At 38.7% G+C, this 60,948-nt stretch overlaps 2 protein-coding genes and 1 long non-coding RNA gene across 7 annotated transcripts; all 3 read left to right on the top strand.

Moving 5' to 3' along the window:
- The first annotated feature begins 3,089 nt into the window (after nucleotides 1-3,089).
- prpf6 (PRP6 pre-mRNA processing factor 6 homolog (S. cerevisiae)) lies at nucleotides 3,090-31,078 on the top strand. Its single transcript, XM_088607647.1, has 21 exons — nucleotides 3,090-3,355; nucleotides 3,862-4,027; nucleotides 4,180-4,298; nucleotides 4,410-4,488; nucleotides 4,889-5,065; nucleotides 5,703-5,858; nucleotides 6,277-6,371; nucleotides 6,860-7,016; nucleotides 7,996-8,158; nucleotides 14,412-14,530; nucleotides 15,383-15,601; nucleotides 18,102-18,224; nucleotides 18,468-18,589; nucleotides 19,200-19,338; nucleotides 20,353-20,472; nucleotides 22,065-22,241; nucleotides 22,923-23,056; nucleotides 23,538-23,629; nucleotides 28,716-28,830; nucleotides 29,242-29,368; nucleotides 30,122-31,078. Exons 1-21 carry the CDS (start codon nucleotides 3,126-3,128, stop codon nucleotides 30,272-30,274), a joined length of 2,982 nt encoding a protein of 993 aa, XP_088463773.1. The 5' UTR covers nucleotides 3,090-3,125; the 3' UTR covers nucleotides 30,275-31,078.
- A 1,834-nt stretch (nucleotides 31,079-32,912) lies between these two features.
- On the top strand, nucleotides 32,913-37,381 carry LOC148648237 (uncharacterized). Its single transcript, XR_015926651.1, has 5 exons — nucleotides 32,913-33,065; nucleotides 33,315-33,452; nucleotides 33,894-33,962; nucleotides 35,537-35,677; nucleotides 36,151-37,381. It is a non-coding gene; the product is annotated as an uncharacterized LOC148648237 (long non-coding RNA).
- An 806-nt stretch (nucleotides 37,382-38,187) lies between these two features.
- Nucleotides 38,188-42,020, top strand: aar2 (AAR2 splicing factor). Of its 5 annotated transcripts, XM_088608071.1 has the most exons (5): nucleotides 38,188-38,341; nucleotides 38,978-39,745; nucleotides 40,031-40,260; nucleotides 40,751-40,967; nucleotides 41,138-42,020. In XM_088608071.1, the coding sequence occupies exons 2-4, from the start codon at nucleotides 38,983-38,985 to the stop codon at nucleotides 40,916-40,918; spliced, it is 1,161 nt and encodes a 386-aa protein (XP_088464197.1). In that variant the 5' UTR covers nucleotides 38,188-38,341; nucleotides 38,978-38,982; the 3' UTR covers nucleotides 40,919-40,967; nucleotides 41,138-42,020. The 5 variants fall into 5 exon arrangements, with proteins under 5 accessions (XP_088464197.1, XP_088464193.1, XP_088464194.1 ...); XM_088608067.1 differs by having other exon boundaries at nucleotides 40,751-42,020; XM_088608068.1 differs by having other exon boundaries at nucleotides 38,215-38,341; nucleotides 38,981-39,745; nucleotides 40,751-42,020.
- Nucleotides 42,021-60,948: the final 18,928 nt, after the last annotated feature.

Genomic DNA, 60,948 nt, shown 5'->3' with positions numbered 1-60,948 from the left:
AATGGTTACACTACTCGAAACATTATCAGCATAGCCATCACTGGCATCATCACTATGCTACATTTTAAAGTTACTTCAAGGTTTCCTTTTCTTGGGGATCACTGCAGTATGTCTACAGAAAGACTTTCCCTCTCCTGGACTCCGTGTAGGACTGAGATGTTACCGATGATGTGATCAATCCACAAAAATGAATGCTTAAACCCCTAAAGAAATTAATTAGATATGAGCACCTTGTTTCATAAAAGAAAATTTAAAGTGCAACACAAAAAACAGGACAACAAACTGTAAAATGTAGGCAAAAGAATCAAATGTATTATATTGACGTGTAACAGACACCATATTTTGAAAAGGCTGTACTGTGTGAGACAAGTGAGTTTTAATATGAGCTCTGAGTATTTCATAGTCTTGATGCAAAGTAGGACAAAGCATTTTGCGATTCAAAGTCTTGTTAAGGGTGCAAAGAATAAATCTGCTTGGAGCACCATAAGAACATAGTTAGGGGTGTAATTCATCAGGACGGTAGAAATAATAAAGGGAAAGTTCCCTGGCATGGCCTATAAAGCAAGAACTATATCTTGAAGTCTATTCAACATTTAACATGAAGGCAGTGTGAAACCTAGTCAGAACTATGGGTACTGGGTTTTGAACATACTGTAGTGCCTTTAAAAAATGCAAAGGTCAGCTGAAAACAAAGTAACTTCAGCGTGTGCATTAATCATAAATCAAAAATATTAATAATAAATGTTCCAGGTACATTACCAGTCCCAGAGCAGATATGTTTAAGTATAGTATTACATACCTTGCTGGAATGCATGTACATATAAATTATGGTCAAAACCATATATTGAATCACAGTCAAGTCAGATGGCTTCAAAGAAATCTTTTTCTATTACCTGAAAATGAAACGTCAAATTAATTCAACATATCAATGTTTCTATAAAGATTTACATTTTCAGAAATTGTAATAGATGTATTAAAAAGAATAAAGCTTTATATGTCTGTCTTTATAAATACATCTGTCTTTATAGTCATTGGATTATAGCTTATAGTAAAAACAATATAAAAAACAATTTGCTAAGCAAAAATCAGAGTTTTAATAATAAATCTCTCCTACATGAATAAGAATTTATGTGAATGATGTTTAAAAGTAGAAAATACATGTGTTTTTCTTTACCCAGGATATATAAGGAGTATAAGAACATTACAGACTATATATTATGGGGGGAAAATATTATTCCTTAAATGTATTCTTCAATGTATTCATCCTTAAACGTTAAGCTTCGGTATGAATTCAGAACACAATAATAGAAGCTCACTGAACAAAAAAAAGGTTACTGACATTTGAGTATTCCAAGGAAAATGAGACTTTCAGAAGAAACCACCCTAGTTTGTCAGATAACGCATGCCCCTTCTTAAATGCGAGAGACGCTCATTTTCTGAAATTAGTGAAAATTCAAGAAACTAAATTGTCGAGGGATGAACGATAAGTACAATGGAATTCAATCACACGCTAATCTTGTTTCTGAAATCCACATCATTGTCTATCCTGTACACTGGATTGGTAATGGCATAGAATCACGAAATTAAATTATCTCCCCTAGAACAAAGGTTACCTGAATGTCTCCTAAAAGTCTATAAAACTGAACACCTTGTCAACTGAGCCATATTCGTTGACATTAAGATAGGCTCCTCGCAATCGTTAGAAAGTGGAGCAAGGTGTCTAGTTCCATTACAGTGCAGGGCAGCAAAACACCCAAAAAGTAGCAAATGGAATTACAGCGGAGATTTGGATTGGCATTCTGGTTGATGAGTTGGCCATGAACGAAGATTGCAGACTGATCTATTAAGTCCCGCAAAATACATGTCAAATAATTTAATCAAACAAGGGCCTCTTCCTCCCTTTTGTTTATAGGCTTGACAGACATGGAAATTATTTTCATTATCTCTCCGTCTCTCATTTAAATCAGTATTCTAGTCCGTTTAAACATGCAACATTATGGCCTGCTATACGAAGGATCATTTTATATTGTTCTGCTGCCCTCTAATGTTAATACATTGTGTGTGTTTGTGTGATAAACAGCTGTATAGTATCTGTATAGCATTTATACAGTGCTTTACATATATGGGAGAACGTGCTTCATCTGACCACCTGGATGACGCGTGGTAGCCATTTTATCAGGCAGCCTCACTTCACAGGCAGGTCAGATCTAAAGAGGTTCAACCTATTTTCGTTGCGAGTATCTCCTTTCAAAAAGATCGTTCCACGTAAGAAACGCCAGTTTTAGCATAAAATAAAATTTGTATACATGATTGTCATAAATAAAACTCTCTTTAATAATAAGATATTAAAATCGAGTGCTAAACATCAATTAGATCCATATCTTCAGTCTATTGTTTGTTGTAAGAATTATATAAATATCATGAATGCGATTTATATATATATACCTTTTATTTTGTTAACTGAGTATTCTGTCTATAGAAGTCGTTTGGCTAGACACCTGACAAGTTATAGTAAAAAAAAGATCATTGTGAAAATGTGATTAACATATAACAAATAAATAAAAGTATAAATATGTAAAGTAAGAGGAGTTTAGATGGTCAAACAAAATCCAAAATCTGTAATTAGTAACATGTAACAGTATACAGTATTAATCCACAGAAAACCAAGCAAAATCTAAGTACAAAAAGCAGGACGAACCAAATAGTAATAATTAAACACCACACGCAACTGTTTGCATACCATTTCACTGTAAGAAATATAAAATATATTGGAAGATAAAAATAAAGTGTAATTATTGCTATTTCCATTTTAAAACCAGTTAAACTGCTGTTACTTATATTTTATATGACAAAATTGACATTGGTTCTGTTGACCTGCAGTTCTGATCTTTATATTTCACATTGCACCAAGAGTAACGTTTTTTTACAACAACTGAAACCTTCAATTTGACTGTGTTTTTTAATCTGTGAGATTTTACTAAGTAACATGCAGGCAAAGTTTAAACCCCCATATTTAGAAGGGGCTTATAACCACCAATAGGGGAGCTGTTGTGGTAAATCAGCGCAATCGCAGTTAAGGTTAGACCTTTACCCCGGAAGTTGTTTTGGTTAATGGTGGCGCAGAAATGGCTAGCGTTTCCACAACTCCGGCGTCTAGAAACGCATCAAAGATGGCTAGTTCATCAGCAGGAGCTGCTGGTAGCAGCAGTGGAAGTGGAAGTGGAGGTGGAAATGTAGCCTCCAGTCTGTCTGGGACTGGGGCAACTTCGAGCCTCACCGGGACACTTAACAAGAAGAAGAAACCCTTTCTGGGCATGCCAGCACCCCTGGGATATGTGCCTGGTCTCGGTAGAGGGTAAGATGTGATCCCAGTTCATTGCATCTTAAAAAAACATGCAGTTTAGTCTTGTATGTTTTTTAGCATCATGGGGTTTGATAAGCTGTCTAGAAATAAGGCCACACAAGTCAAGTTGTTATAAATTGTGGAAAAGATTTAAATCCATCTCGCTACTTGCAGTAGGCTTTTTTCAGAAAGTACTGCAATGAAAGTTTGTTCCTGAGCTAACGATAGAACCATAAACCTTTGGTTGCTTTGATGTTTTCACTGACGATATTCTAACTATAAAATACTGACGATGTTGCGACTCTAGACGTCTTTGCGACCTTGTGTTAAATATAAGGTTTCATATTATATATATTAATAGTCTATGCGGCTATATTTGTGTAGCCTAGCTTAATTAAATTGTATACATTTTGGATGTTTTGTTTTTGGAAAGGAAGACTACAAGTGTTTTGGATTACAATGGCGAAGTTATTCTCTGTGCTATGGTATCGACCGGACGGCTGTTGTGTTGTTTTCAGTGCCACTGGTTTCACCACCCGGTCTGATATCGGCCCAGCCCGGGATGCCAATGACCCAGTGGACGATCGCCATGCTCCTCCGGGGAAGAGGACCGTGGGGGATCAGATGAAGAAGAACCAGGCAGATGATGATGATGAGGATCTCAATGACACCAACTATGATGAGGTAATAAGCCTTTATGATGAGGAAATCATCAGGCACATCCAAGGCTGTAGCCATTTTTTCTAGAGGCGTCTTTAATTGAACTGACGGTTTTATGATTTTGTCCAATCGCTGTTTTTAAAGCATGTTAATCAACCTTTCTCATATCTCTGCAGTTCAATGGTTATGCTGGTAGTCTGTTCTCAAGTGGGCCCTATGAAAAGGACGATGAGGAAGCAGATGCAATTTACGCTGCTCTTGATAAGAGAATGGATGAAAGGAGGAAAGAGAGAAGGTGGGTCATCATAGATGTCAATGTCATTATTTCATCAAAAAAACAACATTGCTCCTTGTGTGATGTAGTGAATAGATTTATCATCGCTTGTGTGATCTCTGTTTTCAACAGAGAACAGAGAGAGAAGGAGGAGATTGAGAAATACCGTATGGAGCGTCCAAAAATTCAGCAGCAGTTTTCTGATCTTAAGGTTTGTACAATGATAAGAGTTTCAGAAAATGGTTTTCATTCTCATTACACATGAAATACAATGACAACAGGTATATGTTTCTCTCTACTGTTTGTCGTGTAGTAAGTCTGTCTTTGGACCAAAGCTGGAAACTAACTGAGGCCTCCAGAAATAAATGTGCCGCAAAATTCAGCCACTTTAGTTTTGTTGCAAATGTGTATTACATACATCTTTCACTAACAGGGAAGTTCCTTCAACAAGATTATTACCCTTAGGTAATTCAAAAACATCCAAAAAGCATGCAGATCATTGGCATATAAATATATGTGGTAAAAATAGATCACTTAAATGCTATAAGTAGCATGTGTTCACGAAGGCGTGCTGTAATGAGTGTAACGAGTCAAGATTTCTACATCTCCAGAGGAAGCTGGCCGAGGTCACTGAAGAAGAATGGCTCAGTATTCCAGAAGTGGGCGATGCCCGAAATAAACGCCAGAGGAATCCGCGCTATGAGAAACTTACGCCTGTACCAGACAGCTTCTTTGCCAAGCACCTCCAGACGGGAGAAAACCATACGTCAGTGGACCCCAGGCAAGGGGTTAGTGTGCTTGTTTTCCTGTTTTCCAAGTTTGTCATGACTTTGTTTTGTTTGATACGCAGTTCAGTGCATCGTGGATTCACGTTTACAGAAATTTACGTCAAGGTGCATTCTCAGAAACAAACATTATATAAATAAACTATAATACAAGCTTCCCTTTTGCCTCTTATGTAAATGGTTGCTATCTAAAGTGAATTTATTCATCAATTTACTGCTAAGTGTAATGTCAAAAATTCTTGGTAATTCCAGAAGGAATAACCAGGGTAGTTGAATGTTTTTTTTTTTCGATAAGCCACCCAGCATCTGCCGTGTTTATTTAGAAGAGATGCATTGTAATTTTAAAATGCACCAGTAGATGTCAGTTTAAGAAAACACCCGACAATATATAATGATGTATAGCTTTATAGCCCACAGAAGCGTGAATGCAGAACATTTTTATTTTTCCTCTCAGTGATAGAAACCCCCATGAGATATGTTCTCACTTTAAGCTAATGTTCTCCTAGCCCTCTTTTTCAGCATCTGTTCATTATTCTTCAGCTGTAAGCCTCCAGCTGAGAGTACAAAAATAAGAGTGGAAGACAGGGTTTTTCAAGAACAGTCAGAAAACTGTTTGTTTTTATTTGGATTTTTTTGTCAGCAATTTGGAGGGCTAAATACACCTTTCTCTGGAGGGCTGAACACCCCTTATCCAGGAGCAATGACCCCTGGCCTGATGACCCCAGGAACAGGTGAACTGGACATGAGGAAGATCGGGCAGGCCAGGAACACCCTGATGGACATGAGACTTAGTCAGGTGGGAAAGTATTCCTGATTTCTTAGGTTTATGTCATTTCTTATGACATTTAATGATATCTCTTTGGGAAATTAGTCACACTCACTGATTCCAGTTTTTCTAATAAAGCCATGCTTGCCCTAGTGACCTGATTGCTTTTGCATTTGGTGAATTTCATTACATATCCTTAGAAAAATGTCTGTGTGTCTGTGTTTCACATGTAGTAATTTTGTGTTACCTACCATAGCAGTGTGGAATGTAAGGGCCATGCCATTGTATAGAAGGAGCTCATTTTTTCAATTTCACAGTTTTCTTAAAGTTCAATTTTGGAGCTGTAAAGAAAGAGTTCATAGCAATTCTGTGTGGGAGATGGGTGATTTTGGACAGTTGCCTTTGTGTGGTAGCCATTTCCTGAAATTTCTCTCTCCTGTGTGTGCAGGTGTCTGATTCTGTCAGTGGACAGACAGTTGTTGACCCAAAGGGCTATTTGACAGATCTGAACTCAATGATTCCAACTCACGGCGGAGATATTAAGTAAGCCAAATTAATATAATGAGTAATTAAAAGATGGTTTAAAGCATTTTTATTTATACCATTACTACACGTTTGCTAACTTGCTTCAATGATAGTGTCATGCTTAAAATATTATTTTGTGTTAATGGCAAGCTTTTAAAAACTGTGATTTAGGTTTTATCAACATATTTCCAATAATTTATCTAGTTGTTCCAGATAACATAAATGTCATACTTTTTTAGGTTTATTCTTGAAGAGACAGATTTCAGATGAGTGGGGGGGGGATAGTATCTGGTATGAAAAACTAAAATTGCTTAACAGTTCATGCTCTTCCAGGGCTGCTAATACAATTCAATCACTTTTAAATTTGAAGGTCTGCTTGACGTGCTTTAATGACGACAGTCATTTCACAGAAAGCTTGTGCAATTTCTTTTAGCCTCTTAGTAAAGTCTGGATCGGGTTCATCACTGTCATCTTAATTCCTGATGGCTGTGTGTGTTTACTGGCAGTGATATCAAGAAGGCTCGCCTACTGCTGAAATCCGTGCGGGAGACCAACCCTCATCATCCTCCTGCCTGGATTGCCTCCGCACGCCTGGAGGAGGTAACAGGCAAGTTGCAGGTGGCCAGGAACCTCATTATGAAGGGCACGGAAATGTGTCCCAAGGTAAGGGGTCCTATCGGTTTCAGAGCTTGCTTTATTTTTAACTTTAAATCAATATTCTGATTTATTTTCTTTGTTGTGCATCCATGGGAAGTTTGGAAATAGTTTTTTTTTTATTCTTGTATGGGGTCATTACACAACACATTACTTCAGGGTTCTTGTACTTTAAAGGAAATCTGCTAGCATCATGTGCAGTTGACCATACTGATAGTTTTGCAAAGAAAACCACTCCAGTGTGATAGTACAAGAACATTGTACAATGCATGAAAAATGAAAATCCATAAATAGGACCCGAATAATGCATTAATGCTGCTGTGAATTACAGTATGTAAGATTGATTCTATACTATTTCAAAAGCATTGATAATTATTACACCAGTATCAATTCATTTCTTTGTGTAATTGTATAAGAGCTTAACAGTGCTCTTTACTTAAACAGGAATTACTGCCAAGAAAGCCTTTGGGTTTTAACAGTACTTTAATTTTTTTTTATAAATTTACTTTGGTTAGTGTAAGTCAATCTATTATTAAGATTAAATAAATTTCAAATAACATTTTGAAACTATCAGTTTGTATGTTTAGTCACTGCACAGTTAACAATTACTCACTTAGTCCAGTATATCAAGAATCATGGTGTGGAGTTGACTGCTTAGCTCAGTGAGGGATTTAGGTAGGTTTATTTTGTTAGATTCTGTAGTGGGACTATTATCTGGGGTCTGGTTAATTTATTATTTCAACGCAACAGTCCCTAAATGTTGCTTCTCTGTTAAAGATCCCAGGAAATCTCATCAGTGGACTTGTTTGGGTCATGCAAGCTAGATGATTTCTGAATCTGGGAGGCAGTAGCTGGGAACTTTAAAAGTAGATTGTGTTTCAGGTAGCATAAATCATGGTCTGCATCTGCCCTAATAGGGCCAATGTATTGGTGAAAAGAAAAAAAAAAAGACGGGAGGAAACACAAATGTCAAACCCCTTTATTTCAGAGCGAAGATGTCTGGCTGGAGGCAGCAAGACTACAGCCAGGAGACACAGCCAAAGCAGTGGTGGCCCAGGCAGTCCGGCATTTGCCTCAATCTGTCCGCATCTACATCCGTGCAGCTGAGCTGGAGACAGACATTCGGGCCAAGAAACGCGTCCTGCGGAAAGGTGAGAAAGCCCCACAAATTTATGCCTGATTATTCATGACAGGATTGTGTCTGTTGACTTTAATATTGAGGTCCATTGTGTTTTGGGGGCGTTCAGAGGTGCAGCAGTGTTACTTTAGAATGTGATTGTGAAATAAACCTGTCATACATCAGCAAAGGGCTTAGGGTCGGAGAAGTCACTTAGCTGTTATTATTCTCTCTCTCTCCCTCAAATAAACAATCTCTCCATGAAAGTATGTAGAATGTAGAATCGGGTCTTCCAGGACTCCATGATTCCGCAGTTTCAGGAATCAGAGCAGACTGCAGTCGGTCAGAGAATTACATGGCAACCACAGAAAATCACTGCCTGTGTGTTTACTGCAGATGCAGAGATAAAACAGATTTATTTTGTACCATGCAGGCGTGCCATGGCACTAGATTACCGCTTTCATAAAATGTAGAAAATTATGCAGCATTATTATTTCTATAATATCCCAGCTTCCTTCACAAAGAAAGCAGGGAAATGTAATGGGTTTATGAAATATTGTTCCGGAGCACCAATGCAAATGATCCGATGGTCTTATGAAATCAGAGGAACTGAAAGAATATGATTTGAATCTCAACAAGAAATTTGCTGTGATTGTCGTGACTGGAGGAAAAATTATAGGCACGTTTTTCTTTTCTGAAGTTTATTTTCTAAACACAGCATAAAAAAATCCATTGTTTGTCATAGACTCAAAGACAGATGTGACGTTTTCCATATTTAGCACTGTGTACCAATAGGGCAGTATGGCCATGTGGCTGTAAGCCCTGAGCTGTCACAATGCTTGGGTCCTGGGTTCACTTCCAGACTGGTGCGTGTTCTTTGTGGTGTTTGGATCTTCTCCCTGTGACTGTGGGTTTTTTGAGAAGTGCTCCAATCTCCTCCTTCTTCCCAGAGAGATGCTGGCTAAATTAATTGGTGTTTCTAAATTGTCCCTGTGTGCACGCACCCTGTATTAGAGTGCGGCCCCAACTCGGGTGTAGTCCTGTTTTGCACCCTGTGCTTCCAGTAGAGGCTTTGATATGCCATGACCCTTACCAGGAAGAATTGCTACTAGATCTGTATTAATAAGCTCTTAGAAATGTTTAAAACATTAAAAAGACCAAAAACTATTCTGCAGTAAGAGTATAAAGTATCAGTCTGATAATTGTGACTCTTTATTAACATTTTCAATGACTTAAGTTGTAACTATAAATTGTATTTCTCATCTCTTTTGGTGATACCCACGGCATTCCAGTGTATTGTGGGAAATGTACTAAATGGCATAAAGGCGATGAGCAGTATTCTACTGATTAAATTGTTCTTCGTGCAATTTTATTTTCTTCGATAATATTTGTTCAAAATAATTTGTAAATTCCTTATAATTAAATGAAGCAATGCGAATTAAAACTATAAATTTGTGTTATGAAAGAAAGGAAACACAAAGTTTCGGCCTTGGAGCCTTCTTCAGGTGTGAGGGTCTTCCTCACACCTGTCATAGACTCAAAGACAGATGTGACGTTTTCCATATTTAGCACTGTGTACCAATAGGGCAGTATGGCCATGTGGCTGTAAGCCCTGAGCTGTCACAATGCTTGGGTCCTGGGTTCACTTCCAGACTGGTGCGTGTTCTTTGTGGTGTTTGGATCTTCTCCCTGTGACTGTGGGTTTTTTGAGAAGTGCTCCAATCTCCTCCTTCTTCCCAGAGAGATGCTGGCTAAATTAATTGGTGTTTCTAAATTGTCCCTGTGTGCACGCACCCTGTATTAGAGTGCGGCCCCAACTCGGGTGTAGTCCTGTTTTGCACCCTGTGCTTCCAGTAGAGGCTTTGATATGCCATGACCCTTACCAGGAAGAATTGCTACTAGATCTGTATTAATAAGCTCTTAGAAATGTTTAAAACATTAAAAAGACCAAAAACTATTCTGCAGTAAGAGTATAAAGTATCAGTCTGATAATTGTGACTCTTTATTAACATTTTCAATGACTTAAGTTGTAACTATAAATTGTATTTCTCATCTCTTTTGGTGATAACCACGGCATTCCAGTGTATTGTGGGAAATGTACTAAATGGCATAAAGGCGATGAGCAGTATTCTACTGATTAAATTGTTCTTCGTGCAATTTTATTTTCTTCGATAATATTTGTTCAAAATAATTTGTAAATTCCTTATAATTAAATGAAGCAATGCGAATTAAAACTATAAATTTGTGTTATGAAAGAAAGGAAACACAAAGTTTCGGCCTTGGAGCCTTCTTCAGGTGTGAGGGTCTTCCTCACACCTGACGAAGGCTCCACGGCCGAAACAATGCGTTTTCTTTCCTCTCTTTTCAGCATGGAATAAATCTATTACTTGTTCCTTATTTAAATCTAATGTCATTGACCTTATCAGTGCTTTGATGGCTTGCACCATTCTTTGTGAGTTAAATTGTGTAAAACAGGGCATCTCAAGCAGCAAACACAATTCAGTGCTTAATTACATTTTTGGCAAATATTCATGTAAAATGGAAAATATAGCCAGTACTTCAAACTTGAGGTCAAATCTGGAGAAGTTGTTTAAGATGCATTTATTAAAGTGTACTGTTTCATAAAAGACAGCTGGTAATGATCACAGTCCAGCTTCAAGAGGGTTGAGGCAGATGTGTCAAGAAAACGCTTGGTTGAGATGAAAGCAAGCTGAAACTCTAGTCTGAGGCAGGGCTTGGGTTCCCCTGCTTTCTTCATGTAGGGTTTCCTTGGCTCGGAGTATCCATTCCAAGAAGCCTGTTAGGGACATAGATTAATGTCTTGTTTCCTCTTTCTAAAAGCTTTGTTCTGATGCTCCATTAAGCAGTTTGCTTGCACCAACAGGTTTGAGGTTTTAAAATTGTGCTTTTTTCCCTTATGACCTTGTTAATTTATGCATGCATTTGTATTAATCTTTTTTAAGTCAGATAATGTGCAGAACAGGATCTTGGATTTAGTCTAGACTGAATATTGATGAACCTCACTGTATTGATGAACTTTGACTACTCAAAATTTGGAAATCATGGGCTCGTTCCAGTAACCAATCTTAATTAAAACAGTCTCAACATGTGTTTTGCTTTTGTAAGGGTTCAGCACCAACACAGATTGTTAGGGAGTTGCACACAATTTTTTAGTTACAGAAATGGTATCGCTAGGTTTGAACTAAATGTTAAAATGTTTTGTTGTGTTTAGTTACTAGTCTTGAATTATTTAACTTATGCCCTAAGTCCACATCTCATTCTGTTTTTTTTATGAGTAACATTGCCAGCATCCACTAGTGCCTGGACTTCTACAGAAGCCATGCCTTTTCCGCATTTTTTCTAAATCAAATAATATTTATTGAAACTTTATCATTAAAGAAATAATGGCATGGGCTTCCAGATGTGGTAACTATCATGAGTAGTTTTTGGGGGGAATCAGAGATAAAGGAGGATTAACCAGAAATGAGAGGAAACTGGGAATTTCATCCTTATTTTACTTGGCATCTGGCATTAAAATCAAATGTAGGTCTTGGCACCTTGTTAAGAATATAAGTATAGTTTGGAATTGGTTACAGTTAAAGTGACGCACACTTGAAAGCCTTGTCTTTCAACACTTTTCCCACACAGATAATACCATTATAGGTTAAAGATGTCTTGGTAGGCATTAAAGCACATACAGCAGCCTAATTCTTCAAAGACCTGCAGAAAGAATGTAACAATAGATATTCACATTATAATAATAATAATAATAGCTTACACTTATATAGCGCTTTTCTGGACACTCCACTCAAAGCACTTTACAGGTAATGGGGACTCCCCTCCACCACCACCAATGTGCAGCATCCACCTGGATGATGCGACGGCAGCCATAGTGCGCCAGAACGCTCACCACACATCAGCTATCAGTGGGGAGGAGAGCAGAGTAATGTAGCCGATTCATAGAGGGGGATTATTAGGAGGCCATGATTAGTAAGGGCCAATTGGAAATTTGGCCAGGACACCGGGGTTACACCCCTACTCTTTTCGAGAAGCGCCCTGGGATTTTTAATGACCACAGAGAGTCAGGACCTCGGTTTTACGTCTCATCCGAAGGACAGCGCCTGTTTACAGTATAGTGTCCCCGTCACTATACTGGGGCATTAGGACCCACATGGACTGCAGGGTGAGCGCCCCCTGCTGGCCCCACTAACACCTCTTCCAGCAGCAACCTTAGTTTTTCCCAGGAGGTCTCCCATCCAGGTACTGACCAGGCTCACACCTGCTTAGCTTCAGTGGGTTGCCAGTTGTGAGTTGCAGGGTGATATGGCTGCTGGCCATAATGCTGGCCACATTAATCTTCATTCATGTTTAACTTTTCAATGATAGTAAGTAAAAAAAAAAAAAAGAAGGAGGTAGGTGGAGAATGAGAGAGAAATCCCATTTGCTATTTTTTTTCCTCTTAGAATTATGATGCCACCTGATGCCAGGGCCTCTTTTGGGGTGAATAAAGTTATTAAATGTCTCTTGTCAGGTTCAAAGGAATTCAGTCTCCAAATTACTTACAGTGCCTTGCGAAAGTATTCGGCCCTCTTGAACTTTTCAACCTATTGCCACATTTCAGGCTTCAAACATAAAGATATAAATTTTTTATTTTATGTGAAGAATCACCAACAAGTGGGACACAATTGTGAAGTGGAACGAAATCTATTGGATTTTTGAAACTTTTTTAACTAATAAAAAAATGAAAAGTGGGGCGTGCAAAATTATTCGGCCCCTTTACTTTCAGTGCAGCAAACTCACTCCAGAAGTTCAGCGAGGATCTCTGAATGATCCAATGTTGTCCTAAATGACTGATGGTGATAAATAGAATCCACCTGTGTGTAATCAAGTCTCTGTATAAATGCACCTGCTCTGTGATAGTCTCAAGGTTCTGTTGAAAGCGCAGAGAGCATCATGAAGACCAAGGAACACACCAGGCAGGTCCGTAATACTGTTGTGGAGAAGTTTAAAGCCGGATTTGGATACAAAAAGATTTCCCAAGCTTCAAACATCCCAAGGAGCACTGTGCAAGCGATCATCTTGAAATGGAAGGAGTATCAGACCACTGCAAATCTACCAAGACCTGGCCGTCCCTCTAAACTTTCAGCTCAGACAAGGAGAAGACTGATCAGAGATGCAGCCAAGAGGCCCATGATCACTCTGGATGAACTGCAGAGAACTACAGCTGAGGTGGGAGAGTCTGTCCATAGGACAACAATCAGTCTTACACTGCACAAATCTGGCCTTTATGGAAGAGTGGCAAGAAGAAAGCCATTTCTCAAAGATATCCATAAAAAGTCTCGTCTAAAGTTTGCCACAAGCCACCTGGGAGACACCCCAAACATGTGGAAGAAGGTGCTCTGGTCAGATGAAACCAAAATCGAACTTTTTGGCCACAATGCAAAACGATATGTTTGGCGTAAAAGCAACACAGCTCATCACCCTCAACACACCATCCCCACTGTCAAACATGGTGGTGGCAGCATCATGGTTTGGGCCTGCTTTTCTTCAGCAGGGACAGGGAAGATGGTTAAAATTGAGGGGAAGATGGATGCAGCCAAATACAGGACCATTCTGGATGAAAACCTGTTGGAGTCTGCAAAAGACCTGAAACTGGGACGGAGATTTATCTTCCAACAAGACAATGATCCCAAACATACAGCAAAATCTACAAAGGAATGGTTCACAAATAAACGTATCCAGGTGTTTGAATGGCCAAGTCAAAGTCCAGACCTGAATCCAATCGAGAATCTGTGGAAAGAGCTGAAAACTGCTGTTCACAAACGCTCTCCATCCAACCTCACTGAGCTCGAGCTGTTTTGCAAGGAAGAATGGGCAAGAATTTCAGTCTCTCGATGTGCAAAACTGATAGAGACATACCCCAAGCGACTTGCAGCTGTAATCGCAGCAAAAGGTGGCTCTACAAAGTATTAACGCAAGGGGGCCGAATAATTTTGCACGCCCCACTTTTCATTTTTTTATTAGTTAAAAAAGTTTCAAAAATCCAATAGATTTCGTTCCACTTCACAATTGTGTCCCACTTGTTGGTGATTCTTCACATAAAATAAAAAATTTATATCTTTATGTTTGAAGCCTGAAATGTGGCAAAAGGTTGAAAAGTTCAAGGGGGCCGAATACTTTCGCAAGGCACTGTATCCCCCAGAAAAAGGTTGTCGAAACGTTTCTTGTATAACAGAATGGTACGGGCAATGCATTTGCTGTAAATGTTGTTTTTGTGCTCTCGGCAGCTCTGGAGAACGTGTCCAAGTCTGTGCGATTGTGGAAGGCCGCAGTGGAGCTGGAAGAGCCCGAAGATGCCAGGATCATGCTCAGCAGGGCTGTGGAGTGCTGCCCTACTAGCGTGGAGGTGCGAGAGCAGCATCACCTCACTGAGAGCCAGACTTTCAACTGACACTTTCAAAAACCACCCACAAAAAATACACACCACAGGAGACTTGAACAGAACCCTTCCCTAAATTCCTTCACTCTGTATAGCACCCTACCTTGAAGGAGCCCCATACAGCATTGTGTCTCAATATTTGTTTCCTTTGCACCATGAATCCTAGTACTGTGTAAGTCTTAACTGCTAAGGAGAGGAAGAACTGATGGCAGAGCGGTTCAGTCATCTTTTTAGCGTCACTTAATCTAGCACTGACTTTGGGGAAACTGGACTCCAGGTTGCTGACGCATATTTTAAAAGCACGAGGTCGTCACTGAGTGCCAAACTTCCAGTTTTCTTTTTGTGATGATCTGCTGTCATCACCCAGACTGAGGCCATTACCCTTTTTAAAAATGGAATAATGTGTAGTCTGAAGATAAAGTTATCATCAACTTAGAAACTGTTGTCTGTTTTAGGTAGTCATTGATACAAATTGGAAAGTACTTTATGTCCATAAGTACAGTAATTCTGTACTTCTCTTTAGTAGTTAATAAAATAATATTGTATTCTACAGCGACAGAACAGTGCGTTATAAACTCTTACTGCTTGTTTTAAACTTGTCATAAATTCTTAACAAACCATTGAAGGCTTATAACTAGTATTGTATTCCTGGATAGTGAAAAAATCCTTGAACCTTTCAATTAAGTTGTTGTTTATTAACAAAATTGCACCCGCATTTAAAATTTTTTTAAGAAAATGATGAATAATTTCAGAAAAGCATCTGTTCCCCGCAAGTTTAATTTGATAAAATTGTTGGTTTATCTTTCTTTTTTCCTTTAGCTTTGGTTGGCCCTTGCCAGGCTGGAGACCTATGAGAATGCCAGGCGTGTGTTGAACAAGGCTCGTGAAAATATCCCCACTGACAGGCACATCTGGATCACAGCTGCCAAGCTGGAGGAAGCCAATGGCAACACACAGATGGTTGAAAAGATCATTGACAGAGCCATCACGTCCCTCAGAGCCAACGGAGTGGAGATCAACAGAGAGCAGTGGATTCAGGTGAGGATTCTCACTTCTCTTAAATACTTTGCTTCTGTTTGTGGTGTTGCTGAAAAATGAAAATCGTGAGACTTTGTTTTGATATTGTACTTCTTTTAACAACCTTTCTTATTGTAAGGGTGTCTAGGATTAATCTATTTTAGTAAAAAAATAAGTATGTAAAGAACAGTATTAATTATATATATCTTTATACATATAAAGTTTGTTCTGTTAAGACTCCCTTCTGTAGGCTGTCTGATATAGTTTGGTATCTGCCTTCTATGTGCTATTTTCTAATTATAAACTACATCTGTGTCACTTGCTCAAAAGCCAAGGATAAACTCTTTCAACTGGAAATTCTCATTATGTAATTTTGGAGTCATTCTTCACCCTTTAGGCCTGCTTGACTACCTTTAGGCCGTATTGGGCGTCCTTCAGTATGTATATTTTAACTCGCATGACGAGAACTGGGCTAGGAGGTTTAATTGAGTTAAAGTGTTGTCTAAAGCACAACTGCTCTTTTCAGTCACAGTAGGTCTTTCAAACTTAAAAAAAGTTTTCACACTTTTCTCTCCTTCCACCAAAAAGCAGAATAGGTTTAAGAAGCAGAATTCTGTCAGAATCTGTGTTGTGTTGTACACCCAGAAAAAGAATAAGGAAATGGGAATATTTAAGCTGTATTCCGTGAGTGCATGCTTCCGTGAGAACTGTGTGGTGTTCCACTGAACTTACTCACAGCTTGACTATTTTAATTTGTGTGTTGCACAACCCCTTCATGACAGAAACTATTTTTCATCTTTTTGTCGTTCTATGACATTTCCCCTAAAAGAAATTCAGACATCCTAAGTAAGACTGGAACTTGGCAGTAGCACTGCACTTGGAGTTTGGATGAGGATAATAGAACAGCATGTGAGAGAGCAGAGCCAAGTTGTCGTGTAATTATATAAGTGCAACCCAGCTGGAAGAGCATCAGTTAAGGACAACTCGACCAGCATGAGGGAAAGTCACGCAGGCCAATAAAAGAAGGGATTCCGAGAAGGAATGTGGTTCTGACTTAGTTCTTCAGAGGTGTGGAATAGAAACATAAATATATATAACATATCATGTAAATGCTAACTTTGCCCAAGAACAGTGGTACAGAAATAAAAAAGAATGTTTGCTGAAGAAAGTATAGGCTGCTAGGAATTTCCAGCATTTAAAAATGCATTGTGATTTTTTTTATCTTTTTTTTTTATCCCAGTAAGCAGAGATATTTCTTGTGCAAAAACTTTGATCATGTTGTGATGCAATTTAATTTTATATGATCAGGTCTATTATTCTAGGGTCCATTTCCCCCTTTTCTCCTCTTAACAAGTCAGGATAAAATTCTGTGGTGCACCTTGAGCATGTGGGTGTAGGGGTTTGTGTGTTCAGACGTTCCATCAGACCCTGAGTGTTTGAATTAGGAGAAAGTGACCCTTGGATCTATTGAATATATTGCTCATTACTTATAGCCAGATGCTTACTCTTATTGATAACAGACACTGGAATTGTTGATCACTGATGCCATAGCAACCATCTGTTTTTAAGATGTGTGAGAGCAATTTCCTTACCACCACATATTGAAAAAACAGTTACAGAAGCTTCGCTCAACAACTCAGAAGATTACTCAGGTGAAGTTCTCCGTTCACAGCCATGTTAGGTTAGCTGGCAGGATGTGTTTAAATCACTCATAAAGGTTTGGCTATAGCAAGGATGTATATAATTATTATATGGTAGTCTTCAAAAGCCTTTAAAATAAAGCATGTGATGTGCTGAGGTGAGATTTGTTTTTCACTGAACCCGAGATCTGAGTCTTCTCAGAATACAGACATACAGATTCTCCGTGATCTCCTGCTATCGTGCACAAAAGGCCTCCCTCAGATGCTTTCCCTTCCTTTGTATTTGTTTCAGTCGATGTCTAGTCAAATAGTTCTGATGGCGTTAATGCTATTGTTGCAATGAATTCTGAATAATTGTCAAGTATTTGTGGAGTACTGCAAAATTAAAATAACCTATGCAGCCCTATAAATAATGGTTCTTGCAGTGATCTGACCTCAGATAGCTCTGTACAGTCCCGATGTCGTGAGTCTGAGTTTGAATCATGTCAGCAGCTGGCTTTAACTGGGATTTCCCGAGTGGTGGCACCAATTGGCAGAAAGTTTGAAAGGTTTGTTTTGGATTAGTTGGCCAGGGTTGCCTGAGCTATCCGTGACTCCTGCAGATTCTGGGTGCCAATTTGCAATGCTGTTAGGGATGGATGCTTTTGTCCACATTCAGCCAATAAGCTCCTACAGGGAACTATTGAGCTGTAAGCATTGTGTAGAGCTTGCAGGATATCAGGTGATGAGGAGTTCAATGGTGGATCAGAGGAGTGGGTCTGTCCCCATTCATTCTCTCTTTGCAGTACCAGAGTTGTTGCTGTGAGAAGCACTTGACATTTCCAGTTTCGCTGGGAATGAAATGCTGCATCTCGGAGTTAATGCTCTCTCTTCTTCTTCAGGATGCGGAAGAATGTGACAAGGCAGGCAGCGTGGCCACTTGTCAGGCTGTCATCAGAGCAGTCATTGGTATTGGGATTGAAGAGGAGGACTGCAAGCACACCTGGATGGAGGATGCTGAAAGTGTACTGTACTCTTTAAATACAGTGTACTTTATAAGATTTCTAACGGGGTTAAGGGCTTGTAGATTTTTAGAATGCATGTTCACAATTCTTTGTTCGCCTAATGTTGATGAAAATGGTACAAATCTGTAACTGTTTCCTATTTTTGTATTTTCTAATGCTGAATTTCTGCCATAGCTTTTATTTGGCATTTCATGGTGGCAGTTCTCAGCACTTTTTGATGTTGTGTTAATTGCCTCTCTTTAGTGCATTGCACATGGTGCCCTGGAGTGTGCAAGAGCCATATATGCACACGCCCTGCAAGTCTTCCCAAGCAAGAAGAGTGTGTGGCTCAGGGCAGCCTACTTCGAGAAAAGCCATGGAACCAGGTTTGTAGATGTCAGCTTTCATCATCCTGTTACTGACAGCACTGAACAGGGATCAATTTTCACATAAAACTATTTAAATAATAACTGTTGTGTTGTGATTAATATTGAAAAAAATCCTTCTTCAATCTTAGTTTTAGCCTTCCCATCCTACTAAGCTTTTATGACTTGCTTTCTTATTTTTATTCATGACCGTAACCTCCCATCAATCATTGTTCTTGTAGTTTGGCGCCGGATCTAGTTGTCTGTTGTAATTAGAATAGCAATTTGTTGGTTATTAAGGAAATTTGATGTGCAGTTTTTGCATATATAGTGCTGGCACATCACTTAGTTACTTGTCAGAACTCTTTTGTAAGCTTCATGATAACAATTTAAAGGTCTGGGTATCCTTTCTGTTGAACATTAACTATAATTATGCAGGGGGTAATTTGTTTGCCCCACTGTCATTCATTTCTAATCGTGGTTGCAACAAAGCATTGTTATTCTTACAAAATCAGGACTGGAGACTGACGCAGTTGCAGATCCCATGTGTGTTGCAGAGCAGAGAGCAGCTGCAGTACAGGCTTGCTAATGAAGAGGAGTAAAGGACTGTGTGGCTCTTTGTGTTTCTCAGGGAGTCTCTGGAAGCTCTGTTGCAGAGGGCTGTGGCTCATTGTCCCAAGGCAGAGGTCCTTTGGTTGATGGGAGCAAAGTCAAAATGGCTCGCTGGAGACGTGCCTGCAGCTAGGAGCATTCTGGCCCTGGCTTTCCAGGTAAGTGACTTTTCAGGCGACTTGACTGATCATGGGGGGGCCTTGTGTTCAGAGAGTCAGCTAGGTCATCGTTAGTGGTCCGGGTATGCGATGGTAATGACTGCTGTCAACCTTAGTTTGTCCATTTGCTGTGAATTGTGGACATAAGCAGCACAAAGCTATGGGCATATGCTGAAGCGTGTAACATGCAGTGTCTGGAATACTGAGACGTGGGAATTTATAACAAAGAAGTGATGTGATAGAAAAGCAATTGAGCCACCCACCACACTCCCTCTAGCTTATTTATAGGCCTAGGCTGCTTATACATATAATTGTATATACTGTAAAGGATAGGTTGCCAGTACATAAAATACAATCAAAATCTTGGCTTCTGTCAAAAATCGTCAGCATCCCTTGTGACCTTCAGATGTGATGATTCTACATCCCAGCCATAATGGTGCAAGGATGTTCACATGCTTTTTGCCATTACTACATTGTATTTTTAGGTGTGGTACATTGGTTCAGGTTGGGAATTTGTGTAATGAGAGATAACTCACAATTTCAAAATATGGAAGTGCAGATTCGGTTTTCTTCTTTGTGCATCTCTGCACTCATGCTCTGAGCCTGGTGACTTGTCCTCAGATCTACAGATTTTTCAATTAAGGTTGGTCACTCCACAGTGTGAAATAGTTATGTACATGGAATCAAAGGAGGATCTGTGTGGAGTTCTGCTTCATGCTTTAGGAACATTACATTCCCATGGGAAAATGTGTAGTTTTGAACCCATTTTGTTTTGTGAAGTCAGAGGTGGTTGGGTTTAAACATCCTGTAACAACAGAAAACAGGGTATTGTGACAATAGCGGGGTTTATTTCTTCGCTGTTTTTTGTCCAAAGTACCCCAGCAGCAACTTATACAATCTTTTATGGGTGATTTTGTTTTCTTTTGTTATTATTGACCTAAAGGCTCTGAATCCACGTCATCAATAATATTCTGTGTGTTTTAAAACAGTACCGTGCTTATTTGTTTTTCGTAGGCGAATCCAAACAGTGAAGAAATCTGGTTGGCTGCCGTGAAGCTGGAGTCTGAGAACAACGAGTATGAAAGAGCGAGGAGACTGCTGGCCAAGGCTCGGAGCAGTGCCCCCACGGCGAGGGTGAGTGCCCGGGACGAAGCCCCCCACGCAGGCAGACCCCCAGCGATCTTGGAGATCGGGGGTGGTTGAAAAGTTGAAATGTTCTCAACCTTTAAGTGAGAGCCAACAAAACCTAGATAATTTCCCTGGTTCCCATGGTGATGTTTTTTTTTAACAAATTGAACTTTACTATTAATTAAAGGCTCATTGTTTTTTCACAGTGACATTGGATCACATAAAAAATGAGAGGGGAATTAATTTGTTGATGCCCAGAAGCTGTTCGGAAAGACTTTGGCCAAGTTAAAAGGCTGACATGCCTAATTAATATTTATTGAAAAATTAATATTTTTATGAAGCAGGTCTGACTTGAGCTGCATGCAGTTAAGTGCTAATATTTGTTAAAAGGGCTCTCATGTTGTCAGGGCATCACAGTTTTGCAGAGTGCTATACTTCATTGCCCAGCTCACGCTGAAACATAAGAACTGGTTCCCTTGAAATAATTTAGGTAATTGTAAAAAAACTTTAACCTGCTCCCCAGCACCCTTTAGTCTGTAAAGTAAAACGTACTAGGATGGTGGATTTCCCAGCTCTTCAATTTTCAGCTATTGTCTGAAAAAGTGAAGATGAAATTCGTGTAAAAGTTAAACATGAGGAACATTTTGGGGAATCACTTTTTTGACAGTTTCAAAGCAAAGTATTTAACTGGATAGTCTTAGCAAAGATTTATTTTTGTTTCTTTTAGCCTCAGGTCTGCTCTACAGCTTTGTTTACTTAACTTAATGATGCATTTAAACTGCCTACTTTGAAAACTCCAGTTGAGGCTTGTAAGCCAGATATTGTGAAAAAGGGAAAGCTTACACAATATTGGTTTGCCTCAAAGGAGTGTCATCTTATCACTTCATAAGGGTTTGAGCTGTATCAGCTGGCTCTGATAGCTACACTGTTAGAAAAACAGGTAGAACTTGAAGGGTTTTACGATGTTTGTTGCAGTGAAAGTGCATGATATTCCTTTAATACTTCTTGCAGCTCTGGTAGAAATTGTGAATCTATCTTCTCCTTCAAGTGGTTTACAATGAGAAAAAATAAGCACCTTGTTTGCTGTCAGAATTCCTCTATGTATCCGAGCTGGAACCATGGGTGCATTTCTGTTCCAAGCGCTGCTGTAGCACCCTTGTAGAAAAATCCATTTGTGTCTCAGAATTCCACATTTATTTCTTGCTTCAGTGATGCACATTCACATTATATAAACATTTAAATAGATTTTCACAAGAGAAAATACTTGAAAATGTTGGTCAATTGGAGTTACCTTTTGTTCTACAGTGCCTTCTGGTTTTTGTTAAATTAAATTAGTCAGACAGGATTGGTCAATTTAATTACTGTTGTTTCTAGGTCTTGAACCATTGTGGAGTTTGGTTTATAAAACGTTCTAGACTGTACTTTAGATTCTCAGTTGTATTTTACACGCATATTACACACATTTTACAGTTTTGTTTTGTACATGGACCTTTAGTTTTGTCTGAACTTGAATCGGAGTTCAGTCTTGCCATTTGCCTGCTTTTATTGCAATGTCTTTATCTCTGAAGTGTGAGAAATAAGCTTGTTTGGTGTTCCAGGTGTTCATGAAGTCGGTGAAGCTGGAATGGGTTCTGGGGAACATCTCCGCAGCACAGGAGCTGTGTGTGGAGGCCCTGAAGCACTACGAAGATTTTCCCAAGCTGTGGATGATGAAGGGGCAGATAGAAGAGCAGTCTCAGTGCATGGACAAGGCCCGGGAGGCCTATAACCAGGGGGTAAGCGGGAGGAGAAGGGTGGAAATGTGGCAAAGAGAGGACCTGCAATTATTGAACTCAGATTGGAGCTAAATAAAACAATTATCTTCTTCTAATGCATAACAGCTATGAATTTGTAATTGCTCTTTTTACAGGCTCCTAAATGGAGTGGAAAGGTCTTGTAGTGACACCAATCCTGGCTGTAGCTAGATGGAGATAGATCGAAATCTGTAGATAGAAATGCCGAGGCTCAGAAGAATCCTCCGAGCAGTAAAGAAAAAGCTGATGTTCCATTGAAAGTTACTTTTGTTGTTCATGTATAGAATTAAAAAATGAACAACATAAGAGTTGAGTAGCTTCAGATTTGAGAAAAGGAACTTTTACAGGAATCTTGACTTGTTTTCTGTGTAGCAGGTACAAACCATAAGTTAATATAGGCAATCTTCTTAGTTAAATCTATATAAAAGATTTGGGGGGCAATGAAATCGTGTGATATTTACCCTTTATTGGCTTAACGGGGTATTGGTTAAGGGATTTTATGTTATTAATTTATACTTGGCCTTTTCTAAACTGCTTGTGTTGTGTAAAGGGTGTATAATCAGCAGTTACAGGATTTTTTTGCTCTACTGATAACAGTCTTTGTGAGCAACAACAAGTGAGTCAAGGGCCCAGCTGATTTTAAATCCTTGCCTTGTGTTCCAGCTGAAGAAATGCCCACATTCCATTCCCCTATGGCTGCTCCTCTCCAGACTGGAGGAGAAGGCAGGCCAGCTGACCCGAGCCAGAGCGATCCTGGAAAAATCCAGGCTGAAGAACCCTCAGAACCCAGAGCTGTGGTAGGTTTAGAGATTGGCTTGAGGACTTCTCTGTAACATTGCATTAGTGGTCTAGAACAGGGATTCCCGGTCCTGATTCTCATGTCCCCAGTGTGCTCTGGTCTTCCTTCCATCTGGAATCAGTTACTTAAGCCCTTAATGTTACTAAACATGTGATTGATTTGACCCTTTTCACTTTTCCAGCTGCTAAAGGGTTTTGAAGCTGGTTTCGGTTATTCTTAGCTGAATATAAAATACCTTAAATAATCTTTAATAATCTTAAAGTTTTGTTCTGCCTTATTGCAACCAGCAAGTAAAATGTTTATTTTTACTACCAGCAGTGATGTGATATGGAGCGTACATATTTTGTGACAAAATCTTACCCTTAACATCGTCCATTTTTTTTAACCTTAGAGGGTTCTCTGGTTGTCTTGTGCTCTTAAAAATAATCAGCAAACAGGGGTAATTAGAAATGTCACCTAATGTAATGTGAATGTTTCAGGCTGGAGTCTGTTAGATTGGAGTACAGGGCAGGACTCAAGAACATTTCAAACACGTTGATGGCCAAGGCTCTACAGGAGTGTCCCAATTCCGGTAAGTGCCCTTAGCAGCCTCTGTCTACTCTTTACCTTCATTAGAAAGATGTCACACTCTAACTCGAAAGATATAGAAGTATTTTTTTACACCTTTCACTCACTGAGGTTTCAGGCAGATGAACTTTTGTGTCTAAACGATGTGTCCTGCTTGAAAGATAAGCAGTCGGCAGTTGACAGAAGTAGTTCATATTGAGTAGGCCAGTGTGCGCAGCAGCACGTTCAATTTAATGACTTAAATGAGGTTGTGTGAAAAAGTAATTGGTGAAGATGTTACAGTAAACTGACTCATCTCAGCAACGGGCCAGACAGAAGCAGGTCATAGAAGTAAAAGATTAGTATAGATCAAATATAGATCAGTTTATATCAGCTGGGTACCTGTAAAAGCAGAAATAGATGTATCCAAATCAGGATGGACGTACCAGTTTTATGTATGATGATAGCCAAACTTGGTTAAGGAGCGGATAACAATATTCCTATCCAAGCAGATACAGCTGATCTTTAGGAGCTGAGCATTAGAGCTTCTTGTTTCGACTTTGTCTTTCTGGCAATGTAAAGGATACTGTAGTAAAATAAAGCTACTGACTGTGATACCCAGCTGGTCCCCTTTGTTAAACTTGCTACTTTCCTACCTGTACACACAGGTTAGTTTTTCATCTGAAGTTTCCTTCTGTCTTTGCTTGACAGGCTGTAAATGGGTATTGATGCTATACAATAGATGACGTGTAAGTTGAAGCAGTGGGGCATGGAATGCATGAAGAACTTTTTCCTGGCACAGGATGTTAGAAATTGGCTAGATTTATGACTCTTGGGGGAAATTAAAAAAACTGGGGTTAAATCCAGGTATGTTTTATTGTTGGCAAGGTCCAGCATGTTTATGAATAACCTAAACTTCAAAGTTTCACTCTTTGACTGCGAAGAATTATAAATGAACTTTTTTGTTTTTCATTTACTGTCAGATGGTGGAAAAAATCTGTCCTACATTCGCAACAATTACACACAACCTTAATTTTCTGTATTTGTATAAGACATAGGAGGTTCTACTTTCTTCACTTCTCAAAGTCAGACATTTTGAATTCAGCTGGCAAAAGGCACTGCACCAGGTTTGAGAATTCAAGAAGACAGAGCCTGTATTTCCTGACATTTTGTAGATCAGGCCAGTGGAACTCAACAGACTTAAAAGACTGAGCACTCAGTACTTGCCAGGTTTTCAGGTTCCAAAAGCTGTTCATTTTGTATGTCTTATGTGTTGTCAAACGACAATTAAGGAGTTGAACTACGCTAGGCTGTCCTGGGATCCTCCCCCAGAGGGATTAAAAAAAGGCAAAGAAAGCACCTTTGTTTTGTGTTTTTTTGTTTTTTGTTTTTCTTCCATGGATATTTAGGCTTGTAGTTATTTCTGTTTTTGAACGAGAAAAATTCTGAGTCATTTCCATCCAGTCTTAAGAGCTAAGTTAAGATCTGGACAACAAAATCTTTCTAGTTAGCATATCTCTACCTAGTAAATGACATTTTGCTGAGTTTGCGTATTTTGAATAATTAAAGTAAATAGTTCGGTAACTGTAATATATGAAGAGTAATGCAGATCTATATATGAAGTTGAAATGAAATCTGAAGACAATGACCTGCTTTGACAAAGGATAGTTGGCACACGCTTCATGGACACTTTCATTTATGAGCTTAAGTAGGAGGTGTTTGTGGTTTTGCAAAAATAATTCTGAAATTAGCTCACTGTATGATTTGTTAGCTTCTGCCTCAAACTGGAAGATGGAAATGTGTATTACCAGAAACTTGCATTTGTGATTTAAGATGCCAAACTTAACTTTGGTAATGTTCTGGGAAATTCTGGATTGTTGTGGTAAGACATAAATAAAAACCTAGAACTGGTAAGTGGGCTGTGGATGTTTATAAAAAGCTAAGTAGGTGAAGGCTGTGTTGGAGAATTTACAGTGCCTTGCGAAAGTATTCGGCCCCCTTGAACTTTTCAATCTTTTGCCACATTTCAGGCTTCAAACATAAAGATATAAATTTTTTATTTTATGTGAAGAATCACCAACAAGTGGGACACAATTGTGAAGTGGAAGAAATCTATTGGATTTTTGAAACTTTTTTAACTAATAAAAAAATGAAAAGTGGGGCGTGCAAAATTATTCGGCCCCCTTGCGTTAATACTTTGTAGAGCCACCTTTTGCTGCGATTACAGCTGCAAGTCGCTTGGGGTATGTCTCTATCAGTTTTGCACATCGAGAGACTGAAATTCTTGCCCATTCTTCCTTGCAAAACAGCTCGAGCTCAGTGAGGTTGGATGGAGAGCGTTTGTGAACAGCAGTTTTCAGCTCTTTCCACAGATTCTCGATTGGATTCAGGTCTGGACTTTGACTTGGCCATTCAAACACCTGGATACGTTTATTTGTGAACCATTCCTTTGTAGATTTTGCTGTATGTTTGGGATCATTGTCTTGTTGGAAGATAAATCTCCGTCCCAGTTTCAGGTCTTTTGCAGACTCCAACAGGTTTTCATCCAGAATGGTCCTGTATTTGGCTGCATCCATCTTCCCCTCAATTTTAACCATCTTCCCTGTCCCTGCTGAAGAAAAGCAGGCCCAAACCATGATGCTGCCACCACCATGTTTGACAGTGGGGATGGTGTGTTGAGGGTGATGAGCTGTGTTGCTTTTACGCCAAACATATCGTTTTGCATTGTGGCCAAAAAGTTCGATTTTGGTTTCATCTGACCAGAGCACCTTCTTCCACATGTTTGGGGTGTCTCCCAGGTGGCTTGTGGCAAACTTTAGACGAGACTTTTTATGGATATCTTTGAGAAATGGCTTTCTTCTTGCCACTCTTCCATAAAGGCCAGATTTGTGCAGTGTAAGACTGATTGTTGTCCTATGGACAGACTCTCCCATCTGAGCTGTAGTTCTCTGCAGTTCATCCAGAGTGATCATGGGCCTCTTGGCTGCATCTCTGATCAGTCTTCTCCTTGTCTGAGCTGAAAGTTTAGAGGGACGGCCAGGTCTTGGTAGATTTGCAGTGGTCTGATACTCCTTCCATTTCAAGATGATCGCTTGCACAGTGCTCCTTGGGATGTTTGAAGCTTGGGAAATCTTTTTGTATCCAAATCCGGCTTTAAACTTCTCCACAACAGTATTACGGACCTGCCTGGTGTGTTCCTTGGTCTTCATGATGCTCTCTGCGCTTTCAACAGAACCTTGAGACTATCACAGAGCAGGTGCATTTATACAGAGACTTGATTACACACAGGTGGATTCTATTTATCACCATCAGTCATTTAGGACAACATTGGATCATTCAGAGATCCTCGCTGAACTTCTGGAGTGAGTTTGCTGCACTGAAAGTAAAGGGGCCGAATAATTTTGCACGCCCCACTTTTCATTTTTTTATTAGTTAAAAAAGTTTCAAAAATCCAATAGATTTCGTTCCACTTCACAATTGTGTCCCACTTGTTGGTGATTCTTCACATAAAATAAAAAATTTATATCTTTATGTTTGAAGCCTGAAATGTGGCAAAAGGTTGAAAAGTTCAAGGGGGCCGAATACTTTCGCAAGGCACTGTATTTGGCGGATGTTGCCTTGGTTATTTCTGTGCCAATTAGGTTATTCCTGAATGCGAAATGCTCAGGGCCTTATGAATTGTGTTTTGCTATGCCAATCAAGAATAAATGCTTTCCATTACATTCCCCATTTGGGAGATTGAATTGTTTCTTCAGAAATGCTTAATGTTCACTGTATGGTCACAAGTAATGGAGAAGAAAAGGAAAAGGAGACCTGCGTTGCTTAGTGAGATTTTTATTTTTAGACTTTTATAGTTTCCCATAAATTATCATACCTTGTAATGAATATGATGAAGTTGCAAAGGCATTAGTAGTTGAAATGAGGTTACAAAGGGACTAGCCTACATTTAGGTTAAGAACAAGAAATAAGAGTAAGAAGAGCATATTGGATTTCAGCAAATTGCGTGTTTTCTGAAGCTCTTTGTGTTTTTCCAATCCCTGGAGCAAAGTGAAGTCTTTGCACAGGAAATGCTCATCCCTTAAACTCATTCTGTTTTTTGCCTTTTAATTTGGGCTGCACTGGGAACAGTGGTTTCTTCAGTTTTCTTACTTTTGTTTATAGATTATTCTCTGATGGAAAGCAAGAAAAAACACTTGGATTGTCATTTTATGAGCTGATCATTTTATAATATTTGTTTTTCTCATAAATGTTGGTATAAAAAACATTGCTTGTCACCTGTTCTAAATTCAGTATCTCAGTTTTAGTGCTGTAATCGAAGAAAAAACATTTCTGCAGCGCAAAATAAGAATTACATGTTGCAGCGATGCTGTGAACACACCTTACCCGAGAAAAGTGTAGTATTTTTAGCCTCGTAGTGCCCCCTAGTAGGATGTTCAATATTTACACGTTTTAAAGATGTTGATTATGATCTTTGTGTTGCAACAACCAAAGTCATATTTGTCATAATTTAAGTCTACAAAGCACAAGGGTCACAATTATTCACACCCCTGTAGTTATTATTTGTAAATCCTCCTCTGGTAGGGATTACACTGACTAAATACATCCTGTATGATGCTATGAGGTTAGGGCATTGTATAGGAGAAATTTGTGAACATTCATTCCTCCACGCAGAATGGAGTCTAAATCCTTCAGACCCTTTTGATTCTGTTAGTGAACTTCCATCTTGAGTTAGAATTATAGATGTACAAGAGACTAGTGGAAAACATTTCAATTGAAATCTAATGGATTCAATATTTTAAACATAGATCTTAAGCCATTTTAAACCATTGATTTGAAGACATCTGATGTATTGGTCCAGTTTTATTAACAATGCTCTGAAGAACTCGATTTTTTTATCACTGTTGTGTGTTTAGGATGGTATGTGAAGATGTATTGGTGGATGCTGTCTATTATTGTTTTAATGTTGTATATTTGTATTCTATGTATTTCAATTATATGAGCTCCCCAAACCAAATTCAACTAGATGTGGCAATGAAGTATTGAAAAGCATGTTCTTTTACTGGGTTGTAATACTGCTTATATTACAGATTCTAAATCTTTTTTTTTTTAAGGAATACTCTGGGCAGAAGCCATTTTCCTTGAATCTAGACCTCAAAGAAAGACCAAGAGTGTGGATGCCTTGAAGAAGTGCGAACATGATCCTCACGTTCTGCTTGCAGTAGCCAAGTACGTTACAGCCTTGAGATTATTTGCAAACCTTATTTTATGTCTATTCAGGTATCTGTAAGGAATGTTGGTTTAACACGGTGGGTAGATCTGATCATTAAAATCTACAACTTCTACACCTCTCTAGTAACATAGTAGGCATAACCATGAAAGATCCGATTTTTTTGTAACAACAGGTGGAAAAAGGACTAAACTTATTCACTGGAATAAAGAGGTCTTAATTCTAAAGCTGTTTAATGGCTTTTTTCTGTTGTGGCTGTTAAAGAATACCTAACTACATTTATGCTGTGCAGCTTCAACATATGACTTTAGCTTACCAGGCATTGAGCTTGAAAGAAGAAGTACAAAAATGTAAAAAAACACAATTCCCAGGAAGCTAAAGTGCATATCTTTTTTTTTTTGCTGTTGTAGGTTGTTCTGGAGTGAAAGGAAAATAACCAAGGCCCGCGAGTGGTTCCTCAGGACCGTGAAAATCGAGCCTGACCTAGGGGATGCCTGGGCTCTGTTCTATAAGTTCGAAATCCAACATGGAACAGAGGTAAGGGCTAACATGTAATCCATCTTCAAGAGGAACGTGTTTCACCCAAGCAGCTAAAAACACACAGTCATCATCAAACAGCAATATGTCTTTATATTGTGGCACACTTTAAAAATGTGACATATCCCCCACCCCCCGCCCCAACTATTTATTTAAAATTCAGAATTGCAAGTTGTTTTTGTTTTACCCAGCTAATTTTCATAGTGTCTCAGCTCACAATTCCAAATGCTGTGACGGCATGCAGTGGAGAGCAAGGAAGTATATATACGCTTCTGTCCTGCCTACGTTTGAGCCAGTCAGTTATTAATAAAGGCACCAGCGAAGATTCAGCATTGACTGGGGCAGAGCCATGTTCAGTGACAGTGCTGCATGCCTGCAGGCACCCACTAGGCCACAGGGCTTGCTGAAAGCCAATGGAGCTCTGTCTTGACTAATCCCACCCCACCCTCCGGTTCAGTGTGTTGTGCACCAGTGCTTGCAGAATCCCGGTCACAGTGGACTAGTGACATTACCTGGGCTCTGACCCGTGATCATAGAGCTCAACGCCCTCGCCGGCAGGCGACTTTACTACTCGTGTCACGCAGGATGCCCCTTCCTGCATCATAATCTGATTATCCTTATGAGTACGATATTATGAGAGGCTCCAGTAAGCCCATAGCAACTCTCAGCGTCCGTCTCCTTCTTGCGGGGTGTCTTTGGTGTTTCCCGATGAAGATCTGGAAGCACAATGTCTCGTCTCTCTGTGATCACCAGGAGCAGCAGGAGGAAGTCAAGAGGCGGTGCGAGAACGCCGAGCCGCGACACGGAGAGCTGTGGTGCGCCGAGTCCAAGCACATTCACAACTGGCAGAAGAAGATCGGGGAGATTCTGGTCCTTGTAGCTGCAAAGATCAAAAACACCTTTTAAATCGCGCGCACCGACTCTGTTTATATAGAACTGAATGCTTTCCCATAGGTGTAGCAGATGGAGCATGCCCCAACTCTGAAAATCCGTTTCCTGTCATGCAAATGTAAACTACACACTGTGTGTTTTTTTAAAAAAACAACAAATGCGTTTATAAAAAAAGTAAAAAGTTGTATTGTTTTGTCTTTTAAGGAATGATTACTATAAGTGCTGTTTCCTACTTATCACCCTTCAACCTCCCCTGTTTTTTTCTTCAGCAAAGGATTGATATCCTATCTAGTGTCGCTGAACTGAAGCATCTTTTGGCCTGACAAAATATATTTATGTAATAATTCCTCTTTGTAAATATTGTGCGACCTTTGGGGTTTATATACAGATTTTATTTCTTTTTCTGTTTTATTTTGGATCTGGGACATAGACTACAGTTTGAAAGTGCTGGATTTATTTTAAACTGTGACTGTATCCTATGTAGTGCAACAATGCATTTACCTCGGGAAGCCTTTGAGTGATATATTTTTGCTCAACAGTGAGCTTGGCAGTAATTGTAACTGCCTCCTACTGTATGTAAAAGTGTCCTGACTTGCTTACTTTGTTGAAAAGGGAGAAAACTGAATGGTAACTGTAAATGTATGAAGCTGACCTTTACTTGTAAGTCATTTTTCCATTAATCTTTTTAATTAAAGGAAAATGGATTAATAAAACTACTATTAACAAATGTCCCTACATAATTGTGTCATAATATTTTGTCCCTACAAAATATTGTGGATACAAATTTGGAGATAAAATAAAAAATAATCCTGTTGTTTGTTTGGGTTTTAAAGTAATATCCTTTACACAAATAGCATTATTATTATAACACCTTTCAGACTCAGAGCCCCTTACAAATATATTTAAAATAGAAAAAAGGGTAAATAACGCGAGCTAAAATGACCAAGCTAACATTGATATGAATGAGAACGAGTGTGGAAAGTCTGGTTTTAAAAGCAGTTTTGTAAAAGGGATGTCATGGCTATGAATTCCGCAGTCTCAATACAGTATAATAAAGTTTTCTTTTACTTCACTCTTTGGGATACAAATGAAATCACTGCCAGCAGACCTACATCTATGTGTAAATTAAGAACATGGTAGACACCTGTTAGTTGATATCTGTTAACTATTAGGGGTTCCGGCAAGTAGGTAATTTATACGTTAGCAAAACAATTGAGGCGGATGAAATAAAGCCTGAAAAAATGTATCAATCTAAATTGAAAACCGTTCCAGAGACGCAAAGCCGCAAGTAATCTTGGCAGAATAAACATGGATCACTCACTATTCCCTCGACGTTGATGCAGCTGTATGATTGCTTCTCGGGGATTTCCTTTGTGTGGTTGGCTTTTAGTTTTTGTGAAAAACACATACCATAGTATAAATAAACGGCAAGGAACAGCATCTGGGCTTATTGATGAGGCATTCGACAAAGCTACAATTATGTCCCTTGTCAAACGGAATATCATCTGTAATATCATCCTGAAATAATCTGTCTTTTCACATGCTGACACATAATGAACCAAAAGACCTTGTTTTGCCGTTCGCATTTATTGTCACATTTTATGAATTGGTTACAAACCAAAGACGTTTGCAGTTTTTTAAACGGATAACTTGATTCTGCGGTCTGTGAAGCTGATCCTTTAGGTGCAAAGCACTTGTCCCGGGAAACTCAAATCAAACCATCAATTTTCTTTCTTGAAAAGAAAATCGCAGGAAATCCTTTCGTGCGGTGTAAATGTCTAGGAATCGTACAATTTGTATAATCTAAAAAAAAACACGTATTGACGAATTCAATTAATGTATTTGGAGTGCGTAACATACAATACCCCCTACCTAACATTGCTATGGTAACTTGGAGATTTATGTTTTAAAGATAATGATATTTAAGAGTGCCTAATGCTGTGGGTGTAATAGGGTTAAATGTGTGAAAACGTGAACTGAACCAGCAGTTTTACCCATATCAAAAGTGTGGAAACGACCTGCGGCACACGAAAAGCGATCAGCTGGTCTCTTCTCCATTGTGTCAAATAAGGGGCAGTTTAACTAGGTATAGTTACAGCCATGGTACCTGCTATCTCGTTACTCTACAAACAAAATTTTAATGTTAACACGATTTGTTTTTCTTGTTTAACGAAACCGAAAGCATGGTGATTGATCGCGGAAGTTTTCAAGACTTGATCAGACTAGATTTACGTGAAAAGAGAAGCCCACCACCAACAGTAAATGACGGGGTACGAAATTTGAGCTTAGGGGTTGAATTCAGTTGCATGCCATGGCACAAAGTCCACTTCATTGCATGTCCGGCCAGAGACACGCCGACTTTAATTTTAAAGAATTTAAGTAAGAATAAACTCAGTGATATTTCCGAGCGTCGCCCAAAACTGCATTTCGTGGACCGTCGAGGAATAAAGAGAGTGCATGTCTGAAACGCGGTAGATGCAATCGCAGTTTGACCATGAGAAACTTCTGTTGCTGTGGTTGCCTGACAAATGGGTTTCAAAAATCTGAGGATCATCCAGTAGACAATGATAAATGGTAGGTAAGAGATCGCTTTTGACAACGCTTCTTTATCGAACTGCGCATATCTGTGTCGTGTGTGTGAGTGATTAGGGTCTAATGCGGTTTGTGACACGAACTCGGTAAACGGATATAGATAAACGGGTTTAAAGGTGTTCACATTAGTCACGGGTTTGTAATATTGCATTCTGGAACCCAGTGAATGAGTACCAGTTCAAAAGTACAGTTATTCCCACAAATGCTTTTTGAAGTAAGTTTTCCCCGTTTAAGGTTTCATAGTTTAGTAATTGACTTCACTACTGGATAGCTCTTTGCCACTGCTTAATGAATATATATATATACTTAATATGAATATTTCCAAACACACTGTCGAAGAGAGCTGTTCATTAAGCCAGACGTTCACAAGCTCGGACAAAACGCTTCTTTACGGCTGTAAGAAGTTTCAATAGTAATAAGAGAAGAGACAGTTGAGTTTGTTAATCTTATTTCTCTTTTTTAGTGTGTCTCCAGGACTCTGATTTGTATTTTAGTGGTAACGGTATTGTTTTCGGACATCTCAAACAGTAGACAGAGGTGCAACTATCAAGAGATCCTCATCGCTTACAAAGAACTAATCCTCACAGAACTCCAAAGCCTGGTATGTACTTGTTATGTATGTGTTTGTAATGAAACAGGAACTATTGCAAAATGAGGAGCTCAATAAATCAAAAAAGCTTTCGTGTAGTGTACAACTACAAGGTTTAATGGTTAAAATAATTTTACAGAATATACTGTAGGTACACGTCATTTTGGACAAAAGTCCCTCTTCAGCTGATGATACTATTTAACCTCATCTTTATATATGTTTGAGTGTGTGTTGGATTTATACTGTATGTGGGTATGTTGTCTGTGCATTCATGATGTTATTTGCCTGACTTTTACGGGAGTTATTTTAAAATACTAAAAGGCAACAGCCTTTCTCATTGCGAAACATTGTCAGAGTCAGTGAGTTACTGCCCTCTTGTGGTTTGGGAGATCTTGTAGCGATTCAACCTAAATTAATTGCTGTTGTGGACTGATCAATATTCTTCTTTTTTAGAACCTCACAGGTCCTTATGACACATCAAGAGAAAATAAAAATTTAAGAGACCATTGCCCCTCTGGAAAGGTATGATTTAGAGTTTATCCATTTTAGTTCCACTAATGTAACTTGTGTGTACTTTACCTGATGTGTGTATGTCCTGTACAGTATACATGTATACTGTATGTGTCTGGTATTCTGGTATAGTATGTAAAACTCCAAGGATCTTTAAATGTATATATACACTAGACCAAATCTAAATCACCTTCGTTCATGCTGAGAGCATGGTTGATAGTGATTACTCGGACAAAGCTCAGTTGTATGTTTTGCCTTTCTTGCATGACTTAAAATCAAGAGTATAATTTGTGAATGGAGATTTGTAAAGATTCATAATACACTACTGCTATCAATCGTAACTCAAATTAAATTCCAAATTCTATTAGACTGACAACTGTAGGAAGTTACATGACTTACGCTAACTGTATTGTTATCTTAGAAAAACAATTAACAAATCTATTTAATTAAAATGTAAACAACAGAATCTAGACTGGTCTATTGTGTATTTGCAGTACCTAGTACTCTATTAAAGTTAATTAATGCATATCGTTATAGTTACAGTATGTAATATTCTCGTATATTCTTTAGAACAGGAGGAAAACAAAGAATACAGAAAACAAAAATCTCAGAATTCCCAAGTGAGGCTGTATACACTATCTTAAAATACATGAGTGAACATAATTATTTCTGTAGGGCACCGGTTTCTATCCGTAGAGAATAAGAACAATAGAAGACAGTATTCTGAGCAATATAACTCAGTTTTTAATTCATTTTCCAAGATGTCACATCCTAGTCCTGTTTTGCATGCACCATGACAAGTAGAACAATGTTCTATGAAGCCACAGTAAGCCCGTTGTTGAACAATAGTCAGGAAAAGTCAGTAAGTTTTAATTTCTAAGCATTTTGTCACATAAAATGCATTGATTCTGTTACAAAAACCTTTATTCAGATCAGGAGGCAGGTCAGACAGAAAACAGTTCAATACCATTTTCCTTTACAAGAGAGGCATTCAGCACCAAGGACAGCACACGGCAGATTTTTTTTTTCGTGTTTCAGTGCCATTGGGGTCAAGGGAATTGTGAAAGGTGTTGGTCTTATGTCAGTCAAACCACTAGGAGTTCTCGAAAAAAAAAAAACTAGTCCATCAAGTTACTCATTGAGCTAAGCATGGGGATTTCTGATAGTCAGAGGAGAAATTATAAGAGAAAACGTGGAGAACAATTTCACGATTTTCAAGCAGTAAGTTGTATACTGCCACCCCATAATCAGTTTTTTCATGGCTAGGCAACAGTGCATGATGATACAGCAGAGTATAATTTGTGCTGGAACTGAGTACTTTTCATTTGAAGATTGATGATTGGGCTGTACATTTTTTGTAAATATGATACTTCATAGGTGTAGAGAAACATGAAGTTAATTAAAAGGGAAGTTAATTTTTTTTTTCATTATGCTTTTGGACACTTACGAGGAAGCACGTCTTGGAATAGGATGCAAAGTCTGAATTATCTGCTAAATAGCCTTTATCTAGCTTAATATCTGAATTCAACTAATTGCTCTGCCAGTGCTTTGTTTCAAACCCTGAAATTTTATTTTGATTATTTTAGGTACACCACATCCTGCAGTCTATCTACAATATGACACAGTTTTTTAAATGTCAAGTCAAAGGTAAAGGGTCAAAGAACCTAGGTAACCCTGTGAAAAGAATGGAAATGGTTATTAAACAAAACTGCAATTATGCTGACCTGGTAAGTTACTGTGATATAACACTTTAGAAGAGGGCTTAAGTCCAGCAGATATTATGAGTTTATTATAATCATCAACAGACTTATAAGTTTATTATAATCATCAACAGACTTCAGGAAAAGAATTTAAGTAACTCACTTAAGGCTTATTATTATTGATTAAGGAATCAATTTGGACATTTTAACCCTCATGTACAGTAGGTTCTGAAACTGCTGGTGATTTCAGAAGGAACAAAAGTCTGTGATAATGAATTTCTGCTCAGGGATGTGAAGATAGAAGTGAATCTAGGGACTGTAGTGAAAAAGAGAGAACAATATTCTCCTTTTCCCCAACATCATTGTTCGCTGTGCTTCCACAGTTTTGAATAGCGCTGTACACAACACAAATTCTCACCTGGTGATGCTTCAAAAGAAATGATTTTTTTTCTCCAAGAGGTTAACAAAGAATATATATGCTTTGGTATTTTGTTTTTCAGATAAGAAGATCAGAAGGTGACCCAGTATGCACAAATAGTAAAGGTTTAGGAGGGAAAAGAAGAAAAAAAAAGAAAAAGAAGATTATCGAGGCCTTAATATTGTGTTGGAAGAAGTTACAAATCATGTATTCTCCAAAACCAAAAAGAAAGACATAAACTAGGAGGAATACACACTAAAGGGATTTGTAAAGGGATTTTACAAATTAAGGGATTTGTAAATAATCAATAAAGATTTTAGCAGTTACAGTCAAAAACTGTACAAAATATAAGCTTTTGCCACACCTAATGTGAGAGCTTTTATAAATGCTTTAAGAAGAAATATTTGGAAAGACACTTACATATTCATAGAAATGTACCATACTCACATACAGTATGCTGTATAGATAAAATGGGACTTTGAGAGTTAGATGTATTAAATGCATCATTTTTCATTTAATCATTTACAAATTAAAATATAAAAGACTTTTCAACTTCTGTTTTATTTTTTTGTTTAGTAGGTTGTACTATTTATTAACATGTACCCCCTCAACCTAAACCTATGCTAGTTATAAGAACAAGAATATTATTTTTTTATTTATGTTTGTAATTATATGTTTTCCAATAGATAGATTCTTTGTTTTTAGTTGATTTTGTTCAGCCTCACAATATTCTAATTAATACTGAGATGTGCCTGTCTCACAATATCAGCATGGTGTCATAAATGATGCTATAAAATAGCATATCTTGTTATTAATATGGTCTAAGAAGATCTTTTTAAGCTAAAATGCATTTATTATTGTAGACATTTAAAAATGCTGCTTAATCTGTATGGCTAACGTAAAGTTATATTGTTAACATGTACTGTATTTACATACTATATTGCCTGTATAGCTGGTCCTTTGTACTGTATTTACATACTATATTGCCTGTATAACTTTAGGGTTGTTATGAGTCAAGTTAGCCGATTAACAGAATGACCTTCAAGATGTTGACGTTCAGTTGGTATCCAAGATGGTGCCGTTCCCATGGTGACGTCACGCGTGCAGCTCTTTCTTCAGTACTTTGAGGTCAATGAAGGGAAAAGATGCGAGCTCTCCATTTGGTGCTTTTATTGAAATGTAATGCTATCATATGCTTGAGAGTTAGAAACTTGATTTAAATGGATATTGTAAAAGATTGTATAACCTTTATAAGATAGTTTGTGACTAAGGTGCAAATAGAGTGAGGTCAATAAAAGAAAACAGAAAATGCATGTTGTTGTATATTTGGATGTTTCTGTGTTCAAAACTTCAATGATGGCCATCTTTCATCTGTTTCATGACGTGCACAAGACTGCAGTTTATAGATTGGTTTAAATAAACCGTGTCTTTTCTTCCTATTAATTATTGTTATTACATTTACTGTATATGAAGTATTTTAATCCTACTTTATTTGATTAGCTTTGTGATTTTATTTCATGTCTTGTACTACACTGTGGATTTAGATTCAAAACACCTCAATTCACTGCATATTATTTCAAGGTAGTTAATATTACATGCTAAAATAAAGATTAGAACAACAATTGAATTCAGCTTGGCCCTATAGGTGTGGCACACCTTGCTCCTACACAGGACAGATGTTAGTCATTTTGAATTATAGCACAGTGGACTAAATCTAGTCCTGGTTGGCCAGTCTGAACATAGGTTTTATATGTCTAATTAGAATTCTAATTCAAAGAGCAGGGAGAAGTTTGTAAATTGGTCCAATTTAACAAATAACTCCTCAAGAGCTGTGGAATGTTTTTTTTTTATCTTTGTCCCTGCATTGAGGCATCTACTATTGCCCTAAGTTCTTTTGTTTAGTATTTTTCCCCCGAGAATAATATTACTATTATTTTAAAGACTAAAATACATATTGTTTTTATATCAGATTGTTTAAATATCGTAATTTTACTTTATTATTGTTTTTTTTTTTTACAGATAGGGAAGTTTTTCCAATGGTGCCAGTCCTGCTCCATAATGAGGCCAATACCTATTAAGGATTAATTTTCTATGGAGATTCTTAAAATGTTTATATTGTATAATCGGAACCTTTTTTCTAATTGGTTTTTGGTTCCTTAACAAAAAGGACCGGAAGTGAGCTCTCTGGTACACAATACGTTGCTACGCGTTTACGTTCAGGAACGTGGAGTTTTGTCTGCTATGCTGCACAGCTACGCTCCGTGATCGTCCAGGTGACTTCATTATTTGAATATGATTTTTTAAGCCATTGACTAAATATATATTAGGCCCTCAAAGGTAACGTTTTGCTGGCCAGAAAATTACGGTACAGTGCCAAGAAATCGTATCGTTGAAGTCGCAGTTAATTAGAAATATTTTTTTAAAACGAAACATTTCAACACAGTTTTTTTTCGTAATTTTATACTTGCATCTTTGTGCTAAAGGAATTATACGACTATGGGGAAAAAAATATTTGTTTTTCTAAGTTGGGGTTAGTGATTGTGACTGATAGTATTGATCATTCTTAGCACTTTTTAATGTAAAATACCGGGTAAACTGATCTTGACATTTCATTCTCGCGCTGTCTGGAGCCACAAGAACGACTTAATTTAAAAGTGAATTGTCGTTTTTTTTTTTCATTGTAGATAAGTTGACTATTTTAGGTGCGAATTGTAGTTGCAGAAGCCTTGTCGAGTATTATGGAGGAGCCATACCTAGGTCCTTACCAACGAATGCAAATGATCACATCTTTTGTTTCAGAAATGTCACAATGTTTTGCTTTATTAAAACCTTAGCTCCTAGGTTATTTTATTTGATGTCTGGCTGTGGTCCATGTAAGTGTTTAATTGTCAGTTTTGTGCTCTTTCTAGTAGATATGGCCGGCATGGACATGGATCCTGAACTGGCCTGCAGTCTGTTTGAGGAGGGGGCCACACTGGTTTTGTTGGGGGTGCCCGAGGGGTCGGAGCTGGGGATCGATTACAAGACCTGGCAGGTGGGTCCCAGGTTCCGAGGGGTCAAGATGATCCCACCGGGCCTGCACTTCCTGCACTACAGCGCTTCCAACAAGCCGGAGCAAGGAGGGGAGACTGGGCCTCGGACTGGGGTCTTCCTCTCTCTCAAAGCCCGAGACGTCCTGCTGGCTCACTGGGACAGCCAGCAAGAGGACCTGGACTTTTCCGCCTCCCAGAACGAGGAGGAAGTGGCCCGGGTGCGGGCTGGGCTGCGCGATCTGGACCGCTTTCTGGGACCTTACCCCTACGACATGCTTCGGAAGTGGGTCTCCCTGACGGACCGCGTCACCCAGGAGGTTGCACAACGCCTGCAGCCCCTGAATGGCAAGATCTGTGCCTTCAGCGATGTGGTACCGGAACTGTCGTTGCCTCACACGGAAGATCGGGTCCAGCAGAACCTCCCACGGTACGACATCCAGTGCCAGAGCATGCAGGAGGGTTTGGACAGGCTGCCTAAGATGAAGCTGAGAGCCGGCACAGAGCTGCGCTTCTCAGAGATCCCCAAACAGACCTACCCTGAGGGGGCCACACCTGCCCAAATCACCCAGTACAGTATGGACCTCAGTTATGCCCTCAACAGCTTACTAGAACGCTACTACAAAGACGAGCCACTGCAAGTGCTGGGTGAGTTCTGGACTGAAAAAACACACTCTGACACAATTCAAAGCCTTTACAGTTCCTTGCATTGATTGATGCTATAAAATGCCAGCCTTTTTTATTTTCTGAACACATACAGTAAATCAGGAGATGACTACTGGCCTGTGTAGTTGAATGCCATTCATTTCAGTGTAATTCTAACAAACTTCAGTTTTCAGGATTCCAATAAGCTTTTGCTTTTGATGCAATTTGTAAGTAAATTACCTTTCCTCTCCTCCTTCTCTCTTTTTTTGTTGTTGTTTTGCTGTCCAGGGGAGTTGCAGTTTGCATTTGTGTGTTTCCTGATTGGGAATGTGTATGAGAGCTTTGAGCACTGGAAATGTCTTCTGAACCTGCTATGCCGCTCTGAGGAGGCTATACTCAACCACCGGAACCTGTACCTCCACCTCATCCCTGTTCTCTACCACCAGCTGGGAGAGATTCCCCCCGATTTCTTTGTAGACATCGTATCCAAAGACAACTTTCTCACTTCCACCTTGCAGGTAGGTTGTTTGGTTCTCTTCACAAAGCTGGTCTTGCTGCCTCAGTGCTGTGCAGCTTAGGAAGACTCCAAATCCAGAATATGAATAGTAAAAGAAGGGTTAAAGTCCTGCGTGATCTAGCGTTTCATTTAGGCCATAATCGGGGCTCTTATAGATTTTCATTATTTAAGCTGTTTGTCACCCCAAGTTTTACCATGGTAAATTGTCTTCTCTTCCGAGTTTTTTTTTTTCTGTTGAAAATTGAGATTGTGTTTGATCTACCAGTTTATCTGGGGACTCACAGTATCTGAGAGTTATACATAAAAGAGTAGCCAGGGAAGAGTACAGAAAGAAGCTTAGTCAGACGTTTTTCATTTAAAACAAAATCATGTTCTTCTTTTGTTTTTTGCCGTACACCAGCCAGGAGAATACGAGGGTGGTTATAAACGAGAGGTGGTCATGTGGCCCATCTGCACATTCTGCACTGATATCTGATTTTACTCTTGCCCAGGAGTTCTTTTTGTTCACGAGTGGGCCTGGTGTGGACAGTGGTCTTCGGAAACGGGCGGAAAAGTTCAAAGTCTACCTGACCAAGAAGTTCCGGTGGGATTTTGAGATGGACCCCGAGGAATGTGCCCCTGTGGTTGTAGAGCTGCCAGAAGGAGTGGCTCCAGAATAAGTCTGGGACAGCCCAACAAGAGAGTCGAGCCAGGATGTTGGGCATATCGGTGAGTTATGGATTCCTGACGGCACTGGATTTTTTTTTTGATTGATCAACTGTGCTTGTAACAGAGACCTGTAGTGGAATAGAGAAGTCTGGTTTCCAAAAAGAAAAGTGTGGGCTTGTTGGGAATTTTGTAGATGTTTTTTTAATAACATTTTGCTCTGTGGCACCCAGATGGACAGCACTCTGAGCAGATCTCTGAAGATAACCATCTGTATCACTTCTTGACAAGGAGACAGGTTTTTCATTTCCTGGTTGGATTTTGGAAGCTGTTCGGTGCTCTGTTTTGTTTCACATATGTGACTACAAAACGTAAAGACTTCTAATGATTTTGAAGTTTCTGCAACTACTGTGGTATTTGGGGTGTGAATGAAATTAAAAATTGAATGAAAGTCTGAAGACTTTACATTGACATGGTCTCTAGAAAATACAGATCACAGGAAGACATTAAACTCATCTTTTGATACTGGAAAATCTCTCTTTTGTTCAATTTAATAAGTTTATTTTATTTTCTCTACTTCATGAGCGAAACAATTGTAGGTAGATTTCAGATTACTGCTTATTGTAATATTTGTTTAAGTATAAAATGACGTAAACAGCCATATACCCTGAAGAAGAATAAGATTGATATGATCTAACATTTTAATCTAGTTTTTACTTTTCCAATGGTAGTCCCAACTAACAGCAAGCATTTCCAAAGCACTTAACCCCTTTTCTTACTCATAACTGTTGTCTCAATGATTTGTGCTCAACACAAAAAAATGATTTCTGCTTATATCTCAGAATCAAGACATGGGAATGTGGAGAAAATGTCTGCTTGAGCAAACCGTAAGTTTGCATGGAGTGCTGTTCAAGGAATAATGTCATGTTACTTCTGTAGGTTTTATCTACAATACCACCTGCCATACACCTTACAAAGCCATGCACTTGCCCAATACCTCTTACACAATTCGCATGAAATGAAAAGAAAGAAATTCTATTTTTTGCCCCCTATTGTTGCAGATTGTAAAGACATGATCAGGAATGTTCCCTTTAATAAAATATTTTATCATCTTAATGGAATTTGTGATTGGTTACTTCTGTCTCACTTATTCAAGTTTCATTTTCCTGTCTTGGTCATCAGGTTACACTTCATCATGCTTTGTTGCTTTGTTTTCCTTGCTATACTTAAGGATACAGTGTGTCTTTGACGGTAGAGCTTAATTACACTTCAAATCAAGTAACTAATGTCTATTCAAGAGCTGAGGTACTGGTTGAACAATTCATTTGTGTCTGAAGTCCTTTGTAATACAATTAATGGACCTTAGATTAAGAATAACGTGATTGGAATAGAATAACTTGATTGCTTGTGTTTTTAAAATTACAGCTACAGCCCAGGGGGTTTCTCGAAAAGAGTAGGGGGGTAACCCCGGCATGCTCGCCATCTTGACCCTCCTGCATTTTTACAGCGTTTCCAGTCCGGTATTGTGAGCTATTGTCGTTTTAACATTCTCCATTAGATGGCGACCTTAACTCAGCATTGCCGTTGTTACTGAAACGTTGTTCACGACACGAGTAAACAATAAAACCAAAAAGGCTCATATGAAAACAGTAAATTGCACATTTTTTTTATTAAAATGCACGTCCTACAGAAAATTAGATGTTAACTTGTTAACTAAATAAAAACCAAAAAGGTACAGTTTGGGTTTATAAGGTCATAGTTTGCAATCTGATATAACATTTTATTTACTAAGGGAATATTTGGTTTTAAAATAAGAGACACGACAATTTATTTTCTGTAGTTACTCTGTTTTTTTAGCGTTTTTGTACTTTAAGTCCTTACATTGCTTTGGAATGATTTATTGTACTTGTCAGTGTTTTATAATACTTTCTCAATGGCCTGGCCTGACATTAAGACTTTACAATGGCACTTGAAACCAAGGTTTTCAAGTCACTTGTTGGAGAGTGAAGACGCCCTGCTGTTTTATTCTTAGAAAGTGAAAAGTCAGTTCTACTGAACTTCCCTTTTAGAAAGCTGAAATAAAACAGGACATTTTTCTGAGGTGCAGTGGTATTCGTTTTGCAGGAACAGACCTGATGCTTGTCTAGCAAGTTAACGTCACAGACATTCCTCTCTGGAAAATAGATCTTGGTTTAATGACATGATTGGATAACCTAATTTCTCCAGCTGCATTCTTTCAGTCTCTTAAAAATATTTTATTTAAACTTACTGAGAAGTGAGACATGCTTACCAAAATGTGCCATAAAAAAATCATGTCTTATTTCTAAAATGAGGAAAAAATATTTATGACTGCACCCTTTTCAATTTCAAATTGCAGCTTTTACAAGACTTTTTCCTGTCTGACATTGTAATAAGTGCATGCTCTGCGGAATACCATGTTTTTTAATGTTAAAGTTGCCAGTAAGTCAGTTAATGGTAATTAGCATGCAAAGTGTGTATGAATCTTTCACTATAGATTTAATTGATTAATTGCTTGGAGTGGAGTCAGAGATCCTAATAAAGTCTGGACCCTGCAGGAGTCTTGCATTGATGCCCAGGGCTTTAACTTCCTCTCAATGGACTCTTTGGTCTTAGAATAAACACTTGGATGTCAGCTGCAAGGTTTAAGCTATTGGTGTGAAAACACAGGAAGAAAAGTGATCTGATAGAACCACTTGTTTTTTTTTTTGCCCATTTCCCTTTTTTTATTTCTGGTTTTAGCCTGTTTTTCTATTTTTAAAAATAAATAAAAATAAACTTCCCTCTTTTGTAAAATAAGCTACCTCTTATCTTTGTGCCACCCTTTCTTGTTTGGATGCCCACTTGTTACTGAATTTCCGCTTGCTGCTATGTATCTTGTACTGGGACAGTGACAGTGTTGACCAAGCATGCTCTCCTGCAGACAGAGTCCCACAGTAAGCCTGGCACTGTTGTCTGGAGTCACCCCTTGGCCCTCACTCACAACACTGTTGAGCTGGGCACAGATCTGCTCTTCGTGGCAAGCCAGGGTACCCTGGACAATTCAGTCCCACCTTGCCCTGGTAGTGCTTGGTCAGTGATGTGCCGCCGCCGGAAGAGTCCCAGTTTTGACTAGCTGGTGACATAGCCCCCATCACAAAGTGGCGATGTCTGCACTGTAGTGCTCAAGCTGTACTTGGAACAGGCCTGTTTACAAGCTGAGCCACTGAGGAGCTCAGAATGAGGTAAATAGAAATTTGTTTTGCTTTGTAGTACTGGTATAGGTTGAACAGATCTGCTATGTTTTGGCTATTATGGAGCCAAAGTGCAACCTTCAGTTTAAGCCCTGGGTACTTTGAAAGCAGGGTACTTTATGTGTGAATAAGCTTTTGCTGCCTCCTGCTGCTTCCAATTAGTGCCATAGACGAGCAGAACGGTGACCAGGTTTGTACACGGCATGATCTGAAACTTGTACACTTGATCGGCTGAGGAGATTTGTCAGTTCTGTAAACATTTTAAAATCTCCCAGGCTTGCAAAGCACTGTCATTAAAATCCCAGCATTCATAAGACATAGGCTGAAATTGCCTTTCTAATGTGTTCAAAAAAGTGGACAAAATAAGGCCCTTGTGTGGCCTTCAAGTGCTCTGAAAGGTAATGCCATTCCAGGACATGAGGTTACGATAACTTTGGATGGAATAACAGGCTAATTACTTCCATGTTTTTTTTTTACAAAGGACAATATTGTTAAGTGAAATTTATCTGAAATAATTACAAGGAAATCAAGCTTGCACTGGTTGTTACAGATGACAGATCAGTTTGAAAAGGAACTTGAATGTTGTTACAAATTGTTTTAATTGGTTTTGCAGAATTAAAGCAACCTAAGATCCATGAAAAGGGAAAACTTTTCATATTGCAAATGCATTGGGTAAGCAAAATGAAATCAGCAAACTTATCCTTAGACTTGTCAGGCTAAACTCTCGGCACATTGCATCTACTTGCTTTGGCAACACAGTCTGTAGAGAGTGAACTTCCAGCGCTTTCTCCCTCACTGTGTCCTTTTTGTAGTAGATCAGAGATTGTCCCATAAACATAGCCTTAAAAAAGAATTGGAAAAGATTTATTCTTTATTTATTGGAAAAGTATTGCTCCTCATGTCCATTGGACTTGGATTTTCTAACAGCTGGATGCTGCTCAAAAATAGCAGTGGTCCTCCCACAGCAAATCCTGTCACCATTCAGTTTAGGATTGAGCACTAAATCTTTATCATTACTTATCTTTTCTCCCTGAACTGCAGTGACTGGTTGTCCCTAATTAATGGCACTGGAACCTGCCAACACAACCACCACAAGGAAGGTCTTAATTCTCCTCTAAGCTTTAAGAGGGCTTATCTCACTCTGCTTGTAAAACACTCCCACAAGGCATTTACTGAGAGCACAGGTTCAGCTCCATCATCCAGACATCACTAGGTCAAGACTAGATCGTGTCACTAGCTGGCCAAGATTGGGTTTTCCCCAACAGCAGAGCACCAATAGAATAGTACTGGGGTTAAACAGACAGGTTTGTCTTGGTTGTGTATCAGAGAGTGACTCCAGTGTCTTGCTGGGTTCTGCAGGCTTGCAATGGTACAGGTGAGTGATGCGTCATTCTGTCAGTCAGCTGGTCCTCCTGGCAGGTGCTGTAGTGTGCAGGAGACACACTCCACAAATGATGGATGTCTCTGCAGGCAAGCATCTCAGAGGATCATATCCGCATCGCTTCAAGAGCCACACATTATAACAATTAGCAGTTCTAAATTGAGAGGATTTATTTTTAAAAAAAGGTGCTAAAAATGCAAAAATACCTTAACTGGATTTTTTGAAGGTTTAGTGAACCAGAGTTTCTCAGTATGTACCCCTGGAATTTCAAAAATATACTAAAGAGGAATAGTTTTGTTTGCTTTAGGAAAGTATATAAAGTATATTCAATGTCTAAGATAGCAATTGTGCCAAAGCAAACACCACCTTCCATTCTTATGACATATAAATCCTTAAAAATGAGTACAAAGCTTGTCACAGCCCATTTTTTCTTTTTGTTACTGTTAATAATTTATTTAACTGACACCTTTATTCATGGTGACTTGCATTCATAATAGTAAATGAACTGTAAAAACATGTCTCGCTCACACGCGCATTGCTAATGAATTTCAGAAATGCCTTGTTCTCAAAGCACCTAGGTTGTCACAATGTGGTTAACTAGTTATCAGCTCTCCAAAGCAGGATCTTACTGTCCTAGTATTTAAAGACTGAAAACTAGCTAGATAATTCCCCAAGGCCCTTTATACAAGAGAGCCCAGTAAGATAAGCTGCCTTTGGCTTTGGTCCTGAATGTAAAACAGCTCCTTTCAATGGTGTGTTTTTTAGTTTTCCTGAATGTATTTGAGCTCCTTGATCAGAACTGATAGGCGTGTTATCGTCATTTCTAGGTTTTGTTAAATCAGATGTAATTATGAGCTACAAGGCAGTCAGCATGCCAAAGAAAATAGCTTTTCAATCTCTGCAGAAAACAGCTCTGGAGTCTGGGAAACGTGGACCATATTGGGGTGGGAAAACAGGCTGGACAGGATGAGAGAAAACGGGTGAATCTCTCTTTTTTAATTTTAACAAGAATCCATCGCAAGGCACGATGGATGAACAGCTCATTGCACTGACAAGCAATTATTTTCCATGAGTTACTTTGGCAAAACACGATGATTGTAATTGAAATGAATGACCTACCAATAATTGCAGCTGATCATATCCCAGTATCAGCTGCACTGATAAATTGTGCTGTTTTACTTCAGGTATCAGGTTTACCTTCATTGAGATGTGCTGTAAAAAGCTATCTTTATAATAAGCTCTTCTTTTCTCATTTTTTTCTTTTCCTGAAAATCTAAAATTATTAACTGGATTACCAAAAAAAAAATAGGCTTCAGTGTGTACAATGTATTAATTTAAGTAAATGGTGGCATTTAATAATTCAATTAATTGTGCTGGTTAATGTACTAATGCGTCTAATAATGTGCAAAAAGACAAGACTGCACTCTTGTTAATACTGTAATGAGCCAAAATGTTATTAATATGAGATCTACTTAATTAATTAATCTATTTGAAATGAAAATTGAGGTATTAAGCATTACTTCTAGTAGTTAGTGATGCATCTCTTTTTATAAATGGTTCACTTTGGAATCATTTACCATAGGTTCGCAGCATTGAAATAAGAACAAAGACAGAGATTCTGATGGTCATACAATAAGCGTTCGATGAATTTATAGTCTTAAATAAGATGGCAGGAGAAAAATTAAAAGCCGTGGTTTTCCAATGTCCTTTCTAGTGAATTTGATTTTTTGGGGGCTTTTTAATAAGTGCAATCTTCCTAGCTTTTAATGTTATGTTGGATTTGTTTCGGAGGGGTCCTTAGGTTAAAAACAAAGACGATCCCGAAGTGCTGAGAATAATATCTTCTATATTGTGGGGAGTCCTGAGGCATTTTATTTTGAATCCAGAAATTATAACACCCCTCCACACTAGCTGTGAATCAATGACGAAATCCCCTGTCAATCATTTACATCACACGGTACCATCAACTTAAGATTTATTTTCCTTTTGCCGGAGCACGCCTGACTCGTGAAAGGCCCACAGTGCGCTCGAAGAGTTTTCGCGTGTTTTTTCCCCGAGACCTTGGCGCTAGACGCCGCTGCAGCCGGAAAGCTCGGGAGCGGCGGGCGCTCTGACAGGCAGGCCAGGGCCGGCGGTGGCGCGTCCCGCGGTGGGAGCCGCTGTGTGCGCACGCCCCGCCAGCCGCAGCTGTGAGGAGAGCCTGCCTTGTTTACGGCAGGAACGAGGCCCGTGGGAGCGGGGAATTTGTCGAAGCACACGGAGCCTTGTCTTTTTCTCCCGCAGCTGCGGAGCGGTCTCGAGTTTCAGCAGGCGCTGCCCTCTGGCCCTAGCACCTCAGTCTTCTCCGCGCGGCCGCTTTCTCAGCCCCGCAGTGTCACTGACCTGTGCTCCACTAATAACATATTCTGTCTTTCTCATGCTCCTGTTGCATCAGTGCAGGGCCCGAGAGGAAGGCTGCTAAGGTGACATTTCATGTCCTAATTTCTGTGTGAGCAGCGTTCCAAGCCTTGTGCATGCAATCAGAGCCTAAACTACATTTGAGTGGAGACCTAGGGCTGCCACATTTTAAGCCTTCAATGAATCCATCGTCTTAGACATGATAACAGGAGGTGAATAAAATGTGGTGGTTTAATGGTGTCCCTGCTAGTGTATTCGACTTTCTGGCTTTTTAATAAGCTATTACTGTTACCCTTGATTTATTTCTGGGGAGTGCAATGAGCAGAGATCTCTTTCAGTCAGCCCCAGCTTAAAGGGTTTTTTGTAATTATTCCACTGAGAGGTGATATGAACTATGGAAATGTGATAATATACAGTATGTGGAGCAGATTTGTTAGCAGAAGAAGAACTTGATTTTTTTTTGTTGAAAAAAAAAACACACTAGCAAATGTACTGCTTTGCAGTGCCATGACAAGCCAAGAAAACAATAAAAATGTTATCAGTGTCAGACCCTCCTCCTCCCCTTGTCTTGTCCTTGGTTTTATTTTTTGCATATATTTTTAAGGGCTGTGGAGTTTTGTTTTTTAACAGCAGCAATAGATTTGAAAGCACTGTACATGTCTTAATAGAAGCCACACTTCATTCAGTTTTTACTATACCTGGGAAGAATTCCAGTGAGATTCGAGATCTTTGAAAATGGTTTCGCTGCAGTCCCATTGCTGTATGGTTTTACACTTGGACTTGACATCATGTTTGGGTGTTTTAGGATCTCCAGAGGTCCTGAGTGTGGACCTGTCAGTGTGTGATACTGCGCAGAACTGCCTTCGTGGGGAAATTCAAGCTGTCATTTAGAAACCATTAGATTAAACAAAGGAGACCATGGAGCATTTGTGATGTCATTCTATAGAGCTCTAACCCAATGTACAGCAACATTGCAAACTATTTATAAAATGAGCAATGCCTTGTTCCATTGTTCTTAAATAGAAGGTTTAGCATTCTCTTTTCAGAAAAAGTAGCAATTAATTCAGCTCTTTAGACTTAGGTTGGAATGCTTGATAAGGATTAGGCCACAAAAGTAAAAATAAACATTTTAAAAATTGCTATTCTACATTTTATTAATCAGATTTAATTTTCTGTAGTATCTGATTTGTATTCTTGTATTCGCCTTCTCATCTCATATCTGTGGCTGAATTGAAAATTCCAGTAATTACATAAAGTATGTGTGGTACTAATACCATATGTTTTACATATACTTATAAAGTTATTTACCTCTGATTCCTAGAAGTATCACATTCTGAAACTACTGCACTCCCTTCCTTTGACCATAATAAGAAACACAATCCTGTGTATTTCATGCTTTACAAAGCAACTCTTCAAAAAAAATCAGGAAACCAGATTACGAAGATTGAAAACAGGAACACAAGTCCTGTAGTTTTGTATAAATTAGCCCGTGAAAAGGGAGACTTATGAAACAGTCAAGCAGGTTTAAAAGACTCTGGCACTGGGCCTGACCTCACAAAGCAGACCTCTGGCTTCAGTTTGGAGTGAAGGTGCCAAATGAGAGAGCTGTTTACAATGGTCTGAGTCAGTGCTGGGCTGGCTGTCCTGCACGTTTTGGCCACAAGGAGGCAGAGAAGAGGTGGATGGAGTTTTTTGGTTTGACAGATACCCATTTCGGATATTCTCCTCCCCAGTTCAAAACATTTATTTGAAGACACAGAATGTACAAAAGTATCCACTCTGAAGCGAGGCAGCAGAGAAGAGATGAATGTTATTTCAAGGTGCCAGGTCTGGCTGTTCAGAAGCATTTTTTCTCATGACACTATCAGACATTATTTCAAAAGCACATTTACTCATGAGTGAAATTAATCTTTGTTTGCTACTCTCTATATATTTTTGCTTATTCTTTTACAATGTCGCTTTTTGTCACTGGATTTCAGTTTTTCTTTGAAACACGCTATGTGAAAGAAAAAGCAACATTGTGCAGTAATTCCCAGACCTGGATTACTGTGAGGAAACAAATGCCCTTCTCTTCCCTCTCTTCCTCCCTATCTCTTATGCTCCCTTGCACAGGTAAGACTCCATCTGCCTGCCATGTTGGCTGCTGTTTTCTTTGGCAATGCTTTGTAAACTTTGGCAGACCTTGTTGTGTGCAAAAGATCTGAGGGATGAGGAACTGGAATTTATTTCCCTTTTTCACGAAAAAAAATGCAAAAAAAAATCTTAAAGCTTTTCCCATGTGGGGTGGTGGGGGTAGGAGGGTTAGAAATGGACCTGGGTACTTTTCTACTGCCTCAGTGTTTTAGTATATCTATATGAAATGAAATCCTTCCCTGTCACTCTCTGGGAGATCTTTGTCTCAGTACAAAGACACACTTGTGGGGAACGGAAGAACCCAAAAAGATGTGTTGATTTAATGATTCTAGTTGAATATTACAGCATATTTACCTTTTCCTCTGTGGCTTTCCCATGATTGTGCTGCATTTTATGATTTTCTTACCTTGGTTTACAGTGTCTTATTACACTACTATCTACCTGTGGGTAAGCTAAATTAGCATCTACTGTACATGTTTGCAGGAAGGTAATCCTTTTAATTGGTCAAAACAGTGCCGTTTGTAAGAAAGGAAATGGGGGAGCAAGAAAAAATAGCAGGGGATTTGTTGTTATTTAATATTTGAATTGGAAAATGAAAGCGCAAAGATTAAAGGAAATCATTAAATTATGCAAAGCATTGTTTTCCAAAGCCTAAGAACCTGTTACCATTCTTTTGCACCTGTGCCATTAGGATTAGGTCTAGTATGATATTGCAGTAGCAGCGACAGTCCTGCTATTTCCCTTGGTATTGTTTCATCCAGTTTCATCCTTTTCCTCAGAAATGACTGAAATGCGAAATCATCCTGCAAAAACTGGCTCAAGCAGTTGGTATGGAATTTAAAGCAAGGTAATGTTAGCTCTCTTATTCCCTAGTAAACCTCTACAATCTGACTGGTGCGTCCTTTGAGTTTGAATGGGGTGTGCGGTGATTTGGAAGTTCTGTAACAGGTGTGCGGTAAAGCCAGACGTTTCACTTTGTGAGAGCACTGATTTATCACAAGCAGCTTGGGCTTAGATATTTCAATATAACAGTGCATTTTGGCACTTTTTCTAGTCCAATGACTGTGCAGTTTTATGGGGCAGCTTCACTAACAGCGTTAAGTGCAGTGGGAAGGGAAACTATTTGTCCAAGCTAATTCATTTTTGGCTCTTTAGCAGATGAATGCCCAAACTGAAATGTGTTTATATGGTAAAGTATTATATTCGATTATTACATGCATTTAGCTTCAGATTCCAAAGTTTAACTGATCTAAATGTTATTTAAATGTTGCCTTCCCCTGGCACACATTTTTGTAACTGTTTGCTCTTTCAGTATCTTAATGGCTTCAAAGAAGGTAATTACACCACCTAGTGGCTGTGGCAAATTGTGACTGCATTGCCTATGCAGAAAGTCAAGATCACACTCCAAATGCCAGCCTGGTTATACCCAGTATCCTTCTGCAAAACAAAAAAACAGCCTGTAATTTAGCTACTTATTAGCTGAAAAATTAAGACATGAGTTCATTGTTCAAAATCTGTCATTTACTAGAAACTGGAACTTAAAGAGCAGCTTCAGAATGATAAAAATGATTTTGGAGAAGACTTCAACTCTATTTACACTCACAAACTAAGAATGTTAATAAATCCCTTAAAAAAGCCCCAAATCTCAGATGAGCTGGAATTATTCTTGAGATCTGTTTTTGAATTATTTCTCCTCTGTCTGGCAAGAAGCCCAAGACAAGACACCGGATAGTGTCTCATGCCTCAGAGCACTATCACAGTCATCATTAAACACTGCAAGTTTGCTGCCGGAAGAGGGCCTGTAGGGTTTTGAGATGTGGCAGAGCCTCAGGACTTAAATATCTTAAATATTTAGATTCATTTATTTCACTGACATCTTTATCCAAGACAACCTAAACTCAAGGCAATTTGAGAACAGTAACATAAGCATAATCATAAATCATTGTGGTGAGTAATATACTTAAGAAAGGATGAAATAAGATATTCAAAAAGTAAAACATATATACGATAGAAAAGATCAAATAGATAATGTTACATGTTTTAGTGCAACAGTACAACACTCTTTATTCATAATGAATAAAGAAAAAAGTTGGAAAGCTGTGTCTTTTATAAAGTGAAAATCTAAACATATGGAAGAATAAAGTCTTTGCTTCTCATTTGGAATAAAGATTTTGGATTCATTCTAAGAAAGGCTGCTATTATTTCTATCATTTTGTTTTTGAATCCTGATCATCCATTATTTTCTTATTTCACATCATTCAGATCTGCAATCTCCAATTGTTACATAGGAGAATAAGAATGTGTACACATGAGAGGAGGTAATTTGGTTATTTTAGTAGCTAGTTGTCCTGAGGATTTCTTACAGATGTTTAGTTAAAGAGGCCAAGGTATCAGCTCTAACCACATGGCTTGGTAGCAAAAATAGGAGAAGATGCAGGGATCTTTGAATCTTCATTTCTAGTATTTGGAAGAAAGCAACAAGGAAGGGCTTATCAAGGATTTTTGGCTCTAAAAAAAGTGAGAATCATAGTGCTTGACAAATGAGCCATGCTGTTAATTGATTGACTTGGGTTACACCCATAGCCCTTGTGCTTTATGGGTTGAATGGGTTTCTTTGTTTTTCCAGTGCACCCACGTGTAACAACATCCATCCATTTTCTAACTGCTTCAATTTAGGGTCATAGGGGAGCCGGAGCCTGTCCTAGCATTGTCGTAAGGTTGGATACACCCTGGACTGGACACCAGTCCATCGCAAGGCTGTCACACAGACACTCACACAGTCATGCCAGGGCCACTTTTCCCAAAAGTCAATTTACCTTCCAGTATGTCTTTAGAGCAGCATCTGGCCAAAACCCATGCAAACACAATTCATCACAATTCAGTGATCCAGGACTGCCTCTCACTGACATCACTGCACTGCGAACACAAGGCATATCCCTGAAGTGCACTCACCAACTCCACTGTAGCCAACTGGGCAAACGCAGGCCAGCACAAGCCTGTCTGCTCTCAGGCAAAAGTATGCCCCCACCTGGGGAGTCCTGGCCACTGCGGGATAACTGCATGGCCAGTGAAACCACTGGTGTCTGGGACATGGTGCTCAGGACGTACTCCCAGCATGTCCCTTGCTACAGGCAGACCCACTGTGAGCAAGAGAGTGAACTGGTCTCACTTTAACACTGATTAGTTCCATGCCCAGCAGTGGAATGACATGGTTTAATGTCTTGTGTATACCCCATTACCACTGATGTAATGGAAGCAATTATTTTCCAAGCTGCCTGAGCTCACTCCTATTTTTCAAATATAGCACAAAATCAATGATGAGAGTCCCCTATAGAGAGTAATGCCTTTTTGGTTATGAACCAGTTTTTGCAAAATGTATTTTCGTAACCTGTTCACAGAGACGGCTCAAAATGATCTAGTGCTTTCATTTTTAAACTTTTGAATGCCAGTTAGAACAAATTTAATAAATACTATATGGCATTTCATATCTATACAAAAACTGGAAACAACTTCAAATAGATTTTTCTGATATGTCTCTTAATTGCAGTTTCTATTTGCAATGACAGATAAAATTTAGGGTTTTGTGCCTTTTCTTGATGTTGGATCTTTTGTAGTGTAGTGTGACAATCTGATTCCTTTTAACTACACAGTGATCTCATATGAGGACATCTTGGCAATGAAAACTGCCGGGGCCAATGCAATTTTAAGATTATTATCATTCTTTAGTTCTGTTCCAATTATATGTTTTTCCATAAACAAAAACAACACAATTTAGAGTTCAGATGAGCTACATACTGTACAATTTCCCCATTTTGGTCTCCATGACTAAGAAATTTACCTCACAATTTTACATTGTACAGTATGTCTATATGTATACATTACTAAGTGCTCAGAAAAATCTGTTGTCATTCTTTATTTTAACAATGTAACAATGTTTGTTAATACTTTATAAACACTCCAACCTCAAAACCATAATCTAATAATAACTGCTACATTTGATTCTATAGCCCTTAGATCAGTAAAATCTGTAATTTAAAAACACATGGGAGTACCACCTGTTCTTTAAATTAATTTAAAACTATTTTTAGCCTAATTTCTGTCATTTTGTATTTTAACTAAAGTCAAAGCTTTTAATTAACAGTAAGAAATGTGGGCCATATTCTGTTTAGCAGGTCACAAATAAATCATTCAGATTTACTTCATTTTCATAGATCACCTGCTTGTGACATCATATTGTCTTAGGGATCTGATGCAAGTATTCAAAAACGGACAAATGCAACCAGTGTATATCTTTAGAATGGACAGTGAGACATGATCCAGAGAACACAAGTGGAAACTATGTGGATGTACGTTTAAAACTGAGAACAGCAGATACTTCTGTATACAAAGGTTTGTGGGAGTATGGAATAAACTAAACAGCTTTGTTGTTGAAGTTGATGTCTTGGCATAATAAATAAATAATCCTTATACTTATATAGTGCTTTTCTGGACAATACGCTCAAAGTGTTTTACAGGTGATGGGGACTTCTCTCCACCACCACCAGTGTGCAGCCCCATATGGGTCATGCAAAGGCAGACAAAGTGCGCCAGAACGCTCACTACACATCAGCTATCAGTGGGGAGGAGAGAACAGTGCTGAAGCCAGAGATGGGGATAATTACGAAGTCATGACTGTTATATACCAGGGGGAAATTAGGCCAGGACACCAAGGTAACACCTCTACTCTTTTAGAGAAATACCCTGGAATTTTTAATGACCATAGATTGTCAGGACCTTGGTTTTACTTTATATCTGAAGGACGCTGCATTTTTTAAAAGTATTGTGTTCCCATATACTAATGATTGATACTCTACTGGGGCAAAAGGGCCCACATGACTGCAGGGTTTGCGCCCCCTACTGGCCCCACTAACAGCTCTTCCAGCTGCACCCTTAGTTTTCCCAGGAGGTCTCTCAGCCAAGTACTGGCCAGGCTCACACCTGCTGAGCTTCAGTGTGAGTTGCAGGGTGATATAACTGCTGGCTTCTTTCAATAATGACTGAAGGATTGCTAATTACTAATTACCAAACAAGCTAGATGGGTTCCATGGCCTCCTCTTGCTTATAATTTTGTCTTGTTTTCTTATTAATTAATTTGAACATTTTCAATGCTGCTCATGTTTTCCAAGCGCAGCGTCTAGGTTTTGCATCAGACCTATTTGCTTCAATAGAGCTTACTGGTTTCAGCCTGTGCCAGTGAGACTATTGGTGTGGATGAGTCCAGATGTTTTACTGGAAACCATCCACAGCTGTCTGTATGGCTCCAAACTAATCAGGAACAGGCCTGGGATGGCCTGGAAAAGTGGAGCCAAAAAAGAAATCACATATACATTCATTGAGTCAGAATACGATCTCATCTTACAGAATTTCCCATTTTATCTATTTTGTAAAAGTATTTTGTCTGAAGATCCTAAGTCTAGATTCTTTTAAAGAGCTGCATTTTTTTAGATGGCTTGCAAGGACAAGGGGGATCAATATGCAATATGCAAAATAATGAATAAATGATTTAATATGAACCATATTCAATATGTTTCTTCACATTATTCTGTAAGTTTCTTCACATTTTAAAATAACATGGTATTCTGCATTTGTATTTGATTTTATTCTTTATTGATTCCATTGAGCTTTTGTTAAACGAACTTATTACATTTCACGGTTCAGTGAAGGTAGCATCAGGCAGTTTTTATCTGATGATGTTAACACAAGAGACATGGTACTGATCTCTGAGTTCACTGTTCTGTGATTGTCTGGGTTCCCTTGTGTTCTAATGTATTTGATAAATGTGTACAGCGCCTTCAAAACCGATCCCCTGCCTAATTATCCCTACCCTGAAGATTTATGTTGAAAGTTATACCTTCAGCCAGCGCTTGGACATCAGCCTGTGGCAGCTGCTGCTCAGCACTAGTTTTGGTAATTCTGATTGACTGCAGTATGGAAAATGTGATTTAATCAGCACTTTCAGTATAAAGGTGATCCACATGTGCTTTCAAACCTTGGATTCTTAAATCTGTAACTGCTTAATGCCCCATTATACTTTCCCCAATCTTTACTGTGCTGAGGTCTCAATGACTGTACCAAAGAATACTTAAGTACTGTGCCTGTTATTCTGAATATTATAGCATTTGCTTTGAAGACCAGGCTCTAAAATGGAAAAGAAATGGATTGAAATTGCACTTAAATATGTTTACGAGGCAGTATGATTCGCATGGTAAAAAGATTCTTTGCAGTAACCTTTTATATACAATAGGTTACTTGTAGCGGGTGTTGCTCTTAGTTATGGTAGGTAAGGCTGAGATATTTTGGAGACTTGTATTGTAACGCACACAGCTTAATTTTACTCAGCATGGAAACATTTGTGTGGCTGTCAGATAGAACAGAAGGAAGTGTGAACCCAGCCATGAAATGAAACAGAACAGAGACAAAGATCTGATCTAACAAAGAAAATGCTTGTCTCGTCATGGCGATTACCTGGATTTGCCAAATATCATCCCTCAACTATATTGTAGTCTTCATGGCTTTATCTTCTCAGGATAGTGATTTCTGTCTACTCTATTTGAGGCATCCTGAAGTTAATTATTCAGTACCACTGTACCACTGTGTTAAACATATATGTTCAGCAGTGTTAGGCTTTGTGTCTTGATAAAAAAAAACCTTTAAAATCTTATTCCCTCTCCGATTATTCTAGCAAAAATCTCTTTGTTAATGTTCGAATGCATATAATGTATGTAATGAACAGAATCTAAATTGCATAGATAATGTGCCAAACCTCCAACTGGCACCATCTCTACTTTAAGACACTGGAGATTCAGCTGCATGTCGACGGGTGAAAGGTCAGCACAGTAGCAGAGGGGGGACACGTGGATAGGTCCTAGTTCTCCCCAGCAGCATACGATTTGTAACTTTCAACAAGTCTTAAAAAGAGCTGGTAAGCACTTAATTGGGAGAGTATGATACAAAAATGAAACAAGTAAAAGGTTTATTCCATGCTGAAAAGAGAAGAAAGGAAGCACAATGTTTCGGCTGTGGAGACTTCTTCGGGTGTTGATAATACAAAAATAATTGGGAACCTTTATAAAAAAGGGCATTGATCCCTAGTGATAATTCTTTTTTGTTAGGATGGAGTGACAAGGGGACTCAAATGACCCTTTTCCTCCTAAATCATGCCAGTGGTTTCACTTACCATCTCATTTCCCACATGCAACTAATAGACATGTAACTCTTACTCTGTCAGTCAACCCATGGGACAGACCCTAAGGTTTGCAGATTTACTACTGCCAATCTGGAATTCACAACAGAAAAGAGTGTGGACCTTTATCTACAAGGCCATCTGCTATATGTAGCTATAATGTAAATTTCAGTCAATGTTACCTAATATCTACGAGACATAATTATGACAGAGAATCTGCTTTAGCTTGATTGCAGGATCTCACAGATTTATTATACAGAATCCTTGACATCTATAAATCAGCCACAGAGATAGTGTTGGCCAATTGGTGGGTTTTCTGTTAGCCCGATAAACCCTCCTGTCAGCTGCATTTATTTTTCCATGCAATTTATTACACACAGGAGAGTAAGGTCTCAAAGCTACCGAAGAGAAAAGGAAGTTTGGTCTATTCTAATGAAGGAAATTTGGAACTGACCATGTGCCAAAATGCTTTTCCTCATAAAAGGCCGTCAGTCATGCAATGCATTAATCTTTTTGAATTGAATTTTTATTACAATCTTTACTTTTCATTTGTGCTTGTCATATAACATTATATATTCAGGTACTTTAATGATAAACCACTGTAGGGAGACAGTGCTAAATATGTTTATAGCTCTTGGTTTGAGAATTTGTCAAAGGCGTTTTGTAACTATCCTGCTAGTGACGTGTCTCACAGCCTTGTCTTGTTTGCCTAGTTGGGCCTGAGTGTATTTTATTTAGGGTGGGTACATTGGAGTTTGAAAGTGAGAAACTGACAACAGGGAAGAAGAGGAAGAGTCCTTTACAAGAAGAGACTTCAAAGAGATTTGTATGATCAGCTTAAGGTCTTGTAAATAGATACGGGGAATCAGAAACAGCTGAGAGGTTTCTAAAATTTGGGAGTGCCTAGCTTGTTTGACTCCATTTTGTTTTGATAGTGTTTACAAGCTTGCCGTTGTGGGAGACATCTGTAATATCCTGCAAATTACATAAGAGGAGTCCATTGCCTTTGCATCCTAAAAGTATAATCCCTGCTGTTGCTTTCATGAACCGGTTCAGTTTTATTAAAAGAAAACAACTCGCTGGCAGACACAAAAACCCCGTAAAGCCTGTGTTATTAATACAGCCATTCGCTTAGTGTCAAAGATCACAAACAGCTGTCTGTGTCTCTCTCATTGCCCTTTACTCAGTCAGTTCTTTTTACAGACTGTAATTGTCTCCCATGGGAACACATAGCACCTAATAACCAGAATCTAATGGTGGTTGTTTGAGAATGTGCTCTCCTGCACAGCTTCTCAGTCTTGGAGGTAACTGTCCTTTTTCAAAGATTAATGTAGAGCATACAGTACATCATGGCTTTTTTTATTTAAAATGATCCCTTAAACATGAGAGGAAAAAAGATAACTCTGGAGACACCATAAGTTTCACATCTAACTCTTGCTTAACTTGTTTACTCCATTCTTAAGAAATATACTGAAAGAACAAGATTATCTGTTGTCGTTTAAATTTGGTTTCTGTTTTTGTGTCCTGTATTTAATTGTAATTTATAATATCTGAGAGGAACAGAATAATGTGTACAATAGTGTTCTATTTATGCAATGAAATGTAATATCCCAGCCCCTAGAAAATATTTTTGCTGGTTATTCAAAGCATAGAGCAGATCATTAGGTTTTATTTTCTCACAAAGAAAAATTTCAAATAATGTGTGAAGCAAGATTATGCAACATTACTAGCCAATATGGAAAATGAATATTTTTAGTCTACATTGTCAAGCAATTAGAGTGAGGTCCTGTAATGCAACCTCCCCCCTTTGCCAGCTGCTTTATGTTATTGGCACAGCAAGATGAAGTGATTGGAAAACAATGTAAAATATAATGAGAGAAATCCTTTTTTGTTCCATGCTTCTGTATTCCCGGTAGTGTCCATTAAGAACTCCGTGCCACTCACTGCTGGCTGTTAAACCCAGAGGAAATGGACGTTCGCTTATCCGATCCCATTTTATGGAGCCAGCAGAGCACCAATGCCACAGGTTTGTGTTTTTCCATCCTCGACAGCTTTGTGATTAATGGAGAAACCCTTTCTGTGCTCCAGGGAGCACGATAATTGCTTTTATTAAATCGTATACATTTTGAAAAAGAAAAACAATAAAGGATCTATTGTTCGTGTATTCAAAAGGTTATGGCAGAGGTTGTGTTATGCCTATAAATTAGACAAGCAAGGATCAGACTCTTGTCAGAATTTACAAATAGTCCACATTTATTTACAGCACCATAATGAAGTACTGTTTGCAAACTGTTCGCACTGATTACATCTCTTTTTCCTTAAAATTAACAAAGATCTGTTGTAGACTATTGCTCCTGATCATACAGCCAGTGATTTGTGTTAGTTTCTTCCACCTGGCAGATGCTACAGGTCTAACAAAGCATAAGAAAAATGTTTTCTCCTGCAAACGCTCAGGCTGTTGAAGTCTGTATGTGTGCAAACTTTTGTTTCATCTCTTTGTACAGTAGAATGTTAAAATCCTGTTTCAGATTGAAGTTTGTTTCCTTATTTAATATCATACTTAAGCTTTGGTATATTATAACCCAGACTTTGAAAAACAATAGTTTAAAATGCATAAAAGGCTGAAGTGCATTTAGAAGCACCTAAGGTGAACTTTTCTGTGTTTGAAGAGTTACAAATGGAGTATAACAGAGAGATTGGCTCTTCACTGTAGTCTCCCTCTGCTCTGCTCTGACCTCACTACCTCACTGCCCGAGCCCACAATTTAACGCAGTGTAGAATTACACTCCTGTATATACATACAACAGCCTGTAGGAAAATCAGGCCATTCTTTCCATTCCTCACAACAAACAAGTGGAATCAGATATGCTAGACATGAATGTGACTCCAGGTGGTTTCTGTGTAGCCTTGAAACGTGTTGTATTCCTTATCAGTATAACACTGAAAGTAGTCACAATTGACAAACATCTGGATAGGTTCACTAGGGCAAAACATTTAAAAAACGTTCTGTTCCAGAGCACAGTGTCACTCCTAATTGGATGAAAGCCTTTATACTGTAGGTACAACTAGTGTAGAACATTTTCCGTAGTGTTTTTACAGTTAATCCAGTACCTGAAGACAAAAGAGCTGGGAAAGCAGCTAAATTTCCATCAGTGAAGACAGAGAGAGAGAGACGAATGTTTAGCTTTCACATTTACTAATACACTCAACTCAACCCTGTGTTTGAAAGCATTGAGTTTTTAAAAACAAAATGATGTGAGATACTACTTCCTAGTTTTGAAGGTGGATTCAATTTCCACCATCTGAAATGAGAAGTTGGAAAGCTGTGAACCACTCTTGGCCTGCTGTGACTAAAAGCTATACTGTATAATCGATATGCCTTTCTTCATTCTGGTCTTGTATGTTGTATTATATATTTGTCCTTAGGGTGTCATTCTCTATTACTCTTTCTGTGCAGATTATCATTTGCCATGTTATCTAAATTCTAGCAAAAACAGTATAGGAAAAACCCAGATGAAGAAGTGTGATGTGTGGCCTACTGTATACCCATACCGCCCCATAATTCTTCAGCAATGAACAAGAAAACAGGTGCATAATCGTCTTCCCCTCTGCACTTCCTGGCAACATTTAAGAAGATTTAAGAAGTCTTTCCAGGATCTG

This window comes from Lepisosteus platostomus, chromosome 15, assembly GCF_059453375.1.
Source record: "Lepisosteus platostomus isolate fLepPlt1 chromosome 15, fLepPlt1.hap1, whole genome shotgun sequence".
NCBI classification, from domain to species: Eukaryota; Metazoa; Chordata; class Actinopteri; order Semionotiformes; family Lepisosteidae; genus Lepisosteus; species Lepisosteus platostomus.
The sequence above is the reverse complement of the archived record's forward strand: the minus strand, read 5'-3'. Positions and strand labels throughout refer to the sequence as shown.

Coding starts and splice junctions, on each gene's coding strand:
- prpf6 (XM_088607647.1), top strand. CDS start 3,126: ATGGCTAGCGTTTCCACAACTCCGGCGTCTAGAAACGCATCAAAGATG. Junction 5,859..6,276: donor TGGACATGAGACTTAGTCAG/GTGGGAAAGTAT, acceptor CTGTGTGTGCAG/GTGTCTGATTCTGTCAGTGG. Junction 7,017..7,995: donor GCACGGAAATGTGTCCCAAG/GTAAGGGGTCCT, acceptor CCTTTATTTCAG/AGCGAAGATGTCTGGCTGGA.
- aar2 (XM_088608071.1), top strand. CDS start 38,983: ATGGCCGGCATGGACATGGATCCTGAACTGGCCTGCAGTCTGTTTGAG. Junction 39,746..40,030: donor CGAGCCACTGCAAGTGCTGG/GTGAGTTCTGGA, acceptor TTTGCTGTCCAG/GGGAGTTGCAGTTTGCATTT. Junction 40,261..40,750: donor TTCTCACTTCCACCTTGCAG/GTAGGTTGTTTG, acceptor ACTCTTGCCCAG/GAGTTCTTTTTGTTCACGAG.